Source organism: Nicotiana sylvestris, chromosome 4 (assembly GCF_000393655.2).
Source record: "Nicotiana sylvestris chromosome 4, ASM39365v2, whole genome shotgun sequence".
NCBI classification, from domain to species: domain Eukaryota; kingdom Viridiplantae; phylum Streptophyta; class Magnoliopsida; order Solanales; family Solanaceae; genus Nicotiana; species Nicotiana sylvestris.
In genome coordinates this window covers 175,979,944-176,052,032 of record NC_091060.1, presented here as the reverse complement: position 1 = coordinate 176,052,032, position 72,089 = coordinate 175,979,944, and the positions used below count along the sequence as shown (strand labels likewise).

Here is a 72,089-nt window from a genome sequence, read left to right as displayed (position 1 = left end):
CTTCTCGTTCCTTAGTAACATTACTCGAAGTTTAGGTGAGATGGCGGCGTTCTTTCGATACCCGCGAACCGTTGCGGCCATTTCGAAATCGAAACGTCGTCTGCCATCAAAGCGTTGTTTCGTGGTTGCCGCCATTCAAGGGCGTACGCAAAATTTTAAAAGCGGTGTCGAAAGTTTTAAAAGATCGGAAATAAATAACTTTAGTTATCATATTTTTAGACAAAAATTAACACTAGACCGTTGATTTTGTTGAATCTTAAGTTAGAAAAGGTCATGAGTTCAATTCTATATAATCACAAATTTTATTCATAGATGCTCTCTCAAATATTTGCCAAAAATGTGCACTACTTGAGGTTTGAACCTCTGATCTATTAGAGTAAAATCAAACACATAACCAACATGCCAAGAGACAATTTGTGTCAAGTGATGTCATTTTTTTCTACTTATTCGTTTCCTAGCAGTACTACTATATATATTTAGCCGAAATGGTGTCGCGTGACACCGCTTCATTGAAGGTGCATCCGCCCCTGCCGCCATTATGACACACGTTCCTGGGGAACTGAAATGTTTTGTGCCCTATCAGATTCGATTAGCGACTCTTGGGTTTCGTGCGCGGGGGATTTATGTCTCTTATAAATAAAAGGAGCTTATCATTCGATTGACACACTTTTTTACCTTTTACTCGAGAGAATTCTGCAGATACACTTTCTTTCTGACACTCCAAGTTTTCGTTTGCCCTTAATTAACTGAAAATCTCTATCCTTTCTTTCTGCTATCTTTTTGCCGCATCATCTGAACAAAATGGCTGGTGATTCCTCTCGCACCGATCTCCCTGCCATAATTCCGGTACCGGAAAGTTCTGCTCAGGCCACCAGAGGGGTAGATGTGTTGGAAGATGAGGAGGTCTCGTCGACAGTTGAGATTTTGCCTCGCCCTGGGAGAGAATTGACCGACTTCAATAGTCACGCCGGGGTGGAGTCGGAGCCTGTCCCTTCTGTTCTGAGAGAAGCAGACATAACAAAGTTGAAAACTAGGTGGGGGATCCCCGGCCACGTCGACATGAGATCGGCGGTAGGAATCGACATTGTTCATTTTGACTGTCTTAGGTACTGTGTATTTTACGCCTACCCCTTCCTTATTGGATGCACGCTTCCTCTCCCCCTCCTAGTGGTAGACTTCTGCCGTTTTTATGAGGTATGCCCTGCCCAACCTGCGCCGTACCTATACAAGATGTTCCTTATGTTTCTCAAGTTTTCGGAACTCGCCGATTGTGAGATCACTTTGGACCATTTGCTCAGTATTTTCGCCCCTCAACTCATCTGTGGCATGATGCTTCACATGCATCCTCAGGGGTCGAAGAGTTTGGTGGTGAAAATGGACGACAGGACCAACCGCTATTTTTATGAGAATTATTTCTATATGCGGACTGAGCACATTGTGGCAGATCCGACAGGGTTCCCTGAGAAATGGAACTTTGCACGTAAGTCTCATGCTTCTAGTCGGAGATATATCCGACCATTTTTTTACAGTACTAAACCTTGTTATGTCTTTACAACTGAGAAATTGTCACCTCCATCTGTCAAAAATATTCGTGAGTGGGTGAACGCTATTCTCCCTCATTTGGCGGGGGTTTGCACGTGGGCGGCCTTTTATGAAAGGTATGGGCGCAGACCTCTTTCTAGTAAGATGTCGTTTCTGTTCGCCGTTTTTCTCTTTTCCCTCTTTGTATTTAATTCCTCACGTGTTGTTCGTTGGTGTCAGGGAGGGTGAGGAGGGTGAGGGCTCCTCCGTTGGCTTTCTGGCAGCTGGCCTCAGCCACTCGCCCTATCGTAGTACCCACCGCCCGACCTTCGTCGAGGGTTGCTTCGGTTGAGTCTACGGTCGTGGTTACTCTTGTGAGGACCGCTTCTCAGGCCGAAGTTCCGACCCGTGTCGCTCATCCGACGGGTGAATCTCCGTCTACTGGGGAAGAAAAGGTGCCATCGAAAAGACGATGAGTGGAGTTTGAGACCGCCCCCTTATAGTAATTCATCTAAACAACTCTCCTACGACGGGATCTGGAGAGGGGGTTGTCGTGGCTCCCCCCGTAGGGACCGAACCAGCCGTTTCCTCGGCTCAATCAGAGATTCCCACCATTATCGGTGGTTAGCAACCTATCGTGGCAGAAGGCCAAACTTCTGGGACCGCCGTTGTAGTTTCGGACGTACCCTCATCCTCTGCAGTTGGTCGTGCTTCTTCTTCAGCTGCTAAAAGAGGAAAAGCCGCGGTGGTCGACGATTACGAATTCGAATCGGACCTCGACCCTGATGATGTCAGGATGTTTGAGGAGGGCTTTACTCACTCGGTGGTTCATGCGAGAGGCTCGACCCATATCCTTGAGATCCTTTTGGATGTCAATCTCTTGGAGGACACGGAGGATCTGTTGCCTCAGTTTGACATGCTATGCTCTGCAGCCGAGAATGCGGCCCTTCGGTCCGTTCCTGATACTGATTTGATGGATGAGGTGGCCGTTATGCGCTTAAGGGTATGTTACGCTTACTTTCGCTTTTCCCTCGCCTTTCTTGATGATACGATTCTAACCCGTCTTTACATTTTTCAGACGTATATGGTGGAAGTGGAAAGCATTCGCAGGGCCAACATTCGAGCCAAGATTTTCTTGGAGATGTTGGAGATATATCATCGCTACCGCAACAAGTGTGGCGAGATGCATGAGCGGCTGAAGGCAAACCCTGGTAATCGGGCTCTTGGTGAAGAGTTGGAGAAAAGAGACCAGGAATTGATGCATGCTATTCGTAGTAGGAGTGTGTTTGAGGAGCAACTTCGAATAAAGGACGAGGATCTCGAAATGGGCAAGAGGGTCCCCGCAGAGTGCGAGCATCTGTAGGAGAAATTGATGTCAATGCAGTCGGAGATGGATCAGAACTTAATCAAGGTCGAGGCGCTGAGCGTAATGGATGGGGAAATTGACTGAGCTGGAGAACAAGGTTGCTGGGTTGGAGAGCATAGAGAGTGCTTGGTCCGCGGCTTCGGCGAGGGCGATGACCCTGGTGAACACCATCCACATCCTCCAGTCTAAGCAGGAGTCGGAGAGAGTGACAACTACCCTTATGGAGGCAAGTCTTGAAGAGCGCATTAGTTAGATTGATCAAGAGGCATCGGTTTTATAAGATCGGGTCACAGCACTGGAGGCAGATAATGGGTGACTGTTGGCTCAGATTGAATCTTCCTCCATCGCCGTTCCCCGCCATATGCACGAGCTTTGGGTTTACGCCAAAGCCCAGCGGGATATATACAAGAGTTTGTGGGAGGCGGGCACTGTGACTGGGGTTGCATATGAAGAGGCGCGAGTGAAAGCGTGGGAGGCTCGCATTAATTACGAGTATGATGCAGCGACGACAGAAGCTAATGGAGGCAAAAACACCGAAGGAAAACTTCCCGGAGATGGTAATGGAGAGGGTGGCTATGATAATGCAGAGTAGAGGAATAGTGATATTGATTTGTTTTCCGTTTGTTGTTTTCTTCCCAATTTTTCGTTCGTAGTCGATTGCCATTGTTCCTTTCTTCTTTTTTTCCCTTTGTTGTTGTTTTTTTAGACTGTTAACTTGGGTCTTATGTAATCCGCGACCATTTAAGCGGAGAATTTGTATAAATGAGAATTTTTCACTGTATTTGTCTTGTACTCTACTCTTTCTTTCGTTTCGCGTGATTTCGATGCGAAATAGATTCTCGCGCGGCGAATCCCGATCTTTTGCACTTTCTAATGATTCTTGGCCTTAGGAATATTTGGCACTTTCTCATTGGCGATGGCGTATGGCCTTAAAGGATGTTTGTCGAAATAGTAACATGTCTTTGTTCGATCGAGGTCGAACTCTCCTCATGGGCAAAGGCTATTGGCCTTAAAGGGTGTTATTTCGAACTTATCGAAATAGTAACCCATCATCATTCGATTGAGGTCGAACTTCATCTTTTTGGCGAAGGCCCTTGGCCTTAAAGGGTGTTATTTCGATCTTATCGAAATAGTAACTCGTCGTCGTTCGATCGAGGTCGAACTCTTCTTTTTGGAGAAGGCCCTTAGCCTTAAAGGGTATTTTTTCGAGCTTATCGAAATAGTAACCCGTCATCGTTCGATCGAGGTCGACCTTCTGCTTTTTCGCAAAGGCCCTTGGCCTTAAAGGGTGTTATTTCAAACTTATCGAAATAGTAACCCGTCGTCGTTCGATCGAGGTCGAAATCTTCTTTTTGGCGAAGGCCCTTGGCCTTAAAGGGTATTATTTCGAACTTATCGAAATAGTAACCCGTCGTCGTTCGATCGAGGTCGAACTTCTTCTTTTTGGCGAAGGCCCTTGGCCTTAAAGGGTGTTATTTCGAACTTATCGAAATACTAACCCATCTTCGTTCGATCAAGGTCGAACTTCTTCTTTTTGGCGAAGGCCCTTGGCCTTAAATGGTGTTATTTCGAACTTATCAAAATAGTAACCCGTCGTCGTTCGATCGAGGTCGAACTTCTTCTTTTTGGCGAATGCCCTTGGCCTTAAAGGGTGTTATTTTAAACTTATCGAAATAGTAACCCGTCGTCGTTCGATCGAGGTCGAACTCTTCTTTTTGGCGAAGGCCCTTGGCCTTAAACGGTGTTATTTCGAACTTATCGAAATAGTAGCCCGTCGTCGTTTGATCGAGGTCGAACTCTTCTTTTTGTCAAAGGCCCTTGGCCTTAAAGGGTGTTATTTCGAACTTATCGAAATAGTAACCCGGCGTCAGTCCCAGTTTTTGGAGTGCCAGACATTTTTTGGGAGACTCCTAGTTCATTTGACATTACTTGCATCAGTAGGTGCAACGTTGGAGAATATGAAACGTCGCTATTTTGCTTAGGTTCATTCTACGCACACATTGTAGTTTCCTTGTCTGACTTCTGCCTTCCAGCTTGGAGGTGTCACCGACGTACGGTGTTTCAGTTGTTTCGCATTAGTTTTTCGTTCTTTAATTGAGATATTTCTTTACTCGCTCGTCCGCGCGGCCTTTGTGTTCATTCTTGAGCAAAAAGCAGAATGTGAGTTAAAATGATACTTTCCTTGCCCCTACCCGGTGGTCGAATGGGGGAGAACAGGTTGGTAACGTTGTTCATCTTGTTTGGCATTTTGATGGTTGATGGGGCGAAGATTTCTAAATTTTGCGATTCCACTCGGCTCTCTTCCCCCTACCATGTTGTGTTTTTGTCTCGCGTGGATTGGATTATTCCTTCGCGCTCTTTTCGGTGGGTGATCGTATTTCTTGTCTTTGATCTGGGAGAGACCAGGAAATTTCACTAAGAAATCCCCACAAACGGCGCCAAATTGTTTGACTCAAAAGATATCGAAACTTTTTTGAACAAATTAATCAAAGAAGATGAAGGGGTAAATCTTAGTCAGACATAATAAATTCCAGATCAAAGAGATAATAGTATGGATTATATATAGGACGAAAAAGACATAAACGATCTCATTGAAATTAAATATTGTGGCTCACATCGATCGACGGGGGAGATAGCTTTACATGTTCTTCTATAGATTACTTCTTTCCTATCAAGATTACAATGAGAGAGCTTGGGAGAGGGGGGGGGGAGTAACCTCTCTTAATCGAAGATTTTTTCTTATTATATATAGTCAAGGCACCCTTGCCATTTACTTGGTCCAACGCTCTCTCGCCTCCAGCATGTCTTGGTCGTCCTTTTAGGCATTGCTCTTTCCGGCTCGACGGGTATCGGGAAAGGGATGTATAGTGGGTTATGTTATCTTTTACTGTCCGGTCACTTAGGCGGGATGTTGGTCAGTTCGACCGTGACGGCCAGATTTGACCAATATATAACTAATTTCACCCTACATCACTTTAATTTAAAGCTCAAAATCTACAACAATTTCTTCCCTTTAATTTTTTTCTTCTCTTTCCTCTATTCATACATGAAATGCTTACTTGCATGTTAGAGTTGCATATTAAACCGGTTTAATTTTAAGAGTTGCGTATTAAATGAGAATGCATATTACTTAACCGATATTAGTTGTTAAAATAATATATGCTCTTGCATTTATTGAGCAACAAAAGTCCACCGATCCTCTAACTGACACCAACCAATAAAATTCCTTTTTTTTTTACTTCAGGATCCATAGTAACAACAAGAATTGTGATTTGATAAAAATATCTTTAAAATTTATTTTTTCAAATAACCAGACCTCCCAGAAATGATCCCAGAAATTGTTCAAACATGTTTGATTTTATTGATTAATGTTTAAAACGTGGTCAATTACGTCTAAACATGTCTTCAAGTCATTTTTGGTAATAATAGGAATGACTGTGGCGGCTAAGAGGAACGAGCTTTTTGACTTTTATTGTGCTATGTGTGTAAATGACGAGGTTATGTTTCCCACCGCTAAAGCATTTGCTTATCTCCAACTATTTTTTTTTTTTTATCTTTTTAGTATCTTATATGAGTTAGGTTGGATTAATTTGGGTTCGCATCGAAAAGTTTTACGTTAGGGTAAAAAGCTCCCTAACAGAAAATAACTTTATTCCCGAGACTTTAACTCGAAATCTCTAGTTAAAGATGAAATAATATATACTTACTGTCTCGCTGCGACCTTTGGAGGTATTGTGATTTTATATGTCATATAACGTACAATATATTTGACTTACTTTCTAAAAGAAATCAGCACATGCACTTATCGCAAAATTCCCATCTTCTTATCTTGAAAATAAAAGCTACTTTTAAGAGAGCAGCTTGGCAGTAAAGCTGTTTCCTTTTAATTCTTAAATAGTGGAGTATATATACTATACTAGTTTTTCATTTAAGGTTTCACGTTATTAATTGGAGGTCCTTAAAATAATTTGTTACTGTATAATATTTTTGTCCCCTAAACGTTTAAATCTATCCTTCCTCAACTTTCAGGATTGGGTTGAAGTTTAGTAAATCCAGAGTAGAAGAATATTTGTAACCAAATACAAGGACTTTCAAATATTTTTTTCCAGCTTCAACTCTAAATAATCAATGTCTGTATTACTTTTACTTTTTCAAAATAGTATTATTCAACCTTAGAATCCACAACCTAAATTTCATTATTATAACCAAAGTGCATACACGGCGGCCTATATTTACTGTGTCATGTGACCAACCTTTTTCACAAAAAAGGCCAATGGAATCGTTCTGTTTAGAGTCGTAATCTTTAGGTGTTTGACAAAACAAATAAGTCGCTGGGACATGACACTCAGCACTAATTAGCACATATACGTCTAGTGGGCTTTACCTTATCTTACTGCCCACTGGCCTCCTATTAAGTACGGATTTGATCCGAGCAATTTGCAGTCATACTCTATATTTATGTCACCTTTTAATCTGTACCTTATTTTTAAAAATTATTGATTTCGTAGCTAACTAGCAAAAAAATCCGTAGTAATATGATCATTATACCCCTCCCAACCAAAAAAATCTTCTGTCCAGCGGAATCCGCCATTCTACTATCCCTCAAAGTTATATCCACCCTCAATCCGATAGGCCACTCCTTTCTGAAGTCGCTGATTGTGAAAATGTTCCAATAATTGATATGGGCTGTGGAGATAGAAACCTTTTAGTTCATCAATTTGGTATTTAAGAAGTATACCAAATTGGAGGAATCTGACCCAGTGGCGAAGCCAGGAATTTATTCAAGGGTGTTCAAACATGAAAGAAGTTAAAAATATTCTCCCAGAAAGAGTGTTCAATATATGTTATATACCTCTAAAATCTAATATTTTATCTATATACACAGTGTAATTTTCCGACGAAGATCTGACCAAGAGGATTACATAAGTTAGTGAGCACCCGTATTTCCATCTAATACTTTCAACGTTCGAATCATATGGAAAGTCAGTTAAAACTTCAACTCTAAGAAGGCTGAAGTTCGCCAGTTACAAACAAAAACTTCAGCTCTAGAGCTGAAGTTCGCCAGTTACAAAAACAAAATTTCAGCTCCTAAAGTTGAAGTTCACCAGTTACAAAACAAAAACTTCAGTTCTAGAGCTGAAGTTCACCAGTTACAAAAACAAACACTTCAGCTCCTAAAGCTGAAGTTCACCAGTTACAAAATGGCTCGCAATATATTTCGACACCGTGGGAATGTGCAATCACATGTATAATCAATCATGAAAAAGATGAAGATTCTCTTTCCAGCGAATTCTTCCATGCACGTTCACTATAAAGAGGAAATGGCAAAGGCTTTTTAAGATCATCCTTCTGTAGTGTTGGAAGAAAAGAAAATTTTGAAAGTGAATTTATTGGTGATGAAATTAACTTTTCCTCCCATTTTTGGTTCTGTAAAGTCCTAAAACGCGCTTAACGACTTTGCATTGTTCCTCGAAATAACATAGGTGTACTGTTAGCTTCCTTTGAGAAAATTCCAGTTTTAACATAGAGGACTAGCGTATACTTGGAGAGAAAGTAGTCTTTTAATAAAGAAGGGCAAAATAGTCTTTTTAAAAAGCTTTTAACAACAAAACGGGTACAGGTTAAAAAGGGGCGCCCAAATAGGGAGCCCCATGCGATTGTTACATTTGATTCGAACCCAATTTTTTTTGCTCAGTCCCCATATTAGTATTAAATTTTTTTATTAAATATATATAAATATTAATTGCAAATCAAATAGGAGTAACTAAACAATCTATGAATTTCCTAAGAAGTTTAGAACGCACAAATTTCAAGTTCTGTCTCAGCTGCCAAGTTCAATTTGCAATGCAGGTTAGGTACTACCACAATGGCGACTCACTTAATGAAATACTTTGAATACAGAAACAGTAACAATTCAGACTACGAACACTATCAATAAGAACATGCATAACTTCTAATAATTTTTCTCAGAATATTTTGCTAAATGCTAATTTTTGGTCCTACAATTATCTTGTCGGTCAGATATTTCTGTGTCAAGTTTCACTTTTCCGTACAACAATAAGATATAGATAATGGCTCTATTATGTTGAGTAATAATAACCAAATTGCATATGGAAGTGAAAATTCTATAATAACTGTATTATAGGAATCATCACGAATTGTCAAGTTTTACGTTGACTGTCAGCCTACCACAATCCTCTTCCTTTATCCGCGCTTCGGACCAACAAGATAAGCTAGCCCACACAAGCAGAAAAAGAGGGAGAATGCTCTGAACTCTCTTTCGATTACATAGGCGAAATTTACTATTAGGCCACAACTCTCAAATTGCCTAGTGATAAAGGTCCTACGACAAATATTAACGAATTTAGAAAGCATAGAAAAGTAAACTATCGACAGAAATAATTTCCTAACTTTTTCCATTTTGATTCAACTATTCGTTCAACGTACATGTAACATATATTATCTTGAAGGAAGAGTTAGTTAAGATAAAGGAATGGCTATTAATCACAGCCAAAGGACAGCTGCCCAAACTTAATTAGCAGATAATGACTTGGCCACGACCTTTTTTAACTGATACTGATAGCTCCATGCTATCCACAACAGTTTCTCAAAGCCAAGAACACCTAACCTGATAGACACATCAACCTTAGTCAGCAATTTTGAATTCTACCAAACCACTGTCTGCCTGAATAAATGGAGCAGCCACTTTAGGAGTAGTATTTCTTTATATCTAGGATGAATCATGTGTTGAACAAGTTGCCGTTAATATTGAAATTAAACTAAGAAAATTCTATTAATAGTCAAATGAATCAGCAAAATAAAGTTAGAGATGACTCATATATTCTGTCTTACAATGTGAAAGTGAAACATCAACTGAAAGCAATGTATTTTGACAATATGGAAGTTTCTCTATTATCAGAGTTTCTCAACAAAATACATTACCTGTATAGCATAATAAGCCCGATGCAAATGTCACCAATGTCTTTGTCCTTCAATCAATGAGGCGTGTATTACTCCAAGCAACAATAGCAGCCAGCCACTCCTCTTTCATTACCGTCAGCTGATGCAGAAAGAGGGAATGACAGATTGAAACTACAAGAATTTTATCATTGTAGTTATCAATCAAGACAAACAAGCTCAAAATCCCATGTCATCTATCAGCCAAAGATTATGCAAATATTTAAAGCTTGTACGTTGCATTATTTGTTATGCAAATATTCAAAGATTTTAACTTAAATACTCCAGTAGTAGCGTTCCACACAAACATCCAGTAATGTTCTGGCTTAAGGCACTAGACAGTGGATGTTGATCTACAGCGAAAAGAATCTCCCACCCATTCCCCCAAACCCCCTTCCCTAAAAAAAAGGACAAAAATAATAGAGGGAAATAAGAAGCCATGGGATCAGAGAAATGTAATCTAACTTCCAGATAGTACATGCATGTACTGGGAAGAATCACGAGTACGCATGTACTTCTTGAGGATCTATTGATGGCCATGTGGTAGCATAATGCTCCCAGATGAATCTGACACTCTATTCAGCTGAAAGCTGCTTGGCTAGACCTCGAAGGAAACGGGTGAGGGACCTTTCTGCACGGACAATATCACTGTTTACTTTTCCTTCATCATCCTCGTCTGAATTGCTCCGTTGTTCTCGTATTGATTGTACTTTCCTAACAAGACCACGTAACTCCTGTACAGTGAGATAAGACAATTAGGTAAATAGTATACCCTGGCAAGACAAGCAAATTGTAGTTTACATACAAAAGGCACATAATTTTTCTTTAATTTCTCAAGTAGGGGCAGCATAAACCATATCAACAGTGTAAGGAAATTGTTGACAGCTTTAAGTTTACAGTGATGAAAGGCACAGTTAAACAAGAGAACAATTAGGGGTGGTTTGGTAGGATGTATAAGAATAATGCGGAATAAGGTGTGTTAGTAATGCATGGATTAGTAATGCATGTGTTAGTAATGCAAGCATTAGTTGTGCATATATTATTTCTTATCTACTGTTTGGTGTGGTGTATCAAAATTATAATGCATTGCATAATTTTTAAGAAAAATAGTTGTTTACAAAAATGCCCTCCATATTCTCTAGCTTTAAAGGCTTTAAGGACAATTTTGTCTTTAAACATACTAATGCATGCATTAATAGTATGATGTATAACTAATACATGTATTAGTTATACACATGTTGAAAAAATGTACCAAGCAAGGTATTAGTAATGCATAGAGCTAATGCTTGCATTTTTTTTTCTAATACCTCCTACCAAACGACCCCTTATAGTGTTATAGGTTAGGGTGTGCCCACTTGACAGCCGGAAAGACTGATTTATCCATATTAGTTCTTCTTTTCTAGTTTTTCTTTACTGGTTATTTGTCTTAAGGGATGAACAGATACAGGCCAGAGATTCAGTATGAGAATCATAAAATCATGTTTCCATTCAACTTATAAACCAGAAATTCCAAAATGCCAACGGAAAGGACAAATAACTCCAGATCCGCGCATAAGCAGCTGAACTAACCTGGCGATCAAAGTCAACCTCAGTTAGAGAATAGATTTCTTTTGTGATGTCAGCGTCCTTATCTATCAAGCCATCAAACCACCTATCAGCTAAAGCAATATCGTCCTCAGAATCCTGAAAACAAGCAAGAGTTAAAAATGTAATGTTTCCTGGGTTTCAGTTAACCTGGTCTCATGTAATTACAGGACCATTTTTGGTGCTATGACTCTGTGCGGTACTTGCATTTATATTTACTTAAGAGCCATCGTAATACTTTTTGTTCAGCCTGATTTCATGTCTGTTTTGGTGTTCTAAAATATCACCTAAGTGCCATTTGTCAAAATTAGTTCCTGACAAACTTTAAATCGCAGTAGCACTATGCTATCTACCCCATATAGCAGGACAGCAGTTCTAATACTTGTTCAAATCTTCATGGAAAAAAATAAGCATTTTTAGTTTGCTATGCTCTGTCTCAATTTTTAACACAGAAAAGCAGCCAAAGAATTTTGATTCCCTCAGATTGTTTTGAGAAAAGAAAACAAGAGGACTGGGATTATGTGGTACATCTTCGTCATCCTCATATTCAGTCTCTTCAACTTCCTCATCAACATCTTCAGTAGCCGAAAGTTCCGAACCAGATAAAGCCTGAAATTTAGTTTGGTCTCCATCTTTTGTTGCCTGAATTAAACCATCCATCAATTCAGGATCAACTTCCCGCAATAATCTACCTACCATGAATTCGTATCACATTGTGAGCATATAGCTTTGGACATACACCATTTGCTCATAATAAAAGATTTCAGGAGGATACACTGAAATTATCACGCCACAAACATTTCGAGGGTTATTAGCCCAAAAATATTCAGAAAAATATCCAAGGTTTATGAGCCCATAGATTTTAGAATTCAAATCATTAAAGTAAACCATCTCTTTGTAAAATGCAGATAAATAACAACATTAATAGCACGGTATTCAGTTTGTATCACCACATTTAGTAATATGAATAATGGATCAAGAACACAATACACATTCAATCAATTAATAAACCACAACTCTTAATACTGAACTTTATGGTTTTTAGTCATGGGAATGAACAGTATAGATCAATTATACAAAGCACCTTTTCCTAGAGAAAAATGGGCCAAAAGACATGACAAGCTTATTCACTATGGCCTGGAGCGAGCACAAATGCAGAAATGAGAAGGCAGTACGTAGATAATGTATTCACAAGGGATATCCAATTATCAGATTACTTCTTTTGTTATTGACATGTATAGTACTCAAACAGCTATAAATAATAGCTGGATTTTCTTAATAACAGATAGTATATAGGTCAAACATTAAGTGATAGACCAGCACTTTTTTCACTAGAATGTCTCTTCCCAAAAGTACATATTTATAATTTGTTTAGTGCTTCTGCTCAAGAATAGTATCCAGTTGATTCCTCTTCTTTCGACTGGGTATATGTACTGCAGTATTATTATTTAGTGTTTACCCTCCAGTTGCATGAACCTCCGAAAAAATATGAGATAAAGAAATTTAGAGTATTCAATTAAAACTTATACTGTAATAACTAATAAGTTGTGCTGCGCAGTTCCCAACAACTAAATTATTGAAACTCCACAGTATGCCACTACTTCCTTTTCCATTAGTATGAACTATCAAGTATTAAGCAGCTTAAATTCTCCGAGTGCCTATTTTCATTCACCAATTTGCTATTTTGCAATCTCGTTTACATTTTAGGTGCATCAGTTTCAACTCACAAGTTTGTTTTATCAACTCTGTTTTGTAGCAAAGAGACCTAGTTTCCACTGAGCCCTATCCCTTAAACCTGTCATGGAATCCCACTCCAATGACCAAAGTCCTACTGTGAGAATGAAAAACTTGCAAGAGGAACTCAAGAAGTTATCGAACAATTACACATTAGATCCGAAGGCAGTTTCACACAAGCATTCCTACTACTCAGTTCTACCCTTGTTGTTTCTCAAACCTCTAGCAGCCTATCACATCTCATAAAATATTTGCTTATCTGGATAATTGTAAAGGACTCTTCACTGATTCAACCTTGTCCATTAACATAGCCCTTATCTGTATCTCTTTGTTAGCCTTTTCTTTAGGAGTTTGTTAGGTCGTATGTATCTGTATCTTCCAGAAGATTTATTGTTGTAATTTTGCTCTAAATAAAGAGCTACTACTTCATTAATAAAATTAACTCCCTTTCATTCAGTCTATAACCTTCCTTTTTATGGTATCAAGAGCTTAAAAGTACTCTTGCGAGTCAAATCCTAGTTTCTTTTCCCCATCCCTACCCGACCCGAATAGCTGCTACTGTTGCTCATGCCGATGCTTCGAACAACACTGTTGTTCAGTTTAACCCTGTCACACAACTTCCTATTAAGCTTGCAGGTAGTCATAATTTTTCCCTCTGGAAGGCTCCGGTCTCGATGCTTATGCGTGGGCACGATATCTATGGCCATCTTGATGGAACTACTCCTGCCCCTAGGCAAACCATCTCCTCAAACAATCAAGCTGTTGACAACCCTGCGTACCTATCCTGGTTTCGCCAAGATCAGCTTATTCAAAATACCATCCTGCCTTCAGTTGATCCTACCCTTGCTGCATATGTTGCTTCAGCAACCTCTTCAAAGGCTACTTGGGATGCGCTTCCCATGGCGTATGCCAATAAATCCCAAAAACGAATTTTTAGTCTACGAGATCACTTAGCTCGTCTTGCAAAGAATGCTTTACCTGTCGCTGACTATATGCATCAGGTTCGCTCTCTTTGTGATGAACTTGCTACAGCCGGTGCTCCTGTATCCAACGAGGAACTCATTGTGAGATACTTACTGGTCTTGGATCAGATTTCAAAGAATTTTCAGCAGCTATTCGGGCACGAGATACTACCATCTCATATGAAGAGTTGTATGAGAAGTTACTTGACCATGAACTCTACCTGAAGCATCATGATACTCATGCTTCTCTCTGAAATTCCATTACTGCTGCTATTGCACAACGATCTACTGCTCAACCTCGCAACAATACCAACAGCAGGCGTTGCAACAACGCAAACAACAATCAACCCAATCGAGGCCAACCATGGAAGCCTCGTAAGAACTTTCTCAGTCTGACAACAATCTGATTTGCCAGCTATGTGATCGTCCTGGCCACTCTGCCCGAGTCTGTCGCAGCCAGTCCCACAATCATTTTCAGGCTAGAGCCAACTTTGCTGGACGTCAATCACAACAACAACCATCATGGATCATTGACACGGGGGCCACACATCACATTGCCTCAGATGCTAAAAGCCTAGCAACTGCTCAAGACTACCACGAACTTGAGGAAATCGCCATGGGTAATGGTACTACCATACCTATCTCCCAAACTGGTAACACTGAACTTAAAGCATCAAATTATCGCTTTACCCTATCTAAAACTCTCTGTTCTTCTGCCATAAAAAATAATCTCATATTTGTCTCTCAATTTTGTCGTGATATTAACATATCCATGGAATTCTTTCCATTTTCTTATATTGTGAACGATCTGAATACGGGATTGGCGCTAGTTCGAGGGCGGAGTAATGGACGATTGTACATGTGGCCACCAGATAGGCATTCCCAATGCAACATGGTTGTTCCAATTCAACTGTGGCACCGACGTTTGGGTCATCCAAATCGTCGCACTTTAAATAATATTTTGCATAAATTTTCAATTCCCGTTAGTTCTTCGAGAGTCAGTGCTGATTGTAATTCTTGTAATTCTAATAAAAGCCACAGGTTACCTTTCTCAGTTAACTCCCTGAAGAGTCAACGACCCTTACAAACAATTTATAATGATTTATGGGGGCCTGCACCAATTTTATCCATCAATAAAAAAAGGTACTATGTTATATTTGTGGATCACTTTTCAAAATATATGCGGCTATACACCTTAAAATCTAAACATGAAGTTTTGAAAGTTTTTAGAACGCTACATCCACTCTTAGAAAGACGATTTCTTCTTTTTGTACTGACGGAGGAGGTAAATTTTGAAGCTTAACTTCCTATTTAAAATCAAAGGATATTGAGCACTTGGTTTCCCCACCATACACTCCTTAACGAGTTGCATTGGTAGAACGTCGTCACTGACATGTTATTGAAACTGCAAAAACACTTTTACACCAAGCCTCGTTACCCTCTAAATTTTGGAATTTGCCCGCCACCAAGCTGTTTATCTTATAAATAGACTCACTATATCGGTTTTAAATAATCAGTGCCCGTATGAAATTTTATTTCAAGAAGCACCAAATTATGAGTCTATTAAAACTTTTGGTTGTTTATGTTATCCATGGATCAGACCATATGTCAAAAATAAACTAGAACCCAAGTCAATGCCCTGTGTTTATTTAGGTTTTTCGAATAAATATTATTATCATCTGTATTTTGATCCCGTCGCCTCTAAAATCTATCTTTCTAGAGATGTGGTATTTTTTGAAAATAATTATCCCTTTGCAAATATCTTTAAAAAATATAGGGATACTAATAAACTCCCGGCATGGGATACATTAGATAAAAATATTAGCTTTAAAAGGAAAATACAGATATATCTCCTTTAAGTGCAAATTCTGAATTGCCACCTCCAATTTCCAGGCATATACAGTCGCCAATTGCTTCTCCTCTTCCTATGCGTGCCTCTTCAAGTTCAAGTAATGATCCTTCTTCCTCTAATTTCTCCGGGCAAGATAATCATAACCAATCTTCACAACCCAAATCTAACTCCTCTGACCAAGATAACCAAAACCCATCTCCAATTTCGAACCAGCCCACCTCGGCAACTCCTCCAAGATCCACACAACCTATCCCCATAACCTACCAATGTCGGAACACACTCCCCCAGCTTGTACCACACACCAATCAACCTCACCCTCTACGACCACGCCTACCCAACCTCCACCTCGTCACCCAATGGTCACAAGGTCTCAGACGAACAATCTAAAACCCAAGCAATTTCACCTATCAGTTCAATCCAAACTCATGCATGAACCTATACCAAAGACCTTCAAACAAGCAGAATCTTACCCTTACTGGCGGACTGCTATGCAGTCTGAATTTGATGCTTTAGTTAGAAACAGGACTTGGGACTTAGTACCCAGCGATCCCTTAAGGAATGTGGTTGAATGTAGATGGTTGTTTAGGCTTAAGCATAAGCCTGATGGTTCGATTGACAGATACCAAGCAAGAGTTGTTGCGAAAGGCTTCACACAACGACCTGGTTTAGACTATCACTCAACTTTTAGCCCGGTGGTTAAACCTTCAACTGTTCGTTTAGTTTTTGCTATTGCAACCCAACTATCCTGGCCCATTTACCAGTTGGATGTTAATAACGCCTTTTTACAGGGAAAGCTTGAAGAAGAGGTATACACGAAGTAGCCTACAGGTTATGAATCTAGACAATATCCTACTCATGTATGTAAACTAAATAAAGCTATCTATAGTTTGAAACAAGCTCCACGAGATTGGTACACTGAGCTGAAAAATTCTATTCTTACCCTTGGTTTTATCAAGTGCTAATCTGATCTATTGAATATGCGACAAAAAACTTTTTTCACCAATTCTTGTTTATTTTTTTGCATAACACAAGTATTCGTTTGCATAATACAAATTGAGGACTAAAGAAAACTTTAAGATAAACCAGTTACAATTGAATTTATCTGATGGAAGGACCATACATCCAGCAGTTGTTTGAGCCAGACAGACAACTAAGAAGCTTTTGAACAATATGGAGAAATTCAGATTATATATGACCGATAGGAGAACCTTATAAATAAAAATTGACCGATAGTAGATTGATGAGAGGCAGGTTGAAAGGGAAACTTCTATAGAATTGGACAAAGAATGCCTCCCTCTTTTTGAGTAGTTAATTCATGAACTGAGAGATAACAGATAGTAAGAAACAGCTCCAAGGTTACTTTTCTCTCTCTACCAGTTTTACTGTGGCTAAGTAAATTACAAAGTACCCTCTAACATTCTCAAGCATTCATGTTAACAAGTCCATCCTTTAGGAGTCAAGGAAAGCAATAGAACTATTCAGATAGAGAAATCTGCTAATAAGAAGCGATTTGATATCTATGAATTTCCAATGGCATGTCTATAAGTGTCCTTTGAAATGAGGTCCGTGATTTGAGTTTGTATTTTCAATTTGAACTTCATATTCAGATCCGCTGTAAAGCATTTAAGCCTTGTGAATTTCAAATATATAGAACGAAATCTCTCAAATTCAAATGGCTTTGTATACTGCAAACTCATTTGCTCCTTTTTTTTTTTGGTTGCAAACAGACATTATTATACTCCTTCCCTAAATCCTAACACTTCATCATTCCCCTTCTCTGCTCCCAAATGTCGATTATTTGCTATCTTCTAAAACAGTTCTCCTCCATGCTAATCTGCCAGTCCTTTTTACTTATCAAGCTATCAATATTGACTAACCTTTGAACCTAAATTAGATATAACTGAGATATTTATAAATTACTAAACGTACAACTACAAGTTACAACTTTATCTTATCTGAATTCCGAATGACTAACTTAAAGATTTGTCAAAAAGGACATTTTGATGGACAACCATAATCGAAAAAGATGACTAGGTTAATACTCTAGGAATCAAAGTAAGCATTTTGAAGCATACCTATGTAATTAAATTGTCTACGCTTTCCTTCTCGAACGTCAGGACCTAGTCTCTGCAACAAAATGAGCAAGCATAAATTCATCACTGACCACAAAAAATAAGCAATAAAATCTCAAAACTGCTCGAAATAAAGCTTCAAAAAATATTTACCTTGACTAGCAGGACGGCATCCAATACCTCTTGCTCCGTCGAAGCCACTCTACAGTGAAAACCAAAATATAAGAGTAAAACACTAAATTATATCCTTTGCAACTTGTAATTAGAAGTGCTCAATTTACCTGAGAATGTGCTTAATTTGAGGAGGAGAGAACTTAGCTAAATCCATGGCCCACCGAACAGCGCGACGAGCTTCACGCTTCTTCTCGTTGCGACTCTTCCTTGTTTTTCCATCGGAATCACTCTCACTCTCATAGGGATCCGGAGGTAATAAAGTATCACGCGATTTAACGGCGGCGCCGGAACGAAAATGAGCTTGCCGGAAAGCGGAATGTGATGCCGTGGATAACGGCGGTTGACGGACGTTACTGCTCGAGAAGAGTGGAATTGGTGATTGAACCAGGTGAACGAATGAGGCGCGAACGTATAAATAGTGATGCCATTTTGGCCAATTCATTAGAGGCTTAACTACATGAGCCATTTCTGCTGCAACTGTGTTAGCTTTTCCAGTTGGGAGAGACGACTTGAAAAGATTTATTCAGGTAAAAATAGCAAGCTATAACTATTTTTCGGTCATTTAAAATGTTCTTATGCCGTTGATGAAACATTATTATAAAAAATGTGCATAGTTTCTAATTTACCCGTTCTGTTCATATTTTTTCTACAGTTATTATACCAATCATTAAATACTAATTAATAGTAGTTGAATCTTCTTAATTTGTCGAGCTAAAATTCAGGAACAGAATCTTCTAAAAAAATTTGGCGTAAATCAGATCAAATCATATCACGGAAATCCTTTATCTTCAATTTATAATCAAATTCTATTTTTCGATATTCTCACAATCGCTACAAATCAAAATCTCAGTTCGTCGAAATCAGAAGCTCAATTTCAAATTGTAGAAATCAGTTCTGCAAATCTCAGTTTGACGACTTTTTTCCTCAATCCACTAATCAAAAAGGCGACAAAATATTCAACAAATTCAAGTCAAATTGTAGAAATCGATTCTGCCGATTCTCTGTCCTTCGTCTTTTTTTCTTAATCCAAAAAATCAAAAAAGCGACAAAATATTAAACAATACTTCAGCAACGACACGCAATCATGTCCAAAATCTCAATCATGCTACATTTTAATGACAATTGGATAGCTATGGCAGATTTAGAGATTTTCAAGTTGATGGTATTGTGCTTGATGAGGATGCAAATTACAGTATGTTGATTTCTACAATTACAGAGCAATTAATGATTGATACTTCGAAAAAATTGTAGAAATCAAATATATTGTGAATGAGAATTGTCCTCCAATGGAGATTAGGAACAATATGGGGGTTAGTGTGTATATGGAGACAAAAAAGGAGAATAAAAACTTAGGATCGTATCCGTTACTCATAAGTTACGAGATTTCAGTATGAAATTGGCTATTACAAATGAGAACACAAGTGCAGGTTTGTTATGTTTCAAATTCTATGGAAGTCTGATTTTACGATAATATCTACAAAATTCCTACATTTAGCTACAAATAAACTACAAATCAGTTTTATGATGTATAAAGCAATATTGTTTTCATGCTTATCAACAAAATTACTACAATTAAGCTACAATCCATGTTGAAAAAAAATTGACTACAAAATTTTCTATTCATCTACAATTTATCTACAAAGATTCTACAAAATTATATATGACACTATTTATCTTTATTTTCATGTAGGTTCGCCTGGGACAATACAGTTACTTGATATGCCAGCTTCTCCCGTCATAGAGGAATATCAAAGTGAAATAATAACTGAAGGTACACAAAGTGTTATCGAAGAAGGACAAGTGTATCAAGACAAGCAAATAATTGCAACTGCAATGAGGCACTATTCTGTCATGCACAAGTTCCAATTCAGGGTTAAAAGATCTAGCCACATAAGGTATGAAGATATTAATTGTGAAAAGACCTTTATAAACAGTATTTTCCTTGTGATATGTAGATGAAAAATAGTTATATTGTATAGTGTGTTACTTTATGTTAAAACAATCATTTTGTTAAATCTACATTGATAACCTGTATTATAAATGTATTTTTTTGTAGCTACTGGCTCATATGCGTTGCAGAAAACTGTAATTGGCACTTCAAGGCAACATCAATTAATGATTCTGCAATGTTCAAGATCAGGAGTTTCAACCGACAACACACATGCATCTTAATGGACGATACATTCATACAGCGCAAACGTACTGCAGTTGTAGTTGGTAGCATGGTCATGCCAAAGTATTGTGATCCTAAGACAGTTTACACACCAAAAGGACATACAAACTGATATGTTGTCCCAACACGGAGTGAACCTAAGCTACATGCAAGCATGGAGGGCAAAGGAAAAGTCTTTACACAGTTATTGAGAGGTCATACGGCTGACTCCTACAACAAATTACCAAAATATTTTTATATTCTTAAGAAGACGTATCCTGGTTCAGTTGTTAAATTGAAGAAGACAACAAATGAATGCTTCTTATATGCATTTGTTGCTTTTTGTACATCAATAAGTGGTTAGGAATATTGTAGACCAGTAGTAGTGGTTGATGGGACATTCTTAAAGACATCCTACAGGGGGATTATGTTGACAACAAGCACAATGGATGCAACATGTAAAATTGTAGTTATTCTGTAGGCAGTTTATAAATTGTAAATACATTGTAGATATTATATATATATATATATATATATATATATATATATATATATATATATATATATATATATATATATATTATATATTATATGTATTTATGTTTTCATATGCATTTCAAATCTGCCAGTTAATTATTTTTTTACTAATAATGTAGGTACAATATTGCCTTTGGCATATGCTGTGGTCGATTCGGAAAATGATGAATCATGGAAGTGGTTTTTTGAGCAATTCAAGCAAGCATATGGTGAAAGAACTTCAATGTGTGTTGTTTCAGATAGGAATGAGAGTATCCTGAAGACAACATCAATTGTCTATCCGGGCGTGCCACACTACTCTTGCGTGTCGCAAATTTGGACAAATATAAGGGCAAAGTTCAAGAAGGGTCATCTACAATTAAATGAATTGTACTTTGCTAGAGCAGGGTCATGCACTCTGGATGAATTTAATGAAAGGATGTCGAAGATTGAAGAGATAGACCGGCGTGTTAAATCATACTTCTATGATATTGGCTATCATAGATGGTCAAGAGTACATGCAACGGTGAATAAAACTTGGACTATGACATCAAACATTGTCGAGTCATTGAATGCTGTAACAAAAGAGGCAAGAGAGTTGTCAATATTTGACCTATTAGAGTATATGAGGACACTTCTTGAACGTTGGACGAAAGAGAAGTTATTGAAGGCAAAGGGTACTTTCACATACCTTGGGTACAAACTCAACAAAGAATTGGAGAAAAACAGTACATTATCTTAGAAACTTAGGGTAAGATCTGTTTATTTGGTGCAGAAAATTAATTAATTAAAATACATTGTTTCCAGATTGTAGATAAATTGTAGACAAATTGTAGTTAATTTGTAGATTGTAGATAATTTCTAGATATAATTATAGATACATTGTAGGTAAATTGTAGATAATCTATTTTTATGATTGTAAATATTTTTCTTTCTGTTTGTTATGTAATTGTAGGTGAGGGCTTCAATAGATCATATCCATACTGTGATAGATGGTGTGAAGCGGTACATTGTGTGTCTTAAAAGCAAGAAATGTAGCTGTGGCCAGTTCAAACTTGATGAACTTCCATGTCTGCATGCTTTGGCAGCTCTAAGGCATAGGAATGAAACTTATGAAAACTATTGCTCTTCGTATTACACAAGGGAGAGCCTGCTGCGTACATATGAAATACCAGTAAATCCTCTTCCTGATGAAAGCAAATGGAATGTTCCACAACATATATCTGATGAAGTAGTAAATCCACCTATGGGAGAGAAAAAGCAGCCAGGAAGACCTCAAAAGGAAAGATACAAAACATTTGATGAACTAAAGTCAAAGAAGTACAAGGTGTCATGTGGCAACTATGGAGGTGAAGGGCATAACAAAAGATCTTGCAAGAATGCACCCAAAAAGAAATAAATATCGTGTAGTTAGAATAGTATTTCAACATAATTGTTAGTGTGTTCAAGTTAACAGAATTTTGTGTGTAATCGTTTAAGTTTTGAAAGATCATAATGTAGTTAACTTCAATTTGTGTTTGTTACATGTTTTTCTGTATTGTGTCAATCATCTACCTCCATTTTTTACATTATGTACATAGCAGTTAATATTTATTATCTACAATATAACTACAAGTTAAAAAAAATTAATGTAACTTGAACTGACAGTTATATATAGAAAGTAAATACAACTGGAGGTATTCCCTACAAATTATATACATATTCAACTGTAAAATTATATACAATCTCAACATTCAGTGTTTCCAGATTGTGGATAATTTGAAGTTTTTTTGTAGATAATTTGTATTCTAACAACATAATAACTATTTTTAAGATAATGAAGAATAAGTGCTGTAAATATTAAATAACTGGAGATAAAACCACCAAGTTATTTTCAAGTGAACTACTAAACTGGATAGAAATTAACAAAACAAAAGGTATGCTACAATAAAAACACAAAAGAAATGTTCAGAAAGTTGTGTACTATATTTCTCCTACAAACTAGCATCAACTAAATTACAACATGACACTACTTCTTCTTTCTTTGGACTCTTGTTTTCTCATTCAATGCAGGTGCACCCTTCCTCCTTGCTAGTCTTCCTGTAACCTCACTTTCACTGATTGACCCATCTTCCTGTTTCTTTGTAGCATAGTCCCATAGGAGCGCTCCATAGAGTCTACGATGTTGGTCAATATCAGAAAAGTCTTCTGCAGGAATTGACAAATCTCCAAGGATAACATACTCCACAAATGCAGCAACAAATACACCACAATCGCTGCAGAAACACAATTTTTTTTAAATATTTACCAAATAATTAGAAATAAAAAAAGAACTAAATACAAAGAAAGAGAGAATAGATCTTTTACAGTGACCTTTCTTTTTGCTGTGGAATCTCTGCAACCATCCACTGAATGTTAAGAGGGTCGGTAACAGGTTTCTCGATGTATGCCTTTGTATTCATGAAGTTAATGTCCTTACGCTTCCCATAGAAATCAGTGCATGACAAATACAAAGGGATAATAACAGAAAACTTTTCGACACAGGATTCAACAACATGATTGTTGTGTGAAGAGACCATGGAATCATACGCATAAAGTTGCATGTCTGCAACGTCAAAAACGACCAACACCTAATGGAATCTTTAATATTAACGGGCATGATGACATAGTCAACTTCATCCCATGCAACATTGGCAAGTAGTCTATACCCCAAAATATATTCTGCAACAACATCTTGGGGTTTAACAACCGAATACTTCTCTTGTGAAGGTGAATTTATGAACTTTTCATAAATATGTTCTATCCTGGTCTTGAACACACAATTCGTTGTGGTAAACCTGGTCTTGTTATTGGGGCCATACTTGCCTCTTTTCCTCAAGTAATACATTATTACATTAATGTGATGCACCCAAAAATAGTTGGCATATAAATAACAACTCAACTTCAGATAATCTACATGAAACCTACATTATAACTACAATTAACTACAAAAACAGAAACAAAAAATATCTACAATGATGTCTAAAAACAGCTCTACAATTTAAACAAATTTACCTACAGTTTTAGTACCTAATCTAAAAATAACTACAATTTACCTACAGTTACTGGGCAAACACGTAACACAACATCTACAATCATGTCTACATTATATCTACATTTTAGACTACAATTAATCTTGTAATGTTCTACATAAACTACAAAATAACTACAATTACACTACAAACAGTAAATACAGCAATAAAACTATTCTGTCCACAAAATACATATAGAATTTATACTATAAATAATCTTCAAATATGATACATAATATGAAACCTAAATATTAATTACACTACATACAAGAAAGACAATATTTACAATCATGTCTACATCATATCTACACTTTATACTACAAGTCATCTTCATATATTATCTACAAAACAGAAGACAAAATATCTACAAATCATATCTTGGGAATAGACTCCTTGATACTTACCGAGTCATTGAGGACTTGTCCGGGGTGAGCCAGCGAAAAGAACCATTCCTTCTTATCAACCTTTTCCACTCCAAGGTCTAACTAAGGCTTAATTTGGTTATCCTTTATGGAAAACGGAGCCTTCCTCCTGTAACAAAAAATAAATGACAAAAAAAATTGTAGATTGAATTAGATATGTAAAAGATAAATGCTGAAATAAAAGTGTCAAATAATGCATTCATACCTCTTTGAACCTTTGTCGCTAGACCGGTATAACCACTTGTTTAAGTTTTCTAAAACATCCGGATCTACATTTTCACCAATAACAGTAGTAAAAGGATGCTTGAGGTAGAAATTTTTAGGTCCAACTGAGCTGCTGCCCCAGAACTGTATAGAGGGATAAATGGTGATCGAGCATGCTTTCCTGGATGACTTGTTCTCCCTGAATGCATAGGTGATGCATCATCTTGTGTGGGCTCACCAAACATAACCAACTGGGATAAGTTGTTGGGCAACTCAAAATCATCTAGTGTGACCCTATTTTTCTTAACTCCTGATCCTTCTAAATCACCTAGATCCACATACTGTGCATCTACACCTTCATTGTCATGTTCCTCAATGACCTGTTCTGACTGAGCTGCTACTGTCACTTCGTGAATTGGGGATTGTGCATTGATATCTTCCGTAACTGTAACACAATTCATATCAATTTTAACAAGAATGTTAAAATTTATAAACAACAAGAAAATATCTCTGAGTGACAGTATGATACCTGTTTTGTCTTCATCAGCTGCAATTTGAAAATTTGTATATAAATCACCATGTGCTGGAAGATTTTCTTGACCAATTGCACCTTCAACATGTTCTGTTTTATAATTAAAAATGGTAAATAATACTGAATAATGGTGGCTTGAAAGGTGTAGCATATGTGTAGAAAATTGTAGATATTTTGTGGATAAATGTAGATATGTTAATTATACACTAACACAAATTATAGATATTTTGTAGGTATTTTGTAGATACCTATTTTGCTAGTGCTTTCCTGCACTTGTTCCCCAATATTGAACTAAAAATGTTGATTGTTCAAGTCTTTTAGTTGGTCATTATTTTTTGTTGAACTGCCAACAAATTGAATGTTTTATGTTAGTTTGTATATATTTTTTCATTGTCTAAATTATTTTTCTATAAAAATAAAAGTCAGATCTTACTTTTGCATCATCTTGCACATTTCTAATATTTATCATTTGCAAAACAGACTGCACAAAATTATTTATAAACACTCGAAGGCTATCGAGTTCTACAAAGACAGCTTTCCTAAAATCTTCAAGCTTTCTATCAACCTACAAGTTACAATATAGTAAGTTGTTAACTTCATAATATGTCCTAACATACAATGCAAAAACATATGCAATTATATAAAGATATATATCAGAATTTACAAATTTGTAGATATTTGGTAGACAGTTTATGAAATATAGATATATTGTAGATAAAATGTAGATATATTGTAGTTTATATGTATTACCTGCTCAATTACTTTTTCTAATTTACTGATCTTCTCAGCAATAGACTCATTGTCCTCTTCTCCATCTGTTTGTTTGGGTTCCAACGTAGGATGATCAACATTGGGAACCTCAGATGTTTGTTCACCTTCTTGAACTTTGTACTCAATTTTGTCAGGCAAAATCAAAATCTCTTCTCCAGATTCAACTATGTTGGTAAACTGAATGAGGAAAAATAAATTAGTTTGATCATGGCAGAAAATGTAGAATACTTGTAGATATGTTGAAGGTAAATGTATAATCATAATAAAAGAAACTATACCTTTATCTACTCAGGCTTTATCATCTTCTCTTCAAAGGCAGCTAACCAAATCTGCCCCTTAGTAGCTGACCATCTTAGTATGCGAGGTATTAAGTTAGAACACCTTGTAGCTAGATCAGTGCTGACAGTAGAGCAACACTCATAAAGCCATACTTGCAATGCTAGTGAGCATCCCCGTATGAGATAAGAATGTACATACGGATTTAGTCTATGCCTAACAGATTCCATCATCTGGGTGAAAGATTTAATACCCCATGGGTATGACTCATACTGCCCAGATTCTACCAAATAGAACCTAAAGTGATCTACAAAAGAAACATGATCTTTGTCCGAAGGACAAATGAAAAATTCTAAAAGATAAAGGATGCACTTCACCGCATCCTCATCGTTTACCCAGGATCTAGTGGTTACTATCTGTTTTAAATAAGACTTCTCCACTCTTAATTTGTTAGGAAAATAACTGCTCATTATTTTGCTAACATAAGTGGGAGTATAACCAAAATCAGTAACCTGGATAACACATCTTAGACTAGTAATTAATGCAAACTTACGCAATCCAAAATTTAATGTTTCACCCTTTAACTGTTCAAAAAAATATGATTCATTGGATTTGGTCAATTCATACTTCATCAGAAGATGAATGGCTTGGTTTTGCATGCATATGGTGGAAAGAGACAGTAAGTATCCAAAACACGTCTTTTTGAAAAGATTCAAACCATTTGAGGATAGAAGCTCTTTAATCTGACTAGGAATGCTAGGATCACACAAAGTGTGGAATCTAAGCACCCCATAATCAACATTATGTGGGGCAAAAAAATGTCCATTCTGCACAAATAATAAATTAATTCACTTTAATAAAATGCATAAAAAGAATAAATTCATCTACATTTTATCTACAACATAACTACAAATGATTACATAATATATACAATTTAAAGCATTTTCTATAAAAAGGCAGCAACGAAAGATAACTACAATTCTGCTTCAAATAGTACAAGTTACCTAACAGTATAACTACAAAATATCTAAAACTATAAAGGCAGAACATCACAACTACAAATAATCTTCAAAATTAAGACAGTTAATCTACAATTATCTAAAACACGTAGAACACAGATTTTACCATCCTAAACCAAACAAAAAAATTAGAAACGAAACTAATAAATATTTACCTTCGCTAATGATTGGTTTCGAACAATTTTAGGGTGTTTTTTGAATGTTTCTTCATTTTTAGATTTTTTGAACCAGGACACACCTTTGCTTTCTTTCCTGTTCGAAGATTAGGGACCTCTTATACAAAGTCGTCGTCTACAGAAATCTCTTTTCCTTTTCGTTTGACTTGTTTGACTGGTGTAGAAGTTTCTACATCATCTACATCGTTTTTTGTTTGGTTCTAATCTCGGCTCTGATTTGTCGGGGAGAGGAACTATGAGTAGTCTCTGCAATTGCATGTGGAGATTTGCCTTGCTTTTTGGGTGATTTTGGGGATAAAACACCCAAATCAAAGGAGGGTATATCAGCTACTGCTGATTTTTTAGGAATCTTTTTTGAAGCTTTGTTGTTCTTCATTGATGAACTTCAACTGGAGTAAAATGGAGAACCAATTTGTTTGAAGTGTTTCTTCAATTTTCTGTGATTTTAGAGGGAGATTGGGTGGTTTCAGAAGATGGAAAATGGTAAAAAGAACGTGGGTATGAGTAAAAGAACGTGGGTACGGGGCTGAAGGGTTAGGAGAGAGAAAGTAAGGGATGAGTGGAGATACTGGAATTAAACGAAAATCCTTTAATTACGGAGTAAAAATCTCATTAATTATACCCTTAATTAATTATGGTATACAAATGGTAATTTGGTATACTAAGTGTAATTAAGTCAAACCTTAAACATTGAGGGTAAAAAGATTTTCTATGTGGCATAGGAATGTAAAAATTCCTTTAAAAATAGCCAACAATTACGAAGTCAATGAAAAATAGCCATTATTTTGCTAAAATATAGACCGGTCCAGCATAATATACTGGAGTTTGGTGTACCTGTGTATGAACTCCAGCATACTATGCTGGACCAGTATACTTTGCTGACTCCAGTATAATATACTAGAGACTGGAGCACCGGTGCTCCAAACTCCAGTATATTATACTGGCTAGAACTCCAGTATATTATGCTGGAGTTCTAGTGCACTTATGCTGGAACTCCATCATATTATGCTGGAGTTCCAACATACTTATCTTGGAACTCCAGTATAATATGCTGGAGTCCAAGCATACTTATGCTGGAACTCCAGTATAATATACTGGCGTATTTTCCGGGTTTTGAACAGTGTTTTCGCTCAGATTTATCTTTGCATGAAAAATGGCTGAATTTCGATTACTTTTGAAACTGACCTATTTTTGAACGACCAGTTGTAAATCTGGCTAATTTTGAATTTCTAACTTATTTGAGAGTTGGGCCTAGTCGTAACAAGGCCCATATTGCAGATGCTTGGCCCAATTAATAGAGTCATGGATCATTTGGTCGGGGGAACAAGGGAAGATTTATACAAATGTCCAATTTTAACTCACCATTTAGATTTTGGTCCTATTTTTGAAGTCATGCAAATATAATCCTTAAAAATTATTATTCTTGTTAACGTGTTAGATTTAGTGTTTGCTCATATATTTCTCTAACCTTATAAATAAAATATTAGATTAACATCTAATATTTGCAATAACTATATATTTTTAGAGTGTGGTCTAATGTTTTCTTATAAAAATTTTGGTTTGCTCAAAAGGGATTATTAGACCATATTATAAAAGGTTCATAAGTTGCAAGAAAAATAAAAATGAATGTGTTATAAAATAAAGATCGTAAAGTAAAGATAAGTATAGAGAGAAACTGATATATTATTTGAATTCAAACTGATGTACATAATGACTGAAATCTCTTCTATTTATAGAAGAAAGGAAGCTGTTGTGTAAGCTGCTACTGCAAGCTGTTGTGTAAGCTGCTACTGCAAGCTGTTGTGTAAGCTGCTACTGCAAGCTGCTACTAAAGCTGTTGTGTAAGCTGCTACTATACCAGATATGGATAATCTTCTACTGAGAGCAATGTTTATCCACAACCAGGTACTGAAGTGATAAACTTTTCAGGAAGCTTATTTCCAATAGAGTACTAAATAGATAAACATATTTACGACGGATTCCCATATGGATAAGCTTCTTCAGGAAGCTTATTTACAACGGAGTACCAAATGAACATCCATAATATAACATATATATTTATAACACTCTCACTTGGATGTTCATTAAAAGATAATGTGCCTCATTAAAACGTTACTCGGAAAAACCACGTGAAAAAAATCCTAGTGAAGGAAAAAGAGTACACATATTTAGTAATACGCATTGCTAGGTGCCTCATTAAAACCCTTAACAGGAAAACCCCGTGGGAAAAAAACCTTAGTAAGGAAAAGGAGTGTATCACGTATTTTACTCTCCCTGATGAAAACCTTATTTCAAATATTCGAGTCTCCGCAGTCCAATCTTGTATACCGTCTTCTCAAAAGTTGAATTTGTCGAGAATATTATCCACCACTCTTTTAGATCGATTTAAATTAATCTCATCAAACCAAGAAGTTGCTACAAGTCATTTCATTGAGTTGCTTGCAACCTGTCTACATCAGCTGCTTGTCGAAAACTTCAATGGAGTACTAAATGGATAATCTTCATTAAAACCTTACTAGGAAAAACCCCATGGGAAAAAAATCCTAGTAAAGGAAAAAGAGTACACTAATAATATACATTGCAAGCTGCCTCAAAAAACTCTTACCGGAAAAAACCCAGTGGGGAAAAACCCGAGCAAGGGGAAAAGAGTACATTGTAGAGACTTGGGTATATCTGGACCAAGGGGTTCATCATTCTCTTCTGGAGGTAAGAACGGATCATTAATCCGTGTAGGAGAAGAGCTATATCTTGCTAGTAAATTAATAGAAAATGCTATGTCAGGCCTTGTAGCATTAGCAAGATACATTATTGCACCAATTGCACTGAGATAGGGTACTTCGGGACGAAGGATTTCCTCATCCTCTTCTGGAGGTCGGAACAAATCCTTATCCACTTCAAGTGATTGAAAAACCATTGGTGTACTCAATGGGTGGGCTTTGTCCATGTAAAAGCGTTTTAAGACCCTTGCTGTATAGGCAGATTGATGGATAAAGATCCTGTCTGCTAAATGTTCAATTTGCAGACCAAGACAAAGTTTTGTCTTCCCAAAATCTTTCATCTCAAATTCTTTCTTAAGATGTTCAATTGCCTTTTGGAGCTCTTCTGGAGTTCCAACCAGATTTATGTCATCAACATAAACAGCAAGTATAACAAATTCTGAAGCCATTTTCTTTATAAAAATACATGGACAAGTAACATCATTTATGTAGCCCTCTTTCAGCAAATATTTATTGAGGCGATTATAACATATGTGCCCAAATTGCTTTAAACCGTACAAAGATTTTTGTAATCTGATTGAGTACATTTCCTGAGATTTTGAATGTGCTTCAGGTATTTTAAACCATTCAGGGATCTTTGTAGAGATTTGATCAAATGAGTCATATAGGTTATAACTCGCATTTAAATGACATGACATCTTCAGGTGTCTGGACTACTAGTCTGATCCTCACAATATTTTACAGTATTGTGCACTACATTATATCAAATATGTTGTTGACGATCATTTTGCATCGGTTCACAAGCGACATAACTTGTTGAGATCTCATCACTTTCTTTATTTTTAGGTGCCTGAACATCTTCTGGAGTTTCATGAAATGTTATGTCGTGGGCTCTTCTAGAGCTCATTTCCTCCTCATTATGATCATTTTGATCATTAGCTCCTTATCATTTTTCAAGGATTGTTACCTTTGGAACCGATTGGTCTACCACACTTCATGCGTACAGTAAACTTTATCCTTTATGGACTTTAAATTTTAATAGGAGCATTTGCAGCTGAAATATGATATTTAATTTTTGGATCAGCAAATACTTCTGGCATTTTACTTGAATTATCTTCTAAGTGAGGATCATATTAATAATAATTCGATTCATATAGCATATTTTTCAGCTGTTTATTTCATTCCCCAAATATTAGAAAAACTAACATATATCCCCAATCTTCTTTGGGAAACATATCTTTGTGTATTGTGGTAGAGAAATTAATCATATACCACACATCAAAAGATAGTAAAAATATTTGGTTTCTGAATCTAAACCAATTGTGAGGGGAGGACTTATCATATATTGTTGGTTTGATGCATACAAGTGCTGCTATATGCAATTTAGAAAATCTTAGACCAATACATGAAACTTTGTTCTCATAAGCAATATTTTAGCCATTAATAGGAGGTATTCAATGCTAAACCAACCTGGATATAAACCAGCATTATCAAGATGAACTGTCTTGATTTCATAATCTAAAAGTTTTGCTCTCAGTTGAGAAAAGCAATTTCAAATGTCAAACTGCAGGCTGAGAATGAACACACATGTAACCATCTTATATATGCATCTATAAGTGGTTCACATGATAGGTGAATAGGCGCATATTCACCTTTTATATATTTCAGAATTCAGGGGTCTTAGTCCTAACTTTAGCCGGTATAACCAATTTATTATGAGAACAAGTAGCACAAGAGAATTCTTGATGAATCATCTAGTTCTTCAGTATATGCTTATCTGAATTTTCAAATAGCTTATTTAAAAATGGCAAATGAAAACTTCAAGTTTATCATAGCATGTGCTATCTCTTAGTAAACTTCTGGTTTACTGTGGCACAAACTTTTGCATTAGTAAACTTCTGATTTACTGCGACTACTTTTGTATAAGTAAATTTCTGATTTACTGTAGCTGCTTTGCATTAGTAAACTTCTGATTTACTGTGATACATGATGTAGTACAAATTAAAAAATAAAGCGAGTAACTTCTCATATACATATTTACCCCCTATGATTGTGGAAACATGAAGATTTTCAATCTTTCAATCATTTGTAGTCTCAGTATGATTGTCATTTGTATTAGTAAACTTCAAGTTTACTACAACATGTGTTTTGACCATAATAATATAATATGAATGACATATTTATATATAAGCTCTTCAACAACCTTCATTCATTATCCACAATCTAATATTTATCGGACACTACTGGTGTCATATGTCTTCTAGACAAACAGATAGCTCTTCGGGAGCTTTTGATAAATTTTGTACTACCAAATATTGCTCAAACACTTTTGGTGTCATGAGAGAAAATCATAATCAAATAGACAATACAAAGCTAATTCTAAATTTATAAATGACGAAAATCAAGCATTTTAATATTCTACTACTAACTTCGTGACAAATATCTCTTTCAAGGAGAAATACCATTAACATCTAAATATTTTGTATCAATGCGGCAATCACATAGTCATTGCGTCCTTTAAGAAAAGATACACGAGTTGTTATTTCCTTCGGGGAGCTCAATAACTAACCATAATATATTGATGTGGTTGTAGTAGAAAGTATTCTACAAGAATACTTTTGCCTTGAAATGATATTTAATAAAATTTTCCAAGATATTTTACGTACAACGGGTACGTGCGAGAATGATCTTTATGCAACAAAAACAAGATTTATATCCTTTGTTATTCTTCCTCTTCAGGAGGTGAGTTGTGGTATTTCTTCATTCATTCCAAGGAATGAAAATGTGCTTCAAAAATAACTTTGAATAGCTTATTATTTTATTTAAGCACAAAAAGACACACTTTCATAATATTTTCCTGCTTCAGGAGAAAAATTCAATTGTTTTACTACTTAAGGAACAAATTTAAAATATGAAATATTGAGTATATATTCTCTCAATCATATTACCTCTTCTGGAGGTGAATTGTAATATATTTACATTAGTAGCGCGCTCATATTTACGAGCTTTGTTAATATTGTCACATTCACTTCAGGAAATGGATTAATATTTATCAAAAATTCTCATCCTTCAGGGAACGAAACATAATTATTTGAACGCGCATTCATCACAAATCGTGTGATATCTTAGAAGCTCTTTTACGATAATGCTACTTCAGGAGCAAATCGAGGCATGCATGTACTATAGAGAATATTTCTCTAGCTTATCTTCAATTGTAACCATAGAAAGCCTAAATTATCACTTCTGGTGGCCATAGGCATATACCACTTCTGGTGGTTAACAAAAATTTAGTTACAATGAGATATACGAAACATAACTACTTCTGGTGGTTGTATATTTCTTGCAAACTCTGCTGGAGTATAAATGGATCTAACAATGTCATCCACTTTATAGTTTCCTATGCAATATTACTCTTCTAGAGTAAAATTAAAATCTTAATTCGAAAACGAGTAAGTGAAAAATGGAACATAAAGATATACAAATTATAGTGTTTTAAAATTCATAAAATGCTCCAGAATCTCGTCCAATGATTATGGCTCACTTACTAGGTTCCTAAGTACTTTTTTATTTTATTTTAATGGCAGTAGTATGCATAGCAAGTAAAACACATAACTTATCTTTGATGGTGTCTGCTAGACCCAACATATGAAGATGAATTTCAGCATCAAGCACCCAAGACACGTAGCTTTTGCCCGATATATCCAATACTACAAATTCACGTTTAGAAAGATTTGACATTATTTACAAAAAGAAAATTCATACATTTGATACTTTCAAAGTATTTGCTCGAGATGGCAGAGTCTCGTGCTGATAACGTGTTATAAAATAAAGACCGTAAAGTAAAGACAAGTATAGAGAGAAACTGATATATTATTTGAATTCAAACTGATGTACATAATGAACTGAAATCTCTTCTATTTATAGAAGAAAGGAAGTTGTTGTGTAAGCTGCTGTGTAAGCTACTACTAAAGCTACCGTGTAAGCTGCTACTATACCAGATATGGATAATCTTCTACTGAGAGCAATGTTTATCCACAACCGGGTACCGAAGTAATAAGCTTCTTCAGGAAGTTTATTTCCAATAGAGTACTAAATAGATAAATATATTTACGGTGGATTCCCATATGGATAAGCTTCTTCAAGAAGCTTATTTATAACGGAGTACTAAATGAACATCCATAATATAACATATATATATATATATATATATATATATATATATATATATATATATATATATATATATATATATATATATATATAACAAAATGGTCATTTATTAAACAATTGTCCAATAAAAGGACAATTGGTAAAACTTTATAGGGAACAACATATGCTGTGATTATAATAACGAGACTATAGTATGGATATTAAATCATAAAAGAGTTATTCAATGGATATACTTTTATTAGTAAATATTTAATTTGTTGGATTAAAAATGGGATACACAAGGTGTAAGCATTTAAATTTTATTGGATTTAAATTCATAAAATAATTTGGACTATATTAATTCAAGATATTAGTCCAAATAAATATAGTGACTAGTAAATTGAGCTAATTATTTAAACCCAACATATATGTGTTGGACTAGTCCATTTAATTGGATTATAAATTAAATGATAAGCCCACTTCCTTAGCCCAAAGTCCAAATGGCTAGTAGCCCGTCTTAAAGCCCAGGCTCATGCCACATGTCAAATGAAGTGGCAATCCAAGACAAATAAATGAGCCAATGAAATCATGCCATGTGTCAAGTGATGTGGCAATCCAAGACAAATAAATGAGCTAATGAAGGCAATCCAAGACAAATAAATGAGCTAATGAAATCATGCCATGTGTCAAGTAATGTGGCAATCCAAGCCAAATAAATGAGCCAATTAAATCATGCCAAGTGTCTGGATGGTATTGGTCAGTTCAAACGGACCAATCAAATCGCAGAGCCACATCACTCCCTACAACTATAAATAGAGGTCTTCATAAAGCTAGAAGACACTAGAAGTGATAACAAGAATCAAGCAGAGAGCTCGTGGATCAAACACCGTAGATTTCTCTACAAGCTACAAGTTCAAGCACTCAAGCTACAAGTTCAAGTTCAAGTTCAAGATCAAGAACGAAGCCAAATCAAATACCAAGGCGTTCAAGATCAAATTACTTGTTCGTGATCAAACCCAAATTAAAGTTCAGGAAGGAGATTCAAGACCAAGCTTTACAAGCCCTTGAATCAAATCAAAGTCAAGCTCATTAAGAAACTTTACATTATTGAAGAATCAAATGAATACCATAGGGATTGTAACACTTTCATTTTATTGAAATCAAATACTACATTTGTTATGCAATTTTCCAAGTCTTGATTATTTATTTTTCTCGACGCGAAAATTTGTTGTTACAAATTTCTGGCACGCCCAGTGGGACAATCTCTACCTCTCATCTCTTCAAATTACCAAATTTCAAGAACACGGAAATGGCTCCTAAGAAGATCAACTTCAAACTCACTACTGTTAAGGCTACGGATTCCAAGTTTTCATCTGATGTGAAAAACTTGTTGGATGCTACTATGGAAAGCGTAGGACATGTTACTAGGAACAAAGCAAACTTGCTGGGATAAAAATCATTTCAAATGCCATCTGCATCGGTTCCTATCTTTGATTTTCAATCCTCAAAGGGCGAAAGATCATTTCCAACTGAATTGGAAGACGGAGCGAACATTGCTGAAATTGTTGAGAAGACATTGGCTCTACTTAGCCCTTCTAGATCTAAGAATCTCATCGCACAGGGCGATGATGATGTCTTGATCACTGGATATGCTCCAAGCACTCCACGTGAGTTGTTCCATTCAAAGTATGGTGTAAGAGAAAATCCGTGCTTTGCTCCATCCATCCACGACGGTTATCCAAGCGATGGTGACTAATACTTCAACTGTTGAAGAATAACTCACAAATTTAACAAAAGCAATTGAAGGGTTAATGAAGCATATGCAAGATCAAGATAATCAAATTATTAAGCTAACAGATAGAGTTGAAAGCATGATAGAGGGAGATTCAAGTCATGCACCTGGAAAGCTCCCAATGATGCAAGATAGGGGAGACTCATTTGCAAGGCAAACAACGATTCCTAAAGAATTTCAGATTTCATATGACGGGGTTATTTCCATTGACCAATTGAAAGACTTCATTATGGGAACCATCAAAGATAAGTACGATGTTGTATCCAAGTCTTCTCTCGCATATGCAAAGTCATACACTGCGAGAATTGATAGTTTGAAAATGCCTGCAGGTTATCAACCCCTAAAGTTTCAAAAATTTGATGGTAAATGAAATCCGAAGCAACACATTGCACACTTCATTGAAACTTGTAATAACGCTGGAACCTATGGAGATTATCTTGTCAAGCAGTTTGTCTGTTCCTTAAAAAGAAATGCTTTTGATTGGTATATTGATCTCGAGGCTGGTTTTATCGATAGTTGGGAGCAACTTGAACATGAATTTCTCAACCGCTTCTATAGCACAAGGTGAACCATAAGCATGGTTGAACTCACAAACACACATCAGTGGAAGGATGAACCAGTTGTTGATTTCTTCAATCGATGGAGGAATGCGAGCCTTAATTGTAAAGACCGACTTAGTGAAACTTCTGGAATAGAAATGTGTATCTAAGGAATGCATTGGGGACTTCGCTACATCCTGCAGGGTATCAAGCCTATGTCTTTTGAAGAATTGGCTACACGTGCTCATGATATAGAGCTAAGTATGTCTTCAAGCAGAAATCAAGGGCCACCTGTTTATGAACCTCGCAAAGTGAAGGATAAATAGGAAATAAATAAATGAGGCAAGTTTTTGCCGAAATCTGAGAGCAAGGAATCAATGAATGTTAATGCCTCGCCATTAAAGGTCACTACAAAATTGAGTAAGAAGCAAAGTGTGAAGACAACATCCTTACAGGATAAAGTTGGCTGAAAGTTAACTCTGAAGGAAATGCATTCGAAAGAATATCCATTCTTGGACTCCTATGTCCCAACAATTTTTGAAGAACTCCTTGAGTTGAAACTCATCGAGTTACCCGAAATGAAGTGGCCAGACGAAGCTGGAAAGGCTAATAATCCAAATTATTGCAAGTACCATCGGTTGATTGTCCACCCTATTGTAAAGTGCTTTGTATTCAAGGAGAAAGTCATGGACTTTGCCGCTGAAGGAAAAATCTTGCTTGAGGATGAGAAAGACAGTTCGAATCAAGTCTCTTTCATTTTTGGTTCACTTGTCCTTTGCAATTTTGTCGAAGTACATGAATGTGATGACATCCAAACTGCATCATCACCAAATATGATTAAATTTGGTGATTTTGAACCTATCGATGTGAGCAAACCATTGCTTCTCCCTATGGCATACAAACTAATAGTGGAGGAAAGATCTCAAGAGAAATCACGTGATAATCAAACTGATGATACAGGTTGGATTCTTGTGACTCGGCGGAGACGCTACAAGACAAATTTACAAAGGGAAACAAATAAGCAGTTGACTAGGGTAAAAATGGTGAAAAGACCCCAAAAGAAAATGATAAAGAAGAACTGGAAGAAAGCAAAAATGGCGGAGAATCACTATCAAAGGCTACGTCGTCCAGTGACATTGGAAGAATTCCTCCCAAGTTGGTTACACTCGCAAGCTTCCTATGAATATATCAAGGCCTCATGTTGTAAGATAGATAAAGAAGAGACAAAGAAGGAGGGTCCATCATTGCTGCCACCTCCCTTTCCTGAAAAACTCATTGGAAATTCTGAAGAAGTGGACATTGGTGATACAAAAATCACATTTACCAATGATGATCTTTTGCTTGGTGAAACCCACCATAATCGTCCCCTATTTATGGTTGGCTTTGTGCGAGAATAGAGAATAAGTAGAATCTTGATCGATGATGGGCCTGACATCAATATTTTCCCAATTCGTACTGTCAAAGAGCTTGGCATACCGATGGATGAACTATGTGAAAGTCATTTGATGATTCAAGGGTTCAATCAAGGGGGTAAAGAGCTATAGGGGCTATCAAATTGGAAATAAATATAGGAGATTTGCATTCGAATGCATGGATGCACGTGATCAATGCAAAAACCTCTTATAATATCTTGTTATGAAGGCCATGGATACACGAGAACAAAGTAGTTTCATCCACCTACCATCAATGCTTGAAATACTGTGAAGATGGGGTCGGAAAGAAGATAGTTGTTGATGATAAGCCCTTTACCGAGGCTAAATCATACTTTGCCGATACAAAATTCTACTTAAAGAATTATGTCTCAAAGGTGGGTAAGGTTGATGATGTGATATTGACCAAAAGTGTTGCAAAGAGGGTTGATGTCACAACTAGCAAGGAAAATATTACAGTTGAAAAAGATCAGGTGCTTCATGATAGGAACAAGATGAATAAGGCATCTTCAAGTAAGAAAGTGACTCATGTTCTTCGCTATGTCCCAAAGGCAAGGAAGGTCGAAGATCCATCTTTTGAATTACAAGATAAGGTGTTAAGAGACTTGACCATTCCTATCAAGCGAATTGATGCAATTAAATCGTCTACAAAGTTGCTTAAAGGGTTTGTCAAATCATTAAGCCACAATTCGCTTCTAAATCTAGCACTTCCTACAAAGCACACAGATGAGGGCTTTGACCCAGATGCCTACAAGTTGTTAGCAAAAGTTGTATATGATCACAACGAACCATCCAAGTTGGGAAAGCTCCCGCCTAAACCTTCAAACCCTACTCAAAAGATGATGATGGAGAAAGGGTACCCACTGAAGCAATCACATGAAGGATTTGGTTACAAACAACCCCCAATAATTCGTATCTCCATTAAAAGGGCAAGTTGTAACTACATACTACTAAAGAAGTATCTACGACGCTTAATAACAAGCCTTTTGTGTTTGACCGACTTACGAAACCAAGGACCTCAGTCTTTAATAGGTTGGGACCACTGAAGAAGGAAAACAAGTGTCGTGGAAGTAATGGAAGGATTGGAGCACCTATCTCCCTTAAAAAGAAGATTTTGACCACAAACTACCCAAGTCTGATTCCTTCTAGAATGAGGCGAGAGACAAAAAATATAGTTTCGTGTGGAGAAGTCCTCAAAACAAAGGCTCATACTATAGTCTACACTAAGGAACAGGACGAAGATGAAGAAAGTGTGGGGTCATCATATCATATCACCATTCGTGATGAACAAAATACTTCACCCTATATGGAAATCGAGGAAAAGTGCCTTGATATTTATGTATGTCATCGCATATCTTTCAATAATGGTGATCCTTAAAAGGATGAAGACGCTAAAGATGCACCACCAGAGCTTGAAGAAGGGGTGAAGACAACGGTTGATGCACTAAAAGAAGTCAATCTCGGAGTAGTTGAAGATCCAAAGCCCACATATATAAGTGCCTCTCTAACTGGTGATGAAGAGAGCAAATATATTGAGCTACTTAAGGAGTTCAAAGACGTATTTGCTTGGAGCTACAAAGAAATGTCAGGTTTAGACCCCAAGGTCGATGTTCATCATCTTGCTGTCAAACGAGGTGCTTGTCCTCGAAAGCAAGCACAACGTCGCTTCAGACCTGAACTGGTTTCCTTGATTGAAACCGAAGTTAACAAGCTTATTAAGGCTGGTTTTGTTCGTGAAGTTAAATATCCTACATGGATTTCAAGCATCGTCCCTGTAAGAAAGAAGAATGGCCAAATCCGAGTTTGTGTTGACTTTAGGGACCTAAATAATGCTTGTCCTAAGGATGAATTTCCTCTTCCTATCCCTGAGCTCATGATTGATGCAACAACTGGATATGAGGCGATGTCTTTCATGGATGGTTCATCTGGATATAATCAAATTCGCATGGCACCGGAGGATGAAGAACTTACTGCCTTTTGTACCCCTAAAAGTATATACTGCTACAAGGTAATACCTTTAGATTTGAAGAATGCTGGTGCTACATATCAACGTGCCATGCAAAATATTTTTGATGGCATGCTTCATAAAATGTGGAGTGTTATGTTGACGACTTGGTAGTAAAGTCAAGGAAGAAAGATGATCACTTGCAAGATTTGAGGATGGTATTTGAACGACTTCAGAGATACCAACTCAGAATGAATTCGTTGAAGTGCGCTTTTGGAGTTACTTCTAGGAAGTTCCTCGGTTTTATTGTTCGACATCGAGGTATAAAAATTGATCAAGCTAAGGTGGATGCTATCTTGAAAATGCCCGAGCCTAAATATATTCATGAATTAAAAATCTTGCAGGGTAAGTTGGCATATCTTAGAAGATTTATTTCTAATCTGGATGGAAGATGCCAACCATTTAGTCGCCTCATGAAGAAAGGGGTTCCTTTTGAATGGGACCAAACTTGCAGAAATGCTTTTGAAAGCATTAAGTCTTATCTGATGAAACCTCCAGTACTGGCAGCCCCCATACCTGGAAAGCCATTAATATTATACATTTCGGCACAAGAAAGATAAGTAGGAGCGCTTCTTGCTCAAGGAAACAATAAAGGCAAATAAAATGCGCTTTATTACTTGAGTAGGATGATGACGCCAAATGAGCTCAAGTATTCCCCTATTGAGAAGTTATGTTTGGCACTTGTCTTCTCTATTCAAAAGCTGAAACATTACTTCTAAGCTCATGTTGTGCGACTCATCTCAAGAGCGAACCCTATCAAGTTTGTCATGTCTAAACCAGTCCTAAGTGATCGATTAGCGAGGTGTTACCTCCAGTTTCAACAATTTGAAATTGTGTATGTTCCTCAAAAGGCAGTAAAAGGACAAGCATTAGCAGACTTCCTAGCTGACCATCCGATTCTAGATGATTGGGAGTTATCTGATGAATTTCCTGATGAAGATGCAATGGTCATAGAAATTCAGCCTCCTTGGAAGATGTATTTTGATGGCGCTGCACATCGTGAAGGAGCTGGCACTGGAATAGTGTTTATCACTTCTCAAGGAGAAGTTTTGCCCTATTCTTTCACTCTGACACAACGGTGCTCTAATAATGTTGCTGAATATCAAACACTCATACTTGGGCTTGAAATGGCTGTGGATATCAAACAATTGCAATTACAATTTTTTGGAGATTCCAAGTTAGTGATCAATCAGATTTTGGGTAGCTATGAGGTCAAGAAGCCAGAGTTGGTGCCATATCACAAATATGCTCAAAGATTGGTAAGTTGGCTTGGAGAGGTAACTATTCAACACGTGCTGAGAAAGGAAAATAAGAGAGTTGATGCATTAGCAGCCTTAGCTTCTACATTATCTTTGCCTAATCAGACACAAGTCGCCGTTTGCCAAAGATGGGTAGTCCCTCCACCAAATGACTATGAGGAAGAAGAAAGCGAAGTTGAGCATATTGCTTCTGCTCTTGAGGTTGAAATTAAAGACTGGCGACAACCATTAATAGATTATCTTTGTTACGGTATATTGCCGGAAAATCCTTGAAGGAAAACGGAAATCTGAAGGAGAGCCCCTCGTTTTCTTTATTACAAGAATACACTCTACATATGATCATTTGATGGAGTGCTCATACGTTGTTTGGGGACTGATGAATCCCTTCAAGCCTTGCAAGAAGCACACTCTGGAGTATGTGGTGTGCATCAATCTGGGCGAAAACTTCATTTTCACATAAAAATAATGGGTATTATTGGCCAACCATGGTGAAAGATTGTTTAGATTATGCTCGAAGGTGTAAACCTTGCCAATTCCATGCTAACTTCATACATCAACCACCTGAAGTATTACACCCAACTGTTGCTTCTTGGCCATTTGAGGCTTGGGGTTTGGATGTTGTTGGTCCATTGCCAAAGTCTTCTAGTGGACATCTATATATTTTGGCCGCAACTGATTACTTTTCGAAGTGGGCAGAAGTTGTTTCTCTTAAGGGAGTAAAGAAGGAAAATGTAGCTAACTTTATCCGAGTCAATATTATCTATCGATTTGGCATTCCGCGATATATATTGACGGACAATGGTAATCCATTTGATAACAAATTGATGAATAAAATATGTGATCTTTTTGGCTTCAAGCAATGCAATTCCTCCATGTATTATGCTACTGCCAATGGACTTGCTGAAGCATTTAACAAGACACACTGCAACCTGTTGAAAAAGGTTGTTTCTAAGTCTAAGAGAGATTGGCATAAGAGAATGGAAGAAGCTCTTTGGGCATATAGGACCACATATCGCACACCAACGCAAGCAACTCCTTATTCACTTGTTTATGGAGTTGAAGTAGTCCTTCCACTTGAGCGTCAAATCCCATCGTTGCAGCTTGCCATTCAAGAAGGACTCACTGATCAAGAAAATGCTCGGTTACGCCTTGAAGAATTGGAAGCTCTTGATGAAAAGAGGCTGGAAGCTCAACAAAGCCTTGAATGTTATCAAGCTCGCTTGTCTCGGTCTTTTAACAAAAGGGTGCGCCTTAAATCTTTCCAAGTGGGTGACCAAGTTCTTGTAGTCAAAAGGCCTATTATTACCTCTCGTCGATCTGGGGGAAAATTCTCTGCTAAGTGGGATGGACCAGATATTGTACAAGAGGTGTACTCAAGTGACACTTGCAAGATAGTTGACTCAGAAAGTTTGCGGATTGGCCCCATCAATGGGAAATTTATGAAGAGATACTATCCTTAAAGAAAACAAATACGCTCCTTAACGCATGAGCATAAATTGCATGTTACTCCTAGCCCGCAAGAGTATAAACTGTGCACGATCAAAAAAAGAAGAGTCCGCTAGGTTGAAAACCTCGAAAGAGGCGGCTTAGGCAAAACTCTGATAGGTTGAAAACCTCGAAAGAGGCAGCCTAGGAAAAAGTTAAGACACAAAAAAAAGAAGAAAAAAACACCTATTTCGAACTACGGAATGACTTGATCCTCTTCACCGAGGTACGTAGGCAGCTTAGAGTTTCATTCTAAGTTCAGTCATATGAGTTCAAAAATACATATTACCTAAGGCATTATTCAAATGAGGTACGATGGAATATAATTCACTTGATTGACACTTGAAAATTAGGTGTACATGTATTCTTTCGTTGAAATCTCTATCTTATCTTGATGGCTCAATGGGGGAAAGCCCTCCATGTCAAATTGAGGTCTTTGATGGATTGATTGTAGTTTCTTTAATAAAAGGCTAAATATTCAAGTTGAAGGCTCCAATTCTAAGTCAAGTTGATTTTGTCAAGTCTATTACAACATCAATTTAAAGTATTCAAGCCCTCTAGGTCTTAATGTTGTAATTTTCAAGTCCGCCAAGTCTTCAAATCCATAAAGTATTAAAAAAACTCACTTGTTATAAATTGCATAATGACTTAATCCTCTTCACCGAGATTGGTACCTTCGAGACAATTATAGTCTTTAGCAGGCTGCAAAGTTTTCAAGGTCGTCATGTCTTTGAGCTGAATTCTTCAAATTTGCTAAGTCGTCAAGTTGAATTCTTCATATTTTCTATATGAAGTATTTGAAGTCTCTAGCATGCTAAATTTTCAAGTTGAAGTTGAGTTAAATTCTTCTGATCCGCTAAGTCTTCAACTATCCAAGTCTGGCACGTCTCCAAGTTGAATTCTTCAAAGTGGCTACATCTTCAAGTTTAACTCTTATATTTTAACATTCAAGTTGAATTCTTAAAATATACCTAAATCTTCGAGTTGAAGTCATCAAGTCCACCAAGTCTTCTGAGTTTTTCAAATCTGCTAAGTGATGATGAGACCTTTGAATTCGACATATCTTCAAGTTAAAATCTTCAATTTTGGGAAGTCCACAAACTGAGTTAAGGTCTTCAAATTCACCAAATCAAGTTGACGCATTCGAATTTGCCAAAAGTTGAAGTCTTCAATTCTGCAAAATTTTTAAGTTGAAGTCTCTAAATCTACTAAGTCTTCCAGTAGAAGCCTTCAAGTCTGTCATGTCTTCAAGTTGAAATCTGCAAGTTAAATTCTTCCAAGCACCAAGTCTTCAACTGAAAGCCAATAAGAAGCCCCCATAATAGTCTTGAAATCTTCAAATTGATATGGCCTTCAATTCTTTAGTTGGAAGCTTCAGCATATCTCCAAGTAAAAAAAAATTCATTCAACTGTGAGGTTATCTTTACTAAAGTGGTATCTTTGGAAGTAATTTCTTCTTCTACCTGCAAAAAAAAAAAGGGAAGGAGAAACATATCTATATAAAGGATATTATAAAATTACCTATGAAGATTGAAATTGAAGAGATATTCTTGGTGGTCAGTTTTTTTTCATGCTTCATACAATCTCTAATACTTGCATCTCGAAATGAGGACGAGTTTTCGTTCATTTGCACCAAAAGGTCAAATCTTTTTGGCGGTAAAGTAAATCTGCAAGTTAGACTCTATAAATTATCTTCGGTGGTCTTCGCCTTGGACAAAATATAATCTTCAGCTTAGATGGTGTAATGGTTTTAGCCTCGGACAAAGTAAAGTCTTCAGCTTAGATGGTTGTCTTTGCCTTTGCAGAATATAGTCTTCAGCTTAGCCGGTATAATATACCTTGCCTCTTATGAAGTAAAGTCTTTGGCTCAGACGGTGTAATGGTCTTCACCTCAGACAAAGTAAAATCTTTGGCTCAGACGGTGTAATAGTCTTCACCTCAGATAAAGAAAATCTCTGGCTTAGATGGTGTAATGATCTTCACCTTAGAGAAAAATAAAAAAATCTTTGGCTCAGACGGTGTAATAGTCTTCACCTCAGATAAAGTAAAATCTTTGGCTCAGACTGTGTAATGGTCTTTGCTTCGGATGAAGTAAAGTTTTCAGCTTAGACATTGTAATAATTTCCGCTTCAAATAAAATAAAGTCCTTAGCTCAGACGGTGTAATGGTCTTCGCTTCAGACAAAGTAAAATCTTTGGCTCAGACTGTGTAATGGTCTTTGCTTTGGATGAAGTAAAGTTTTCAGCTTAGACAGTGTAATAATTTTCGCTTCAAATAAAATGAAGTCCTTAGCTCAGACGGTCTAATGGTCTTCGCTTCAGACAAAGTAAAATCTTTGGCTCAGACTGTGTAATGGTCTTTGCTTCGGATGAAGTAAAGTTTTCAGCTTAGATGGTGTAATTATTTTCACTTCAAATAAAATGAAGTCTTTAGCTCAGATGGTGTAATGGTCTTCGCTTCAGACAATAAATCTTTGGCTTAGATGGTGTAATGATCTTTGCCTAAGATAAAGAAAAATCTTTGGCTTAGACTGTGTAATGGTCTATGCCTCAGATAAAAGGAAGTTAAATCTTCAAACAAGATGAAGTCATTAGCTTAGACGGTATAATGGTCTTCGCTTCAAATAAAATGAAGTCTTTAGCTCAGACGATATAATGTTCTTCGCTTCAGACAAAATAAATCTTTGGCTCAGACAAATTAATGATCTTTGCCTCAGATAAAAGTAAAATCTTCTATTTGAGATGGTGTAAAGCCTTATCCTTGTTCAAAGCAGTGACATTGTCTTGTATGAAGTAATATTTTTTTGCCAACATGAGCAACGTTTCAGGCAGATACTTTTCTTTGAAATCACTTCGAATTTGCTACTTTCTTGAGCACTTGATAGAAAATTTCAGGAAGAAAGTAACAATAAATATTCGAAGATATCAAGGAATTACCGAAAGAGAAAAGAGACGATCTCTTCGAGAGGACAAGAAGTCGTGCAAGTTGCTAGCCCAGACAGTGGAGATACTGTTTAACCAAAAATCTGAGTCTTTGGTCAAAGCTAAAAAGAAATTCGGGTTACTGATAATCAGGAGATAAAAATAAAATACTCTTGAGAACGATGGTAAAGAAGCAAATAGATGTATATTTCAATGAATTCTCAATAGTATCCCGTGTCCTTACAAATGATGATACTTCTCCTTTTATAGATAATTCTAAGTAAAGGAATGAAGCCTCATCTTTAATGATATAATCATGAGTAATAAATGATATTAAATAAGCCGTTATACAATCATTCCTATTAAATACCGACTTCATAACGTATCAAGTATTTAATAATGAATTTGGACTCCTTTCTGTCACCAGATCTTTGCTTTCAATGCCTTCTATCCGTTGGCTGTAGATAATTTAAATTGGTACGAGACTCGTATCTATACGTTGTCTCGTGCCTATTTAAATTCTTCTTCCCGTGGCTGTTTCCATCCGTGCCTCTTAGTCAATTGCTGCGCTTTGACCATTTAACTAATCCACGTGTCATGCCACATCATCTTTTAATATAAACTCAGTTTTTTCCCAATACAGATAGTCCCCCCACTTTCCATTTTTTTTATCAATTAAATAATTGGGAAGTGGATCTTCATGTAAAAGGAATTTTTACCGTAATTAATGCTCATGACAGTACTAACGTCTTATCAGTCTTTTCCATTTAATGTTCTGCCCATGTGTCATTTTCTAATTGATTCCACTATTCATACTCTTTTTCGAGACTTCTTCACTTTCACTATTTACGAAGTGATAGCTGCCTTTATTATAGGCTTTTCATCATTATACTTTAAAAAGTTGACGGTTCCCATTTTACACATAATTTTGTCTTCTTCACAAATCTTCAGCACATACTTCCTTCTTAACAATGTCTTCTTCAAACCCTAACCGTAAAAAAGTTCCAATTCTAGATCAGTTCCCCAACGCCCCTGTTAGACATAGAAGAGGCGTAGGAAGTAGGCTTCGAACAGGGTTAGAATCTGCGCGAGGCGGCTCCTCTGGTTCTTCTTCAAGGAGTTCTATCCCAAAAGCCCCTTCTTCTAAGAGTAGGGAAATTCTTGATCCTTCTCAAGAACCCTCAGTTGATGATATAGTTCCCGGCGATTTGTCTTTTGAAAATGACAAAACGTCTCTTCAAAAACAAATTAAAAATTTAGAAAGAGCCGATACTTACCCAACAATAGTAACCGAACTTACAATCCCCACCATAAGAAGAGATTGTAACTGGAAGGATAGTCTCCGAATGTCAATTCCTTCCCCAAATCAAAGAATTTCCTCTTTTAGAAGTGGGTATTCTTCTGTTTACACTTACCCCTTCACTTTAGGTTTCAATCCTCCGATTGACCCAGTTATTCTCGATTTTTGTCGTTTCTTTACAATTTGTTTGGCCCAAATCGGTCCATTGGTGTGGAGAACAGTGGCTTGTTTGAGATATTTATCTTCCAAGGCCAATGTCAATTTCACCTTTTCTCACCTCATTCATCTATACCATTCTAACTTAATACGCCATGGGGTTTTTACCTTAACTGCAAGGAGCAAAAAGGTTTTGGTAAATCCTGAGGATGATAAAGATCGTGGATGGTATATTCGTTACGTTGTTGTCCGTACAGTGGACTTGATTGGTGAAACAAATATTCCCTTCCCTGAGAAGTGGAATTTTGAACGTAGGTTTCCTTTTATTTACCGTACTTACTTTTGAGAATTTCAAAAGAAAATTGTTTTTTTAATCTCGTCCCTTCTTGGTTTTTTGTAGCAACCATGGGAGATGTGGAACCTATTCCCAACTTTCGTGATTGGGTAGACTCACTTTTGAAGATTGCTTCTAAGGAGCATAGAACTTGGAAATCAATTTCTTCCTTACATGGCTGGAAAGTCAAAACACACGGTATCCCCTCTTTTAAATTTTTTTTGTTTTACATGTTAAGCACTTTTTCCTCAACTTTAATCATGTATATCCATTCTTTAATCAGGATTTGGCATTAGAGGAATGACAGCTGAAGTAGCTATGGCCATTCGCATGTCTGCGAATGCTGCTCTGGATTTAGATAAGGCTCGAGCCTTGCTGCCTAAAAGAAAAGCTACAAAGGAAAGTTCTGAAGAAGAAGAGGAGGGTACCTCCCTAATTACCAGGCCAAGGGCCAGGAGACGAATAATCATTGATAATGAAATTGAAAACACTCCTGCTCGTACCTCCGCCACCGAGCCTGTTTTGATTCAATCTGATGAGGATGCTGAACCAAGGGATAATAATGAGTCACTTCAGCACCTTTTTGACAGTGGTTTCGGGAGTGGCGAGCTCGGACCTATTTTTGATGAAGCTCCTCTTTCCTCATTTGTTCCTATTTCCTCCATTCCTTTGCCAGCCGTAAGTGTTTCTTTACCAGCTTTGACAACTTCCGTTTGTTTGCCAATTTCTACCGCTCCTATATCTATTCCCTTGGCTGCTTCGACCGCACCTGCTTCCGCTCCGGTGTTGGTTTCTACATATTTTCCCTCCATTCCTTCTGCTGCTCCTCTTGCCTCTGTTCATCATACAGAGACAGGTTCTAGCAGCGGAAATATGACAATGAGAAGTGTTACTTTGGAGGTTCCTGCCAATCATAGCCTCCTGAGGAAGACCGGCAGAGCCGATGTTTGGCTCGAACCTCTAATTGGAGATATCGAGAAGAAGAAGATGGAGAGCCATAACTGCTTAACTTTGATGAATGACGTAGTTCATTCTACTTTGAAGGTATTTCTACCAACAAGTTTTTTTTTTTAAATTATCTTCAATCTCTCATTTCCATGACTTACCTCTGTAGGATAACCTTATTGGCACAAAATTAATGAGAAGAATTTCCTTACTGGAAAGAAAAGCTCGTGAGTCTGAAAAGTCTGTCCACGAGGCTGAGGAAATAGCTAGGGGAGCCCAACTTGAAGCAACCAATTGGAAGGAGCAGTTCGAAAATGCTCAAGGGACCATAGAAGAGTTGCAAGAAGATAAAAATCTCCTGGAGCAAAACCATGGTTTAACTTCTGAACTGGCAACCGTCAAAGCCTCTTCAAGCCAATTGAAAAGAGACAAAGAGCTTTTGGAATGCTCTTTGTCAGAACAATTATCCAGAGCTAGTGAAGAAGTTAGAGAGCTGAAGGCACTTTTGGCTAGAAAGGAAGAATATGCAGGAGAGTTAGTGCAAAGCTTGACTCAAGCTCAGGCTGACTTACAGACTTCTTCTGACGAGATTCATGCCTTGAAGAGTTCTCATGCTTCTCTTGAAGCTTCCCTTGATTCCCATTTAGCTGAAAATCAAATTTTAAAAAACGATCTTGCTATGTGGGAAAAGGAATATGGACTTCTAGAGGAAAATTTTAACATAGAAGTGAGTTGGGCTTTCCTGAATTCTCGTCGTGATGCTTTGACGGAAGCTGCTCAAGAAGGTTTTGACTTGCAGTCTGAACTGGCCAAAGTCATAGATACCATCGAGAAAAGCCAACAGTCTACTGATACTCCTTCTCCTGCCCTTGAAGTTCCTGGAACAGAAGAACTTTTAAATGAGGAACTGATACTCCTTCTCCTGCCCTTGAAGTTCCTGAAAATGTTGCTATTCCAGCTTCAGAGGGTGAAACTTCTACAACCCAGTCTGTGGAAGTTGAAGCTTCCGTGACAACCCCCTCAATTGAATGATGGTTTTATCCCTTAGTTTTTTTAAAGGATTTTTTGGTGAAAGTCCCCAGTTATCATAATGGGGCACTTGTATAAACTTTTATTGACTAAGTTTCTACTTAGTCTTTTTAATTATATCAAGAAGTTTTGTTAGTACTTCAATGTGTTCTACTCTTGCCTTTTCCTTACTTATTTAGGACTTATAGAATAGTTTAGCATTTTTATCCTTTGAAAATGCTTTATGATTCTTCCCATGACTTATTGACATGAGGCTTATAAAAGAGGGCCCTTTTATTTTATCCACACTTAATGAAGAAGACGTCTCAACTTCATAATGGTGTAAATATACGATGAAAGTAATATGAAAACACACGTTTTGTATGAAACAACTTTGGCAAGTTTTCATTCATAAACTTTTAACAAGTGTTTGACTGCTACATGTATTACAATACATCTACAACTTTTCTCGTAACTGTTTTTCTTGTAACAGATTTGTAAATAACATAAAATAAACAAGGTTTTTCTTCATAACCTGTTTCAGTACATAGTCATGACCCTATCTTTACATGTTAAGAAGGGTTTGAGAGGTGACTTTGTTTATGAGTTTGAGAGATGACTCTGTTGTTCTCATGAATGCTGAAGACTTCGTAACTTTTTCTCAACACTTGCTTCTTTGTGGCCGATTTTTGTTCGATACTCGTATCTGTTTCTCTGCACCTATCTGTGTATAATATGTAGTCCCCCAAGTGTTTGAGCGGTGAAGTATGAAGCCTCGAGCACTTGTTTATTTCTTTTACTTTGGCCCTTTTCCTGAAACAGAAAGATATACGGGACTCGACGGTGCGATTATAGATGAAGACTGCCTAACTCGTGTGTATTTCCATCAGATTAATTGTAACCCTGGGCTAGGAATTTAAGAATACTCCATTTTGCCTTGCAGGTTGTGACTCATCATTTGGCACGAGTTAGGATATTTTGCCTAGCATCTAAAATCGTTAGTAAAATATTAATAAACCAAGAGAGAAATTTTAACATGATGATACCTGACCGTAGGTACTTTCTTAAAAGTAATATCTTTTTAAGTGGACAGCATTCCAATGTGAGGGTAAAACTTTACCATCCATTGTTTCCAACTGGTATGCTCCTTTTCCCGCAATGCCACGGACTTTGTATGATCCTTCCCATGTTGGACTTAACTTTCCTGAGTTAACAGCTTTTGCAGATTGGAACACCTTTTTAAGCACGAAGTCCCCAATTTTGAAAAATCTGAGGCGTGCTTTCCTGTTGTAATATCGTTCTATTACTTGCTTTTGTGCTGCCATCCTTATCAAAGCAGCCTCTCTTCTTCCTTCAAGTAAATCTAGGCTAACCCGCATCTCCTCATTATTGGATTCCTCCGTTGCCTGATCGTACCATGTGCTTGGCTCACCTATTTCAACTGGTATTAAGGCTTCCGTACCATAAACCATCGAAAATGGTGTTTCTCCAGTGCCTGTTTTGGTCGTTGTACGATAAGCCCATAGTACTCCGGGTAACACCTCAGGCCAATTACCTTTTGAATCTTGTAACCTCTTTTTCAAGTTATTGATAATAACTTTGTTAGTTGATTCCGCTTGTCCATTCCCCACTGGATGATATGGCGTAGATGTTATTCTTTTGATCTGCCAACTTCGAAGAAATTCTGTAACTTGTGCTCCAATGAATTGTGGTCCATTGTCACATACGATCTCCTTTGGTACTCCAAAGCGGCATATTATATATTTCGCCATATGAAGTCTTTAACTTCTTTTTCTCGTACCTGTTTAAATGCCCCTGCTTCTACCCATTTAGTGAAATAATCTGTAAGTACAAGTAGAAATTTTACCTGACCTTTTGCTTGTGGAAGTGGACCTACGATATCCATTCCCCATTTCATAAAGGGCCAAGGGGCTAAAACAGGATGTAGTAACTCAGCTGGTCTGTGCATATTATTGCCGTACCTTTGACATTTATCACATTTGGACACGAAACTGGTTGCCTCTTCTTCCATCTTAGGCCAATAATATCCTGTGCGAATTAACGTTCTTACCAGTGACCGTCCTCCTGCGTGATTCCCACAATGTCCTTCATGTACTTCTCTCATGACATATTCGGTTTGAGAGGGACCGAGACACCTTGCTAGTGGTCCGCCGAACATCTTTCGATAAAGATTACCTTGATATAAACAATATCGTGCAGCTTTTTTGCGAAGTGCGTAAGCCTTTCCTTTGTCATTAGGCACGGTTCCGTGCTGTAAAAAGGCAACAATTTCATTTCTCCAATCCCATGTTAGATGATTAAAATTTACCGCGTTCTTGTCAGGTTCAAGAACAGAATGAAATAGATGTATGACTGAAGCATCTATATTGTTTGCCACGTCTGCTACGGATGCAAGGTTTGCTAAAGCATCTGCCTCTACATTCTCATCTCTTGGGACCTGCATTACTTTCCAAGTTTGGAATTGCTTTATTAACTCCTGTACCTTTGCAAAGTATTCTTGCATTCGTGACTCTCTGGCTGTGTAAGTCCCCAGCATCTGATTAACCACGAGTTGAGAATCACTCTTGATTATAATCTGTGTTATGCCGAGTTCTCGTGCCAATTCTAAACCTGCAATTACAGCCTCATACTCTGCTTCATTGTTAGTTATAGAATGACATTTTATAGCCTGTCTAATGGTCTCACCCGCAGGTGGTACGAGGACTATTCCTAAGCCTGCCCCTTTTACATTAGATGAACCGTCAGTGTATAAAACCCAAGTCCCCGGGTTCGCACCATTAAAAACTAATAATTCTTTTTCTGCTTCTAAATGCATCCCCTGGCTAAAATCAGCCACGAAATCAGCTAGTACTTGAGACTTTATAGCGGTCCTGGGTTGATAAATAACTTCATATTCACTTAGTTCTATAGCCCATTTTGCTAATCTTCCTGAAAGTTCGTGTTTATGCAAAATATTTCGAAGCGGAAAAGCAGTAACTACAACAATGGGATGACATTGAAAATAAGGTCTTAACTTTCTAGATGCCATGACCAAAGCTAATGCTAATTTTTCTAGCTGTGGGTATCGTGTCTCAGCTTCCAATAAGGACTTACTTACGTAATAAATAGGAGATTGTTTACCTTGGTCCTCGCGGACTAAAACAACACTTACCGCGACTTCAGATACGGCCAGATAAATGAGAAGTTTTTCCCCTACCTTCGGTTTTGCCAACAACGGTGGTTTTGACAAATAAGCTTTCAAATTTCTAAGGGCTTGCTGACAATCTTCATTCCACTCAAAATGATCTTGCTTTTTAAGTGCAGAGAAAAACTTAAAACACCTTTCTGAGGATTTGGAAATAAATCTCCCCAAAGCTGCAATTCTTCCCGTTAATCGTTGTGCTTTCTTTTTATTAGTAAGGATATCCGGGATTTCTTCTATTGATTTGATCTGAGAAGGATTCACTTCAATACCACGGTTAGAAACAAGAAAACCCAAAAACTTACCTGATGCAACTCCAAATGCACATTTTTCTGGGTTGAGTTTCATATTAAATTTTCGCAAAATTTCAAAAGTAATAGATAGATGAGAAATATGATCATGAGATTGCTGGGTTTTGACGAGCATATCGTCTATATATACCTCCATTGTTTTCCCTAAATGTTCTTGGAACATTTTGGTGACCAACCTTTGATAGGTTGCCCCAGCATTTTTGAGACCAAAGGGCATTACTTTATAACAATAAGTCCCCCTGTCTGTGATGAAAGAAGTTTTTTCTTCATTACCAGGATCCATTTTGATTTGATTATATCCTGAGTATGCATCTAAAAAACTTAAAAGTTCATGACCTGCGGTCGCATCAATTAGTTGGTCTATATGTGGTAAGGGAAAGGAATCTTTTGGACAGGCTTTATTTAAATCAGTATAATCTACACAAACACGCCACTTACCATTTTTCTTGGGTACAACCACCGTGTTAGCTAACCAAGTAGGATATTTTACCTCACGGATTGATCCGATTTTTAATAATTTTTGGACTTCATCCTGAATCACCTGGTTCTTGAAAGCACCTTGTTTCCGTTTCTTTTGCTTTATTGGTGTGAAAGAAGGGTCCTCGTTGAGTTTGTGAGTCATCACATTTGGTGGTATCCCTGTCATATCAGCGTGGGACCAAGCAAAGCAATCTAAGTTAGCTTTTAAAAATTCGATTATCATACCTCGCATGTTCGTGTTTAAATTAGCCCCGATATAAACCTTCCGTTCAGGCCGTTGATCAAATAACATTACTGCATCAAGCTCTTCAATCATCGTTTTGATGCTTTCATTCTCTTCAGGTTCTTGAATTGTGTCAGGCCTTGAGTCCAAATCTGTTTTCTCTTGTTCAGTTGAAGTTTGATCTTTTTTACCTTCAATTGTTTCCTGTAATTGCTATTTTGCTTTATTTATGGCGCTCGTACTTGTTACAGCGTTGACACTTCTAGCCATCTGCTGATCCCCACGAATTTGACAAATTCCCCATGGTGATGGGAATTTGATAACTTGATGCAGGGTTGATGGGACAACATCCATATCGTGTATCCATGGCCTTCCCATGATCATATTGTAGGCCATTTCCATATCAACTACCTGAAATTTAGTTTCCTTCACAACACCCATAGCAAAAGTTGTTAGTATTACCTCACCTTTTGTTACTACACTTGAATTGTCGAAGCCTGACAAGGTGTGCGCCTTGGGTAACATTTTGTCTTCAGCTTGCATTTCCCGCAGTACCCTTAGTAATATAATATTTACAGAACTTCCTGGATCAATCAAAACTCGTTTTACATTAGTATCATGTACAAGTAAAGATATTACCAGTGCATCATTATGTGGAGTTGTCACTCCTTCGGTATCTGCGTCATCGAACGAAATGCTTTCATTGTCAAGGACCTGCCGCACCCGTTTCCCGTGTGTAATCGTTACCTTAGAAACCTTGTTGGAAGCTATGTAAGTTATGCCATGAATATCTTCTCCCCCGCTTATGACATTCACTGTCCTCTTGGGTGAAGGAGGTTGTGGTGGTTCTTATCTGTTTTTCATATAAGTTTGTTTTCCTTTCTCACTAAATAACTCAGTGAGGTATCCTTGCTTCAATAAATGATCTACTTCACTCTGCAGGAATCTGCATTCTGAAGTTTTGTGCCCGTGATCATTGTGAAATTCGCACCAATGATCCGGATTGCGTCTACTTGGATTTGACCGCATCTCTTTCGGCCACCGTACCTTATCTCCCATGCTTCTTAAAACAGCTACGAGCTCGGAGGTAGAGACGTTAAAATTATATCCACCGAATCGTGCCTTTAAACTCCTGTCATCATCACGTGATTCTTGTCTGTTCCGATCATTCCTGAACTTTGAAGAAGAGCCAGAATCCCGGTTCCTTGACTTTTAATCGTATTGCTGGTTATCTTGCTTCGACCGTGGGTCCTTTCCTGCGGGTCCCATATATGGATCGTACCTGTTTTTACCTGATCTTTTTTCGGAATCTGACCTTCGGGTACTGCCCCTTTCTTCATGATGGAGCTTAGGTACGGTATCTTCTTCGATTCGCAGCTTCGTGCTATACCTGTTGTAAACATCATTCCATGTGGTTGCAGGAAATTCTCGAAGACTTTCTTTGAGTCGTCTCGTGGCTTCAGAACTTTTGTCATTTAAATTACTTGCAAAAGCTATAGCAGCCCAATTGTCAGGCACACGAGGTAGAGTCATTCTTTCACGCTGGAATCTATCAACGAAGTTTCTAAGCAACTCCGAATCCCCTTGTTTGATTTTGAAAATATCTTCCATCCTTTTCTCAACCTTTTGTGCTCCCGAATGTGCTTTAATAAAAGAATCTGCAAGCTCAGCAAAAGAATTAATAGAATTTTCAGATAAAAGAGAATACCAGGTTAATGCACCCTTGGTGAGTGTTTCTCCAAATTTCTTGACCAATACTGATTCAATTTCTTGTTTGGTCAGGTCGTTGCCTTTCACGCCGGTTGTAAATGCAGTCACGTGGGTCTGTAGTACCATCATATTTCGAGATGTCAGGCATTTTGAATTTTTTCGGAATTGGAAGGGGAGCAGCACTAGGCTTCCATGGTTGTTGTGAATATTTGTCCATGTCTACTCCTTTTATTACAGGTGGAACTCCAGGGATTTGTTCTATTCGCTCATTTTGTTCCTTCAGCTGTTTCTGCAAGGTTAGTACTAAATTTTGCAAATATGAATTATTTAAATTACCTGGTCCCCCTTCTTGTGGTTCACTGGGGGTTGCTCCGTTTCCAGAATTATCAAGACCAGAACGGGGGTTCTCCAATGTATTATTATTAGGAGTTGGTGTAGGTGGCGCAGCAGGCAATCGACTAACAAGTGCCTGAAGAGCTTTGCCGACTTGTGCATCGATTAGCTTTTGCAAAGCTTCAGTTGTAACTCCTTCAAAATGTTCAGATTGCTCTTGTTGATCAGCACGGGATTCAGTAACAGGAGTGCCTTCACGAGATTGACGTGGTGAATTTAAAGGAGAGGGAACCACGATATCTTGATTTTGATGTATTTGATTCTCATGGTTTCCCAATGTGTTGTTACTGTTGTTGTCGGCGTTATTGTTTGACATGGTGACGATAATAGATAAGATATAGCTTAAAAGGAAAGATTATCAGATTCCCGGTAACAGAACCAATTTGTTTAACCAAAAATCTGAGTCTTTGGTCAAAGTTAAAAAGAAATTCGGGTTACTGATAATCAGGAGATAAAAATAAAATAGTCTTGAGAACGATGGTAAAGAAGCAAATAGATGTATATTTCAATGAATTCTCAATAGTATCTCGTGTCCTTACAAATGATGATACTTCTTCCTTTTATAGATAATTCTAAGTAAATGAATGAAGCCTCAGCTTTAATGATATAATCATGAGTAATAAATGATATTAAATAAGCCGTTATACAATCATTCCTATTAAATACCGACTTCATAACGTATCAAGTATTTAATAATGAATTTGGACTCCTTTCTGTCACCAGATCTTTGCTTTCAATGCCTTCTATCCGTTGGCTGTAGATAATTTAAATTGGTACGAGACTCGTATCTATACGTCGTCTCGTGCCTATTTAAATTCTTCTTCCCGTGGCTGTTTCCATCCGTGCCTCTTAGTCAATTGCTGCGTTTTGACCATTTAACTAATTCACGTGTCATGCCACATCATCTTTTAATATAAACTCAGTTTTTTCCCAATACAGATACTGCAAATTATTCATGAAACTAAAATTGTTGGACTGAAGCATATTAAATAAAGTAATATTACAGAATGCTCCTACAAGTGCCAAAAAAGAAAACAATAATAATAACAACTAACAAGTTTCAGCCTTTGTCCTCATACATGTATGGTTGGAGTACCTAAGTACTGTTTGTACTAATTCTATCATAAGTTGGGAAGCAAATACACAGAATAATTGATGCATCCGACATGAAACATTAGTTTTGATCTTGTTAAAACCTATATCACTATTCACTGGTACATTATGGAGAAAGGGTTCTCATAAAAGATTTCCTCATAAACTTTGCAGCAAAGCACTCCATGTGACAAAGGTAACAACAATGAGTTGTCTTCTACGTACTTTTTCTCTTACAAGTGAATACAAATTTCATACAAAGAGGTTTGTAAAGTACAAAAGTAAAAAGGTTATCATTGTATTAATGTACTTGTTCTCTATTTAAAAAGAAAGAAAGTTGGCATGTACCTATTGTACTATTTAAAAAACAAAGTGTCTTGAAACAAAGTTTATGATAGAAAACTCAAGAATGTCTTCACTTATGGGAAGAAAGGAACTTGGTTTTACAAAACACAAGCTTACCATGACAGCGTAAACTTGGCATAAATTTTTCTTTCTTACTCCGCATAAAACTGGTTGAATTCAAATGAAACACTTTGAAAGTTTATTATTTTTCCGAAAAATGTAAAAAAGACAATAGCTGAAATTATAGCATATTCAAATCCAGATCAAGGAACAGTTGCATTATATATAAACATTGGCCTCGACATCGAGATGGGGTAAAATGACACAATTAGGCGGCCATGTTTGGCAAAATAGACAGCAGGAAATTCTGTTGTTTCTCACACTTGGCATTTAAATTACATTTAGCCTCTCAGCAAGTGTGAACATTTAGTTTCTCACACTTGACAATTAAGTTCCTTGGCATGTACCTATTGTACTATTTAAAAACAAAGTGTCTTGAAACAAAGTTTATGATAGAAAACTCAAGAATGCCTTCACGTATGGGAAAAAGTGAATAGTACCAAAACAAAAGACATTGTACTTGATATTTCACATATGAAAAGAGAAATTTGTGACGACCCGGCCAGTCGTTTCATGAGTTATCGCTCCGTTTCCCATATTTTCTGCTTCTTATTGCTTTGTCTATCGGTTCTAGATGTGATCAGGTTGGTTGACTCGGGTTCGAAAAAGATTTGGTAAGGTTTGAGACACTTAGTCTTTTTTGAGGAAGCTTAAGTTGGAAAAAAGTCAACCGGATGTTGGCTTATGTGTTAGATGACTCGGATGTGAGTTCCGAGGGTTCGGATAGCTTCGGAAGGTGATTTGGGACTTAGGAGCGTGATCGGAATGAGTTTTGGAGGTCCGGAGTAGATTTAGGCTTGAATTGACGAAAATGGATTTTTGGCGTTTCCCGATTGATAGGTGAGATTTTGATATAGGGGTCGGAATAGAATTTCGAGAGTTGCAGCAGTTCCGTTGTGTCATTTGGGATGTGTGTGCAAAATTTCAGGTCATTCGGACGTGGTTTGGTTAAGTTTTTGATCAAAAGCGTAATTCGGAAGAATTTGAAAACTTAGGCTTGAATCCGATGTTGTTTGAGGTGTTTTGATGATTGTTATAAGTTTGAATAAGGTTATGGGATATGTTTGTACTTTTGGTTGAGGTTCCGGGGGCCTCGGGGTGCTTTCGGATGGTTGACGGCGAGTTTGGAATTTTTGTAAAAGCTGCAAATTTTCTGCTTCTGGTATTTCTACACTTGCGGATTGGGCACCGCAGGTGAAATGCCGCAGATGTGAGGGGGAAGGCCGCAGAAGCGGAAGAAAGTGAGGGAGGCAGAAACCGCAGAAGCGGTTGGTGAACCGCACCTGCGATGGCGCAGGTGCGGCTGGTGCATCGCAGATGCGGAAAGCTGGAGGATAAGTGAAAATCGCAGAAGAGGCTATTGGACCGCAAAAACGGTATCGTAGAAGCGAAAATTTGGCCGCAGATGCGAAAATTCATGGACCAGAACATATAAATTATTATCTTCGTGATTTTTGAGCTATTCCACCATTTTTAAGTCGGCTTCGGAGCTTTTTGGATGATTTTGAAGAAGGATTTCAAGGGAACTTCATTGAGGTAAGGATTTCGGACCTAAAATTCATTTCTATGGTATTATTTCACGGATTAGGCTTGTAATTAATGGAATTTAAGGATCAAAGTTTGGGGAAACTAGGGCTTGGAAACTTAAACCTTTGATTGAGGATTTGAAGGACCATTTGAGGTCGGATTTCAGAACTTTTGATATGTATGAACTCGTGGGGAGATAAGGAATCTATTGATGTAAAAATTATCGAATTCCGAGGCGTGGTCCCGGAGGTCGAGTTTTGGTAATTTCGGGATTTATGTTGTAAATTGATTATTTTCGCTTGGGCTTTGTTTCCTTAGCATATTTTGACACCGTAATTCTGATTTTGGATAGATTCAACGCGAGTGGAGGCCGATTCGAGGGGCAAAGGCATCGCGGACTAGAGTTTGGACCACATTGAGGTGAGTAATGATTGTAAATGATGTCCTGAGGGTATGACACCCCGGATTGCACATCGTTGTGCTATATTGAGGTGACGCACACGCTTGATGACGAGCGTGGGGTCGTGCACTATTGGGGATTGTGACTTAGTCCGTCCCGAATGGCTATTATTACCACGTATTTGACTGAAATCTATTTGTGAACATCATGCTTTTGGCTGAATGCCATATTTGGGCCTCGTGCCAACTATTTGAACCTTTAGGGGATTTTATTGATATTTTTCCACATTTTTGACTTTATACTTGAACTCAGTGATGCTATATTCTACTGTTTTTCATAACTCAGTCATATTTACTCTGCTTTAACACTTAAATGATGTTTTAAATGATATTTTGGGCTGATCATTACGTTTTACTGTTGCCCGAATGGCTGTGAGGTTTTGACTGAGTAAGGCCGATGGCCTATGTTGTGAGGAAACACTTATTAGGATATGAGGCCGAGGGCCTGAGATTTATACGCCACGAAATGACTTGTTGATATGAGGCTAAGAACCTAATGATGATGCCACGAGATGACTTGATATTATACAAAATTGAACTTGACATTGTTGTTGATATGGATTTAGGGTCGTGACAAAATTGAATAGTACAAATAAATGCCATGGAACTTGACATTGAAAATGACATAAAGCAAAAAGTTGTCATGTAAAGGGACATTCCAACAGTGAATCTACAAGTAAAAAAAATTGCTCACAAAAGAAAGCAAACATATGGAAACTACTACTACCCCAACAGTGAGAAGACCAAACAAATTACCTGCTTTGGCTTTCTCTCGAAGCTTGTGTATTGATTTCTTCAGAGAATGAAGTATCTCGAAGCTTGTGTATTGATTTCTTCAGAGAATGAAGTATGACCTAATGAATCCACAGTGCTCCTTTTATAGGTGTAAGAGTAAGGCACAACACCAAGTCTACTTTTCTCAGTTGAACTCCAAATTAAGTTCAACTCCGAATTCCGTGAAATCAGGCCGTGGATCTATTTTAAAGCATATCTTTGGAAAAGTCTAATCAGGATAGAACTATTACATAATCTCTTGTAATTAAGTATCCGATTGATTTGAGTGCAGCTCCAAATCTATATTATATTAAAAGGAAAGTAGTATGCATTGTGGTTAAGTCAAATAGCAAGCTAAAATGAAGTCACTTGACAATTTTAAGACAATATTAATAATTAGAAATTATATATAGAAACATAATTAATGAAGGTAGTTTAATGAATTTTATACATAATCTAAATAGATCTAGACAAATCTAATCTATATATCTATATTTAAATTTATATGTATATTTATATCAATATCTATATCTATATCTATACATTTGATCCACTCATAGATTTTCTTCTATGTTAGCTAGAAATATGGAGGTGAAAAATTAATTAAAAACTAATATATATATATATATATATATAAAGACGTAAATTAAGATAACCTATGACTATTTATACTTTGGAGTAAGTTAAAATATAAAATAAAACTAAAGATTACTTAAGATATTAAAGATTTATTGAGTTTAAAAACTAAATAAATTCAAGCAACAAAATAAGACCTTACATAAAGTATAAAAATTAATTATAAGGTAAGAGAAAAATTAAATAATCAGCAAAAGATATTTTAATAACAAGAAAAATAAATTCATATTAATATTGATAAATCGTGCAAACAAATATTTTATACGTAAATATTACTATAACATTTAGATATAATGTGTTCAAACAATTAAGAAAATATTTTTCTATGATTAATATTTGAATTGAGTTTAGTTAGTTTAAGTTTGAAAGCATACCATAATTTTTTGAAAATATGGTCCAATTAAGAAAATAGAATGATAAAAATTATTTGAATTTGAGATGAGAAAGTATATACTTTTAATTTTTATCTATATTATATAAGAATGAGTGTGGTAAAAATAGATATTAAATTCAAACAAGCTAATAAAAATTTACATGACAATGTAATAATATTAGGTATTGAATAATATAAAATCAATAATAAAGAATAAATAGAAAAAAAAACTAAGATTGTTTATCATAGGAAAAAGTGTAAAACTTATTTAAACTTGAGATGAGAAGGTTTTTTATATTATGATAAGAATAATCATAATATAAGTCCACATAACTCAAGTCTAATAGTAAAATAAAAAACTAAAAATATTGAACAATAAAAATAAATTAGATATAATGTAAGATACTTATAAATCATAAGTTTAGAAAATAAAATAAAGTAAATATACCATACTTAAAAATATTATTAAATTTTAAATAATATAAAATTTTCGAGCAATATTTTGAAACAAAATAAATATTTATTTTATAATTCAAAAATTATATATTTATCTTATATTATTAAAGAAAAGTAGTTGAGAAGGATATTAAATAAAGTTACGAGTTAATGAAAAGCCACATAAAACGTAATAAGACTATATACTAGATTACAAAAATAGGAAAATTATGTTAACTTGTTAGAAATTTACTATTAGAAATGAAAAGAAAAGACTTAAGATTAGAAAGTTCTTAAAATTACGATGCGAATGCTCAAATTATGAATAATACCACGAAATTGAAGTCTTATTTATGAAAAATAAAATAATAATAAAAAATAAAATTTTAAATTATAAACTAAATTTCTGATATAGGTAATTTTACAAAAATTAAATTTGTATCTTAAAACTAAAAAGAAAAAAAATTATGTAAAGAAGTAAAATGGCAGTGAAAATATTACTACAACATTTAGATATAATATGTTCAAACAATTAAGACAATATTTTCTGTGATTAATATCTGAATCGAGTGCAGTTAGTTTGAGTTTAAATGCATAACATAGTTATTTGAAAATGCGGTCTAGTTTAGAAAATAAAATGAGAATTATTTGAATTTGATGAGACTTTTTTTTTTGGAAATATTACGTAAAGAATTAAAATGACAGTAAAAATATTATTACAATATTTAGAAATAATGTGGTCGAAAAATTAAGATTTTTTTTTCTATGATTAAATAAATTTTTAAAAATACAAAATAAATTTCTAATATTGGTTGTGAGCATGTGATTTTTTCCCTACAAGAACTACTCCTAAAAATTCAAAATAAAATAGTTTTGTGTTGCTTGTGATTTATTTGTATTTGTCTGTGCATGTTTATTTTTACTTTAATTAAGAAAAAATATAAAATATGTGTTACATGTGCATTTAGGATTTAATTTTACAATTAGAAATTAATTAAACAATATTTAGATTTGCGAGAATGAAAATCACAAAAATATGTACTTGGCATTTTTTTTAGCATTTAATCTCCCATTGTGTGATTTTATTTTAGTTGGTATTTAATTGTGTGTGATAATTATCATTGAGGGTTAATTAGTATTTTTCTAAGTTAATTTTGTCTTTACAATTTATTTTAGAATTTTGGTAATTAGGAATTAAAAGAAAATAAAAGGAAAAAGAAGAAACAAGAGAAGAAGAGTAAAAATCGGACTGGGCCAGTTTTAAAAAGGAAAAGTTCAGGCCCAATGTCACCCAAATATCCAGGCCCAATACACCCACTACCCGCCCCAAATCAGCCCAAAACCCGTTCCCCACCCAGTCCGCCCCTACCAGAACCAAACGACGTCGTTTGGACATACTTTGATTAGGGCCGTCGATTTAATTTGATCCAACGGACTATAGCCATTTTCATTACCCGACCCCTTTGTCCCCGGATCGACCCAATCCCCAGTTGAAACCAAACGACATCGTTCCTCCTTAGTGAAGTGATCAAGGCCGTTGATCGTGAATAATCCAACAACCAAGATCAAATCCCCACCCCACTATATATTCCTAAAAACCTCACCCCACGCCCCCTAAGCCATACCCCCGGTCATCTCTTTCAGAGACGAACCAAACGACCCACCAAACCCTAGCCGCCCTCGTTTCCTTCGCCTGAAAACCTGGCGGCCTGAGGACCGATGACCCTCAAATTCATACCCTTGAACCTTCTAACCACCCTCAACACAAATCCCTACCCCTTTAACCTCGAAACGTCCCAGTTTGTTTTGAATCTTCAATCGAAGATTCGAGCAAAACCCTAAATCTACCCAACCAGTCAAAAAGTTACACCATTGAACCACCTAGCTACCCTCGTCCCAAATCCCACCCCAGTTCTGTCCGAATCTTGTTAGAGCCTTTCGAATTTCAAATCGAAGGCAAACCCTAAAAGAACCAAACTTCAAACTGTGTATGGAGTTAAAAATTTGAGGTTTTGACCGACTTTAGTCGAGTGTTCTCAGTCGAGAACACTCGATTAAGGTCCGTTTTGGCTTCAAAGTTTCAAGACGAAGTGTCGACTGAAACGGATTGGGTTTGGTCTGAAATTTCGAGGTATTTCTTTTGTTTTCCTTTTTCTTTTGTTGTTGTTGTTTTATTTCTGACTGATTAGTTCGTCATTTATGTCAAGTAGTTCTTCCTCCTGTTTCGGACCTTTTTCTTGGTCTAGTTTTCTTCTATTGATTAACACATTGTTAAATAGTTTCATCGATTAATTCGGTTTAATTGTAGTTTAGTAGTTCTGGTCAAGTCGTTTGCTGTTACGCCATATTGTTTCATTTTAATGTGATGTTTGGTCCCATACTCTGTGACGTGACTTGGCATATGAATTTAGTTGTTCATTTAAATGTGTTTACAATTTCATCTATTCGTATTTAGGTTTAGTGTAGAATTGTGTTAGTCTATTCCCTGAATTTAAACCCTTCATCTTGGTTGCAATACTGTTCGTTCTGATCAGAGTTCAATTGTTGTGTGAGTTTAGTGGTTTGAATCTGACTGTGGTTCTGTTTAAGTTTGGGGTCCGAGGGAATTGAACTTGTGCTTAAATTCAGTTTTAGTTAATCAGTGATTAGGTTTCTTTCTTAAGAATTGGTTATAGCTGAAAGAAGTAATCACAGGGGTTCAATGGGGGTAATTTGGGAATTGAAAACTTGAAGAAATGGGTAGTTTGAGTGTTTTGTCCACTAAGTACTAATGTACCATTAAATAGACATTTGTTTAATAGTTAGTGGGAAACAAAACATAATGGTATGTGGAGGCTTAAAAGGAATTGATTAAAATATAGCATTGCCCATACACCTTTGAATTAAACAATGAAATTAGACACTTAGTAGTGGCTGTCAGAGAATATGAAGGAAGAAACACATTTCTTAATGATTTAAGTGTAAAACAGGCTGGAAAAGGGGTCTGTCTTAGGGTATAAAATACAGGGCACACCTTAGAATAGAGAAGAGCTGAAGGAAAGGAGGGGAGAGAGTTTTACTATTTCATTACCTTAATTAACTTGTCAAAATCTCAGCCAATAGTCCAGCTCCCTGAGAATCATACACAGTTTTAAAATTCTCTGCTTCAAGTTTCAGAGATCACTTTTGAGAGTCTTTAATCAGTTAGAGAGGGTCCTGAAAATCAGTTTCTAAGGCTTAAAGATTGGAGAGCTTGTTTCCAGTTTCAAGCCTGTTTACTGGAGTGTTTGAGGTTCACTGGTTGGTTTTCTTGTTGAGTTTGAGGTCCAATTAGTTGCCCGGAGTTATTTGTTGTTGCTGTTTGGTTTCACAACTGGTTATGAGCTGTGGTCAAGTGTTTTTCTGATTTGAAACTGGGTTTGGAGCTGTTTCTGAATTCCAATTTGTTGTATGTTGGTGTTATTTGCTGCTGTTGTTGTTTGTTGTGTTGTACTGATGCTGACTTCCTTTTTATTCTTCTGTTCACTCCAATCCAGGTACACAACTAAGCTCAATTTGACGTAGCCTTGAGATGTAAACATGAAATGGAAGTGATCGGGCCCTTAATTATTTGATGTATCTGTAGCTCAGTAGATATAGATGATAAGTAGTTGTATAGTTCAATTTGATCTATAACTCAATGAAATGTGGATTGTGAAGTTTGTACCTAATTAGGACTATTTAAACTGTTAATTCGTGTACATTAGTTGTAGACTTAGTATAGTTTAGTACTGATTTCAGTTAACATTGAGTTAAAAATCGAATATCGGTATTGTTTGGACCTACAATTAATCCAGAAGTCAACATGTGGTGCTTATTCCGATTTCAGGTTAAACGCGTTTTTAAAAAAAATAGCCCAACATGCTAGTTATTGATGCCACATCTCCTTTTTCACCTACACCCCGGAAAAGGGTATATGTAAAGAGAGTTTTTCTAATTAAAGGACAATCGAAACGGGATTTATTTTAAGAAATTCAGAGTCGCCACTTGGGAGATTTATGGTGTCCCAAGTCACCGATTGAATCCCGAATCGAGGAAAATATGACTTTGTTTAATAGTCCGCGAACCAGAAATCCGAGTAAGGAATTCTGTTAACCCGGGAGAAGGTGTTAGGCATTCCCGGATTCCGTGGTTCTAGCACGGTCGCTCAACTGTCATATTCAGCTTATTTATCTGATTTTAATACATGTTGAACCTATGTGCCAATTTTAGCTTTCAACCGCTTTTATTCAATTATTTTTAGAGAAAATTGAACGTCGTTTAAAACGTGTCTTTGGATTGCGTCACATGAAATGCACCCGCAATCCTGAACACATTTTATTCAACGTTTTTGGGATTTGATTTGGGTCACATGAAATGCACACCCGAGTTTAAGAAGGTAAATTATTAAAAGCGCACCTAAAGTGACTAATACATTGTGAGCACGTGATTTTTGCTTCACGGAAACTACTCCAAAAGAAATCGGAAAAGAAATAAAACAAGTTACCTTCGGGTACAATTTTGAGGATTTGTGTGACATTTTGATAATTGTTTTGTCCGTAAATGCTCGCCTTGCTATAATTAAAAAATACAAAAATATACGTTGCATGCATTTAGGAAAAATGGTACATTTAGGAATTAATTAACCATTATTTGGTTTTTAAAAGCGAAAATCACAAAAATAGGCATTTTATTCTATTTTGTTGTCATGGTAATTTCATTAAATGTTTTAATTCGTGTGATAACTGTTGTTAGGTGTTAATTAATATTTGTGTAGTTTAATTTTGGTTTTTAGGAATTTTTGTTTAATTATAAGAAGGAAAGTATAAGATTTGGGTTCAACTAAAATCAGGCCCAAACCAATACAATGACCCAGTCCAAAACCAAAACTTTCAGGGACGCCCCCAAACGACGCCGCATAGGGCGTTTGATCCGAGCCGTTCATCCATACTCATCCAACGGTCCACGATCGCGCCCGTAACCCGACCTGCTTACCCGGGTCAACCCAGCCCCTCATTAAAACCAAACGACCCCGTTTCTACACCAAACGACCCCGTCCTGTCCCTCACCAGTTAATCCAAGCCGTTGAGATCATTTGATCTAACAGCTCAAGTTAATTTCCACGTCCCGTATATAAGGCCTGACCCTTTACCCACGCCCCCAAACCAAACCCCCCCTTCGCCTACTGTGCACCGTCGTCCCAAACACAAACCCAAACCCCCCGTTCCAAACCCTAGACGCCACCATACACTCTCACCATAAACCTGGCGGCAACGATGCCAGTGACAACCAAATTAACACCCCTAGTGCACCTCGACCCCCTGGACACGGATCTGCAAACCGTTGGGTTTGAATCAACCTACACCGTCTCGAATCTTCTTCTGAAGATTCGAGCCAAACCCTGATCTACACCAACCCACCCCAGATTCACACCAGTCATTACCCTGCCCTCACTCGTGACCAAACCAAGTTTGGTTTGGTCCGAATCTACCCACAAATCCTCAAGTCCCAAATCGGACTGTTTGAACCCTAGAACACAAGAACTTTAGGAATCCGACCAGTTTAAGCGGAGGGTTAGGGTCTAATGGACCTTAATCGAAGTGTTCTCGGTTGAGAACACCTCGATTAAAGTCTGTTCGACCTCAAATGGTCAAATCCCTTTCAGGCCCGGGTCGTTCGTTGTTGAGCTTCCACAGTGAGTTTTCCTTTTTCTTTCCTATTTTGTTTGAATGATGTTTATGTTTGTTAACATGATTAGTTAGTTTGATGATGTTTCTGATATTTTCTTTTAATTTTTCTCCATCTTCGTAAGACCTTTTTATTTGGTCGATTAGTCTTCTGTCTATTGTTAAATACGTATGGTGAGATACATGTTCGATTTGATTAATATCGTCGAATGGATAATTCATATAGATTCCCTGTTTCGTGTAAAGTTGTTGAAGGCAGTTGATGCCCTGTTCGTGTTATTTGTTTAATTGACTGATTTTTCTATGTTATAATTAGTATAGTCGATTAGATAAACGTCGTCGATTAGTTTTATAGGACTGAGTGTTCAAATATTCTGATTCGTATAGCTTCATATGATTGATTGAACCATTGTCGTTTAGCTGATTGTTTGACATTATCTGTGAATGGTTTGTAGCTGCAGTGCAATAGCTAGAACTCAGTTTAGGGCAGTTTGAGTTTGAACTTCCAGAAGTTCAAATTTCAGGCTGTTGAAGCTTAGGTTAAAACAGTAATAATTAGAGGTTAAAAGGGGTAGTTTGGGGTTTGAAAAGATCAGAAGATGGTTAGTTTAAGTTGGGCTGACAGTAGGGTATTAAAATACTATCAAAACTAACATATTATTTAAGGATAGTGGGGAACAAGACTAAATGGCATGGGGGAGGTTGATTAAAATAAGTTAAACACCCATAACTTTGATTAAAAAGAGAAAAGCATGCGGTATGGGGAGTCTGTCAGGAATATCATGGGCATTTTGATTAATTTAAGGGGGGTATAGGCAGAGGGGAAGGCAGCCTGGGGGGCTTGCCATTTCTGGCCTATAAACAGGCTCATTTAGGACATTTTGAGGGAGGATTTTCGAGAGCATTGATTCTGGAGGAAAAAGAAAACTGGTTTTAAAGAGGGACTAATTTTGAGAGGAAAGACACTAAGATTTCAGAATTTTAAAAGCTCTTAGCTGCTGATTTTTCTGAACCTTGATAAGTCATAAGATATTGAGTTGAAATAGGCTGAAAGTTGAGCTAATTAACCAAAGCTAAAAGAGTTAGTTTGAGGGAAAAAAGAGGTCCTTTCTGCTGCATCCTTGAACCTCAGGATTGCAGGTGGTACTGTTTTATTGGGTCTTCTGAGTTTTCTTTTTTCACTGATTCAGCTGGATACTGTTAGTACTCAAAAATTTGCACTGGTTATTGGTTATTGTTAGCACTGGTTGTTGCTGTTTGGTTTTCTGAAATTGCTGCTGGGTTTCTCTTAAGTTGCTGCTGAGTTTTGGTCTGTTATTGGGCTGTCTCTGTTGATGTTACTGGTTTGGGGCTGTTCGACTGATTGTGTTGCTGTTTTCTGTTGCTGTTGTTGCTGTGTATGCTACTACTGCACTGATCATTCCTCTTCTTCTTTTGCTTTTCTATACCAGGTACACAACTGATACATTGGTCAATGTAGGTTGAAATTTGAAGCATGAATACAAAAATGAAGAGTTATTTTGAATTCGCTTTAGAAATATACTGAACATTAGTTGTATGAATGACAATTTACTTTCTCTACTAGAACCATGTAGTTAGCTGTGATGTAACTGAACCTTTATACATATCATTTAGTCGGAGAACTCTATGTTTTTGCTTATAATTAAAAGGGACTAATGTTGCAGTAGCCCTGTTCTGTTAGTTCATCATTGTTGTCAAGAAGCATGTTAGGTATCCAATAGTTACTTCTTTGAACAAATAGCTTTTTTTAATTGGTAGGGATATTTCTTAATCAAACAAGCAGTACTTTACATTTCAGCCCCCTTATAAATGTTGAATATGTACAAAATGGGTTAACTAGGCCAAATTGAAATAAGGATGGCCCAGGTCGAGTTTCACGTTATGCACATTGGGCCTGAGCCCATGATATATAAACGACTGCCCAGGCACGTGGTCATGTTCCGAATTTGGCAAATCATATTCGGAACCCGACTATAACTAACTTGTAAACATGTAAATAGAGTTGGACAGTTCTTCTTCTTTCATTATTAGAGACAAACTCAATAGAAAACATAGTCGCTATAGGACGACCTTTTAAATAAAACGAGACGAGCCTCGCCAAATAAAAATGCAAATTGCGGGGCCCTCAATAATTGGTCATAATAAATACTTAGAATTTGGGATGGACTGTTTAGTGAATTTCACTGCCTTCCCCAAAGATAATAACGCGTTAGACTCTTTAGGCGCGATTTAATTAATCTTACCTTCTTAAACTCGGGTGTCCATTTCATGCGACCCAAATCCAAATCCCAAAACATTGAATAAATTATGTTCCGGATTGCGGGTGAATTTCATGTGACGCAATCCAAAGACATATTTTTTAAACGATGTTCACATTCCTTAAAAAATATAATGAAAGCGGTAAAGAGTTAAAATTTGCACATGAGCTCATAATTGTATAAAATCAGATAAACAAGCCGAATGTGACAGTTGAGCGACCGTGCTAGAACCACGGAACTCGGGAATGCCTAACACCTTTTCTCGGGTTAACAGAATTCCTTATCCGGATTTCTGGTTCGCGGACTGTAATACAGAGTCATTCTTTTCCTCGATTTGGGATTAAATTGGTGACTTGGGACACCCTAAATCTCCCAAGTGACGACTCTGAAATAAATAAACAAATCCCGTTTCGATTGTCCTTTAATTGGAAAAACTCCTACGCCCCTCGCGGGGACGGAAAAAGGAGGTGTGACATACGTTATTATCTTTGGGGAGGGTTGTGAAATTCGCTAAACGGCCCATCTTGAATTATAAGTATTTTATTATAGACATTTAAGAGGACCCCGCTATTTATGCATTTTTGTTTAGCAGGGCTCGCCTCATTTATTATTTAAAGGCCAACCTAAAGCAAACTACAATTTTCTACTTAGTTTGTATCTAATAATAACAGAAAAAGCCCTAATTAATTAGTATTGTTCAAGAACTAATATACTTACGTCCTTGACTTTTATTCAAAATTTCAGTAATTCCCTTGGGCTTCAAGCTCAGCCCAGTAAGAATAAGACACAGTCAAAACTCAAGTTGGGCTTCGGACAGACTTCATTCAGGCCCACCCTTGACATTCAGGCTTATTAACTTGCAAATGATGGAGCTATTTCACATTTATTCAAATCAACACTTGACATACTCATATGCTCATCTCAATAAAATTCAAAACAGCTAGACGTCTAAACCGACTGGATTGGATTTATATTCTAAAATTCAGATTTTTCTTATCTATTTACCTACTAGTGAACTTCTGGATATTACTAAAGGCAAAACAAACTGGGAAACGTGAATTGAATTTTAACAAAAATAGTCATGAATATAAACCTCAGATGAGCAGGCTAAGCAACTTAATTACGAGATTTTACTTACACTAACACGAACAGGTTAATAGCCTAACTTCACACTTTATTCACATCTAATCATCATACAGCTAAACTAAACTACTTAATGAAACGCAGATGTTGATATGAGTAACTAATCTACTGATCTTAGCTACTGCAATACAAAGTTGTTTGAGACGTCTCTTCAGCTTGAAATTAAAATTAATGTGGATATCATACGCTGATCTCAAAATCAATTGCAACACCCAAACTATTTCTGATTTTTTTTATTTTTTAAAACAAAACCGTTAAACTAAACCAAGTTCTAAGCTATACTAAGGCTACAACTGGATAACCACAAATTAACAGTCCCAAACAGTCCAATTAGGTACAAATTACGCAGTCCGAGTTTCATGTGAATATAAATCCAATTAGACTACACTACACAGTTACATATCATTAATATCTACTTAACTACAGATGTATAGTCGTCCAAACATGCATCATCCAGTAAACAAATGTCTGAGTACTTTCATTTCATGTTCATCTCAAAGTTACATCAATTTGAGTTCAAGTGTGCACCTGCAAAATGAAAGAAAGAAGCAGAAAAATGAGGTATCAGCAGTAACCAACAGCAGCAGTAGTATTCAACATCTCAAACCCGACTCGACTTAAACCCTTTTTATTATCAACTAACCAGGAATTGCTTCCATACTAGAAGAAAACTTCAGAAAATACCAAATGACTCAATGAAACAGTGTATTTTTCTGAAATTCTGCAATCGTTTTTGATTTTTTTTCTGTATCTATTTCTGTGTATCTCTCTTAGAATCCTTTCCAAAATTTTCTTAGCTCTCTGCCCCTGTATATCCAGTGTATCCAGAGTGTATATCGAGTGTATACTGCTCTCTCCGCCCCCTCTTCTTTTTTCTTCTCTAATCTGATTTTCAGCTCCCTTAAATGGGCATTCAATTAGTGCATTTTACACTACCAATTCAACTTTCATTTCTTTAATCATCCACTTAATTGTCCACTCAATTAGTGCTTTTAGTTAATTTGATAATGCAAATACTACCCTACCACTATTAGAAGCTTATCAATTAGTAAATTAGCCCAACCAGATTTTCCTCTTCTTATTCTCAATGGGTTTGGCTGAGTTTTGGTTTTGGGCCTGGCTAAATTTGACCAACCAGATTTTCCTCTTCTTATTCTCTTTGGGTTTGGCTGAGTTTTGGTTTTGGGCCTGGCTAAATTGGCCCAATCAGATTTTCCTCTTCTTATTCTCTTTTCCTTTTCAATTTTCTTTTCCTTTTTCTTTTCAACAATTAAAACTAAAATCCTAATTAATTATAAAACACCAAATTAACTTAAAATACTAATTAATTCTAACTAATAATTATCACAAATAATTAAATGCCAAATTAAAAGAAAATCACACAATTTGACTAAAATTACAAAAATATGTTATATTTTTTTTGAATTTTTATTTTTGTAAAACATCTAATTATTATTTAATTCCAAAAATTGTAAAAATCAAATCTCAAATAAAAATGCTATATTTTGTATTTTTAATGCATT

At 36.7% G+C, this 72,089-nt stretch overlaps 4 protein-coding genes across 4 annotated transcripts; 3 read left to right on the top strand and 1 right to left on the bottom strand.

Annotated features, from left to right (window-relative positions):
- Positions 1–9,655: 9,655 nt before the first annotated feature.
- Positions 9,656–18,782, bottom strand: LOC104233622 (uncharacterized). Its single transcript, XM_009787078.2, has 6 exons — positions 18,330–18,782; positions 18,202–18,250; positions 18,052–18,103; positions 11,957–12,120; positions 11,414–11,527; positions 9,656–10,578 (listed from the first exon to the last, which is right to left on the bottom strand). Exons 1-6 carry the CDS (start codon positions 18,686–18,688, stop codon positions 10,420–10,422), a joined length of 897 nt encoding a protein of 298 aa, XP_009785380.1. The 5' UTR covers positions 18,689–18,782; the 3' UTR covers positions 9,656–10,419.
- Positions 18,783–20,549: 1,767 nt separating this feature from the next.
- LOC104233779 (uncharacterized) lies at positions 20,550–22,289 on the top strand. The gene is made up of 3 exons (XM_070173961.1): positions 20,550–20,718; positions 21,031–21,560; positions 21,846–22,289. Exons 1-3 carry the CDS (start codon positions 20,550–20,552, stop codon positions 22,287–22,289), a joined length of 1,143 nt encoding a protein of 380 aa, XP_070030062.1.
- A 15,726-nt stretch (positions 22,290–38,015) lies between these two features.
- Positions 38,016–40,086, top strand: LOC138890565 (uncharacterized). The gene is made up of 3 exons (XM_070173960.1): positions 38,016–38,053; positions 38,179–38,896; positions 39,349–40,086. The coding sequence occupies exons 1-3, from the start codon at positions 38,016–38,018 to the stop codon at positions 40,084–40,086; spliced, it is 1,494 nt and encodes a 497-aa protein (XP_070030061.1).
- Positions 40,087–40,739: 653 nt separating this feature from the next.
- Positions 40,740–41,504, top strand: LOC138890564 (uncharacterized). The gene has a single exon (XM_070173959.1). It carries the CDS (start codon positions 40,740–40,742, stop codon positions 41,502–41,504), a length of 765 nt encoding a protein of 254 aa, XP_070030060.1.
- The last annotated feature ends 30,585 nt before the right edge of the window (positions 41,505–72,089 follow it).

Coding starts and splice junctions, on each gene's coding strand:
- LOC104233622 (XM_009787078.2), bottom strand. CDS start 18,688: ATGGCTCATGTAGTTAAGCCTCTAATGAATTGGCCAAAATGGCATCAC. Junction 18,251..18,329: donor CAAATTAAGCACATTCTCAG/GTAAATTGAGCA, acceptor TTTTCACTGTAG/AGTGGCTTCGACGGAGCAAG. Junction 12,121..18,051: donor TAGACAATTTAATTACATAG/GTATGCTTCAAA, acceptor AATTCATGGTAG/GTAGATTATTGCGGGAAGTT.
- LOC104233779 (XM_070173961.1), top strand. CDS start 20,550: ATGGAGGGCAAAGGAAAAGTCTTTACACAGTTATTGAGAGGTCATACG. Junction 20,719..21,030: donor ATATGCATTTGTTGCTTTTT/GTACATCAATAA, acceptor CTAATAATGTAG/GTACAATATTGCCTTTGGCA. Junction 21,561..21,845: donor CGAAAGAGAAGTTATTGAAG/GCAAAGGGTACT, acceptor ATGTAATTGTAG/GTGAGGGCTTCAATAGATCA.
- LOC138890565 (XM_070173960.1), top strand. CDS start 38,016: ATGGATGAACTATGTGAAAGTCATTTGATGATTCAAGG. Junction 38,054..38,178: donor AGTCATTTGATGATTCAAGG/GTTCAATCAAGG, acceptor CTTGTTATGAAG/GCCATGGATACACGAGAACA. Junction 38,897..39,348: donor TTCGTATCTCCATTAAAAGG/GCAAGTTGTAAC, acceptor GATCCTTAAAAG/GATGAAGACGCTAAAGATGC.
- LOC138890564 (XM_070173959.1), top strand. CDS start 40,740: ATGTCTAAACCAGTCCTAAGTGATCGATTAGCGAGGTGTTACCTCCAG.